Source organism: Carassius gibelio, chromosome B24 (genome assembly GCF_023724105.1).
Source record: "Carassius gibelio isolate Cgi1373 ecotype wild population from Czech Republic chromosome B24, carGib1.2-hapl.c, whole genome shotgun sequence".
Classification (NCBI taxonomy): Eukaryota; Metazoa; Chordata; class Actinopteri; order Cypriniformes; family Cyprinidae; genus Carassius; species Carassius gibelio.
Genome location: NC_068419.1, coordinates 19,495,565 through 19,567,653, shown reverse-complemented (window position 1 = coordinate 19,567,653; position 72,089 = coordinate 19,495,565). Strand labels below are relative to the sequence as shown.

General features: G+C 36.1%; 1 protein-coding gene across 5 annotated transcripts; it reads right to left on the bottom strand.

The window, feature by feature from the left end:
• Positions 1–17,435: 17,435 nt before the first annotated feature.
• Positions 17,436–42,172, bottom strand: LOC128013044 (ATP-dependent 6-phosphofructokinase, platelet type). Of its 5 annotated transcripts, XM_052595756.1 has the most exons (23): positions 41,920–42,172; positions 38,514–38,587; positions 37,703–37,780; positions 37,385–37,574; positions 37,010–37,175; positions 36,841–36,885; positions 36,603–36,711; positions 35,391–35,486; positions 33,990–34,082; positions 33,320–33,445; positions 32,859–32,923; positions 31,837–31,906; positions 30,424–30,570; positions 29,051–29,121; positions 28,850–28,937; positions 27,290–27,442; positions 24,052–24,204; positions 22,220–22,384; positions 21,960–22,021; positions 21,053–21,164; positions 19,323–19,422; positions 18,117–18,222; positions 17,436–18,022 (listed from the first exon to the last, which is right to left on the bottom strand). In XM_052595756.1, exons 1-23 carry the CDS (start codon positions 42,008–42,010, stop codon positions 17,866–17,868), a joined length of 2,517 nt encoding a protein of 838 aa, XP_052451716.1. In that variant the 5' UTR covers positions 42,011–42,172; the 3' UTR covers positions 17,436–17,865. The 5 variants fall into 5 exon arrangements, with proteins under 5 accessions (XP_052451716.1, XP_052451715.1, XP_052451714.1 ...); XM_052595755.1 differs by lacking the exons at positions 24,052–24,204; positions 35,391–35,486 and adding an exon at positions 35,989–36,084; XM_052595754.1 differs by lacking the exons at positions 27,290–27,442; positions 35,391–35,486 and adding an exon at positions 35,989–36,084.
• Between the last annotated feature and the right edge of the window lie 29,917 nt (positions 42,173–72,089).

Genomic DNA, 72,089 nt, shown 5'->3' with positions numbered 1-72,089 from the left:
AATTCGCTGCCACTGAGAAGCAACATGGTGCGGTATTATATTGGCCGCACAAAAGGAATTCTTAGTTGGATGCTATAATTAGGGACACGATACTAATAAATACCTCAGCGTGGCAGCTTTTATCTGGCCTCAGGATAAGAGTCAGATTAGAAGAGTCAGCCTTCCCTCTTCCAGTTCCATTGAATAAAAGTCAGTTTTTGGCGGGAAAAATTGCTCTGCACTGGTCCCTTGAATGTTCTAGTCTTGAACAAGGTATTGCTCATGTCAGTCACCAAATGTCCTCTTCAAAGGATGCAATATGTATGTCAATGTTAAAATTATAAATAAGACTAATTTGTAGAAATGAATTGTACAATTTAACACTGGACTTTTTTATTTATTTAAAAGAACCATGAGATTGGGAATTAAACTTTATTGGTCCGACTTTAAATATCTGATTATCTAAAAAGAACCATCATCATTACACCAAACATTAGCTTAATAATCGGGTTTCACTGGTTTGTTACTGAAATGTGAAAAATAATCAACTCATAAGAGCCATTAGCTTGAAAAGTGGCATCCACCGGTTACACAATAATGCACTGAACAACGGTGTTCCATCTGCATTGATAAAAAGAACACACAGTCATGAAAATCAGCTTAATTTTCATCCCAGGCTCATTGGAAAATAATGTTTGTTGAGTGGTGCTAAAAGATTAATGTTCTATCACATTTGAAAATAACGTATTACCCACTAAGCATATGACAGTGTCAAATTTTCATGTAGCGATTAAATTGCTTATCGCTTCAAACACGGTATTGAAATTTAGTTGCAAAATAAATAAAAAACTTTGCCACAGTATCCTTTCAAATTTTAAAGAAAGGAACACCCCCCAGCCCCCAATGCTCAGATGCTTGCTTAACTGCTAAACTGTTTCCCAAGGCTTTCATTATTGTTTAATTTCTGTTATTGCGTGTAGCACTATAAAGGTCAAGGCAAGTTTATTTATATTGAACATTTCATACACAATGGCAGTTCAAAGTGCTTTACATAAAAGGAAGTAAAATAATAATAATAATAATAATAATAATAATAATCCCAAAAATGAAAACAAGGGATTTAAAAACCTACTGTTAGTATTGTGATCTTAAAGATATAGTTCACCCAAAAATGAAAATGTGATGTTCATCTTCTTACCCCCAGGGCATCCAAGATGTAGGTGATCTTGTTTCTTAAGTAGAACACAAACTGAGTTTTTTTTTTTTTTTTTTAAACTGAAAACTGTTGCAGTCTATCAGTCTTGTAATGTAAGTGGATGGGAATCACGGCTAAAACATACAGTAAAAAAACAAGCACAGTTTGTTGGCAGTAATGCACTTTTAAGTCTGCATCCGCTGTAAAGCAAGAAGAAGAGGAAGCCTCCTCATGCCCTGCTTGAGAACATGCTCAGGAAGACACACTTAGGAGAGTTCGAACAGTTTGCACATTGCGTGAATCAGAAACGGTTTGAGCTAAAAATCTCAGTTTGCATTCTACTGAAGAAAGAAAGCCACCTACATATTGGACGTCCTGGGGGTAAACATATAAACATACAATTTTCATTTTTGGGTGAACTATCCCTTAAACACAAATACACACATTCTCAAACTGTGTTCAAGCTCTTCCCCACTAAGTAGAAAATCCTCCCAAAATACCTAACTATTCCACTACTTCACCCACTAATTACTTTGACCATCATAAACCAAAAAAATAGAGCTCAGAAGTCAAACTGATTAAGCAACAAACTTTTCTTTCTTTGCACACATTTTATTTACCTTCAAAGCACTTACTTTAACCTTCTGTTTAATCTTTTAATATGATTTAAAAATATATTTAAAATAAATTTAAAACGTTAAGCATAATAATAAAAAAAAATATTATACATATAATACAGTGCAATCAGTTCAGACGTAGCACAGTGCTCATTCAAAATGTTTAGCACATATGATCTCTTCTGAAAGCTGGTTCCAACTCTAACAGCATAATAACTAAAAGCAGAACCCTTGTTCTGTGTGAACCCTTGGACCTTGGTATTTCTAACTGACTTGATCCTAATGATCTGAGTGGTCCGTTAGGTTTATATTCAGTGAGCATATCTGCAATGTATTTAGGTCCCAGACCATTAAGTGAATTTAAATGAGTAAACGTACTATAAAATCAGTCACTGGAAGCCAGTGTAAGGACCTGAGGATTGGTGTGATATGCTCAGATTTTCTGCTTCTAGTCAGAATCCTGGCAGCATCGTTCTGGATGAGCTGCAGCTGTCTTGAGTCGTCTTGGGAAGGCTGATGAGGAGACCATTGCAATAGTCCACCCTGCTGGTGATAAAGGCATTAAACAAGTTTCCCCAAGTCTTTACAGTAAACAAAACATCTAATTCTTGCAATGTTTTTGAGATGATAGTATGCTGATTTAGTTACTGCTTTGACATGACTACTGAAACTAAGGTCTGTCTCCAGAATCAAACCAAGATTATTTACTTTTTTTTGTTGTTGTTGTTGTTTGACCCCTAGATTCGAGCTAGGTGTTCACTTTACAAACTTCATCTTTGTTTCCAAATGCAATGACTTCAGTTTTCTTCTTGTTTAAATAATGAAAGTTCTGGCACATCCAACTGCTAACTTCATCAATGCATTGGCAGAGGGAATCAATAGGGCTGTAGTCATTTTGTGATAAGGCTAGGAAATTTGAGTATCACCAGCATAGTTGTGATTATCTCATTATTATTATTTAGTGGGAGCATATACAAGCTAAACAAGAGTGGTGCAATAACTGAACCTTGTGGGACTCCGCATGTCATGGACGTCCACTTAGACTTATTCTCGATTACACTCACATTATAACCTCATGCTTTTAAGTATGGCCTGAAACAAATGAGAACCATTCCAGAAAGCCAAACCCAGTTTTCCAGTCTCTCTAGAAATATGTTATGATCGTTAGTGACAAACGCAGCTCTAAGATCTAGTAGTACCAGCACTGTTATTTTGCTAGAGTCAGAATTAAAGCTAATATAATTTATTATCTTAATGAGCACTGACTCTGTTTTGTGATTTGGTCGGAAGCCAGACTGAAAATTGTCCAGGTATCCATTTGAATTTAAGTAGTTGTTCAGCTGATTAAAAATTACCTTTTCAATAATCTTGCCTATGAAAGGAAGATTTGATAATGGTCTGTTATCAAGATTGCTCTTTTTCAGAAGGGGCTTAACAACTGCCTCATAAAGAAGTTTACCACTAAGAGATCTGCTTCTAAACAGTTGAGCACACTTTTGAAAAAAGATGTGGGAACTAATTGCATATACCAAATGCTTTACCTCTAAACAAAGAAAGTATATTGGGGCCTTTAAACGTGACGTCATTTTTTTTATTTGTGGTTTTGTAAAAATCTACTGGTTCGTCTCTGTTTGCTCTACTCATAAGTGTGTTTTGTTTTATTGGAAGAAAGAATTGCAAGAAGGGCTGAATTACAGTCGTGTGCTACAGCATCACACTGGTCAAACAGTGTTAATGCAGGCCCTAACATTAGGTCATATGAGATCAAATGCATATTTGACAAAACAAATATAATGTTTGCGTTGTCGATAATGTCTAATCTAATGTCGTTGTTCATAAAAAAATTATTTCATTACCAATGTTCAGCCCGAATTTTGAAAAAAACTATTTTGAGATTATAAAAGCATTGGTATATTTTTTAAACTTTTTTTCATTATTTCTTCTATTGTCACTTGTGTTTCAAAAGACAGAGTACTCAAGAACTCTGTATATTGTGAATGCAATGCTGTACCGGGTGAGCTACTGTACAAATTTACTACATCAGAAGAGTCATGTGAAGCTTGGGTTTATCTGATGACAATATATAATATATCAGTAATTGCAAATAATGCACTACGGTACTTTACTGCCACTTTTCACACATTTCAGCTGAAAACTGTATTGAAATATATGTCTGGACGTGGAGTTTTGCCAAAAATGTCAGTACAGCCACAGTTTTACACTGAGCCTATGTTTTCCATTTAACTAGAAAAGTAGTAAAAGAGTGAGATGAAGTGATTGTGAGATAACTCATTCTGCTCAGCAATACCCCAAAAAGACGGCAACCCCTGAGTAAAAGACTTGCTCCAAAAGCCCAAAATACATGCATGCATCTCCACTGTCTCCTTGTGGCTTTGTTGCCATGGAAACCTGAGGATGAAAAGAGTTACTTGTAGATTAAATGAGATATTTGAAGTACAGCCACCCCTCGAAAAGTATAAGCTCTTTGGATAATATTCCTCAAATTCATGAAGATAGAGACATTTTCACTCAGTCAGCCTTTGATGGGCTTTAGACGCATTGATCAAATGCATCAATGCGCATCTGTGTACTAACAAAGTCGCTGAATGCAGCATTTTTTACCTCTGTTTATGATAAAGCTTTTAGTAACATATTTATGAAACTGTGAAATAAAAACATGAAATATGATTTTCCTCAGCGGTAACTCTGAGTAATGGAAGAGATTCAGTTGAGTCATCTGTCACTTAGAAGTCCGTGTGCATGTTTGTGTCTTTGCCAGACTACTTTGAAATGTTTCTGAAGACTGCTACATTTCCACTGGCTTCAACAGATGAGTACACCGATGACGGGATGACATCCGAAAACGGTCGAGCTGTTTGCATGCTTGCTGCCGCTCAGGGTGTGTGTGGATGCATGTTTGTGTGAATGTCTCCTTTACAGATGGCCGCTTTCTGAAGGAGATTAGCCTGGCTAGCCTTCCCTATGACGAACACAGACAGAAAATCCCAATACCCTGGAGGAACAAGCAACTAAGATAGCAGGCATTCAAACCGAGGAGGCAGCAGACACATAAACTGTTCCCCAGTCTGTCTCAATCAGAGTCCACTGAGCAGCCAGTATAGAGCGTAATTTATTGTGCACCTTGTCCGCTGAATGAGGCCTAATGAATCAAGGAATTAGAGTGTTTATGGTGGCAACAATCTCCGTCCCACTGCTTCATTATAGCGCACTGAATTGCATGTCCTGGTAATGGACAGGCTTGGAGAGCGGCAGTGCATGAAAAAAAAAATTAGCCTCCTGAACAGGGATGCCAGGTATGAGTAAAAAAACTAGCCAAATCGCGTTCCATAGGAAGATGATTATAACTACAATGTTGTATTCCGGGGATGGGGGTTAAAATTTATTTCCAGGGTGTTCCACCTTGGTCTTAAACACATTCCAGTCCACCGAAGTAAAAAATAAAAAAACTGTGAAAGCAGTATAAAAGTAGCCAATTTGAAGATTTGTCAACACCGCTCACAGACTACTAATAAATATGACTTCCTACAGACATTCAAGGAAACCATGTTCTGCCTCAGTTTGCTTAGCTGTAAATCTACAGGTGCATTGAGACACAAAAACCAAGAAAATGTAAAACTACTCTATAAAAAAGCTGCTGCCAAGAAATGTACAGTCATCATATTACTACATAGTCTACATTCAGCTTTTTTCAGTAGTTACTCCCTATAGATTCCTTGGAACAGCATTACATAACCAGAACATACTATGTTTTCTGTTACAGCTGTAAAAAAAGTGCACTTTGATCACATCTTGTAAACATGGGAATTACTACATGATTGGCATTTTTAAAAATATATAACAAAATAAATAATGTTACCACAGTAGTTGCCAAATTTGTAAGGGGACATCCACACAGGACACGTGTTTGAGTTTTAAATAAAAGTGATTTAATATTAAAAGCTGAATTCCTTTTAACTTCAGCTTCATTCTGTTAGAGTGCTGCATTGTGCACAAGATGGTGTAAAACACGAGATGTGAATGCAATGGTCAGAGATGTCTATCTAGCCTTTTGTTACATATGAAAAACAAATGGAAAAGCATTGCAGTGAAAAAAATATGTAACGAAATATAAATAATTTTCATTAGAACTTTTATTGTTACTTTTCAGTATGAAATGCATTTTGCACATATGATCAATTTCAAAGTATATTCAAGATAAAATACATTAAAATAGATCATTTTCATTAGGTAGAACTACATATTTTAAACTTAGGGTGTCTTGCCGTTAGCTTAGAACCATGCTAACAAATAACTTTTTTAAAAAAATAACACGTCATCTCTCCTATATGCATCTTATGAGGAACACTATGTGTCATAAAATCAAATAGTGATTTCAGAAGAATTTTTTTTTTGGTAACCCTGCCATACTATTAATGGGTAACTCAAAGGGGGGGAAGGAATGAAAATGCCTGTCATATTTCAGATCTCCCACCGGACTAAAGATTAACCAGAGCACCATTGTGTTGGTCTGTATACACATTCACCATCCTTTCTCAAGATCCCATGGGTAAACATATAGCCAGCCATGTGCTGAGCACAACACGCTTCACGCTATCAGCCCTTGAAGTGATTAGATATAATTCAACTTTAGCGCTCACCAACAAGCCCAAACTACGGCGCTGTCGGGATGGAGGTCAACGTGTGTAAATATCTCAACACTTATTAATGTGTCAACGTTCTAATGTGGCCACAAACAGCCCACAGGGGGCCTGTAGCGAAATAAAAATGGGTGACTGAAACAAGGTTCGCCGCGCCATTATTTTTATACGTCTTTACGACTCAATTTAGGCCGTGAGGAAATAAAAGAAGCCCACGTCAAAGACAAGGGTGCAGATGATTTACCAGGCCTGGATGTGTGTGTGTGTGTGTGTGTGTGTGTGTTTGTGTATGTGTGTATGTGTGTGTGACTGCAATAGCTCTCTTGGCTGGTGTGGGTGTCAGCCAGCGAAGTATGCTAATGATTAGGTTTTATTTTGATGAGTCTCTTTAACCTTGGTTAAGAGGCCTGGATGCACGGGTTCCGCCGGGGATCGGGTACAATGTCATGAAACACTCAGTTGCCTGGAAGAAGCTTGTGTGTCTCACATGTGTGCAAAAAATGCCATTTCTCTTCTCCTAATTACGCAAACAGGCTCAATTAAAACGCACATTTTAAATGCAAATGAATGCGCTTTTATCAAAAAAAGTCAGTTTTTTTCTGCACTCCCCAGACTTCATATTCCAGATGGACGCCATGGTTAAGAATTGATTAGTTTTTTAATTTTATTATTTATTTATTTTTTAACCAAGGTGGTATAATGGTAGCTTGGCTGCTGGGTTTTTAATTGTGTTACAGCTTTTAGAAGAGAGCCGGTAGCGTCTGTAATGATGGTGACTTGCCTCGCGTCGGGTTATTTTGCAGTTGTTTCGGAGCTGCTGGGGCGTACTAACACTGAAGGAGAGCGACAGTCAGTAATTAAAATTCTGTTCAGCATGACAACGCTGTTTCATGCCTCATTTTTCACACACAGGAGGAATACACAATCCGCACCATGAACACAATAAGTAAATAAGAGACAAACACTTTTTGTCATAAGAGACATGCAAATTAGTGGAGGGGAATGAAATCACAGTGTGCCGTGTTTACGCTTTACATGTACAGTTTTACATATGTAACACTGTGAAGATTACACATGCTTTGTGGTGAACCTCATGTAACAAGCTGTCATGTTATTTCAGGTGATACATGGAATATGAATGATTCGTTTGTAATACTTAGCTTACAATGCAAATTAAGTAACATTGTGTTTAGTGCATTTGATCATTAAGATGATTCTGTCATTAGGCTAGTCTTAACTTGTAAATAGCGAAATTTATGAAGACAAATATTTTAATATGCACTCACAAATCATGCAGAATAATGCCAGAAACATGCATTAATAAAGAAAAAAAAAGATCAATTTTGATTTCAAACTGACTTTAAGACATTAATTTGACTTAAGACTTTAGTAAACATATTAAGCATACATATGGTTTGATTGATTTTGGTGAATCAGTTCTGTTTGTTCCAACGCTATCATATGGGCCAATTTGTACGTATTTTAAGAGGTGGCTTATTCGTACGAATTTGTACGACCTCACTCGTACGATTTTATACGATTTGTCTAAACCTCAGTGACGGTTAGGTTTAGGGGCGGGGTTAAGTGTAGGTCATTCGTACAAATTCATACGAATTGTGCAACTCGTAAAATACGTACGATTTGGCAACAATCGTATGAATTTGTATGAGTGTGGTCGTACGAATTCGTACGGATAAGCCACCTTGTGAAAAATGTACGAATTGCCGTGAGATCGGGTTGGTTTGTTCCCGTGAAATTCTGATTGATTTCCTTTTGTCTTCACTTGAAAAGTCCTAGCCTCAATTATTATTATTTTATTTTTTTAAGTATATGTTTTGCTAATATTCACATTAAAACAAACAAATACATAAACAAGTATGTTCAAAATAGGGCAAAATATTTTGTATTATTATGAAGGAATATTCCGTATTTATGTATTTGTTTATTATTTTCCCTGTATTTTGAATTTTGCATCACATTGTTTTAGTGTTAACAGAAAGGTTTGTAAAATGAATAGATAATTGCCAGTACATTTAAATTGTATTTTCTTTTTTTAATGAATGTGTTTTAATAATGATACTTTTTACAATAGTTGTATTGTATTTATTTATTATTAAATACTCATCCTTGAGTTCATTTTAAAGAGCAGGTCTTATTAAACCGTCCTAATATTGTGTTGGAGCCACCTGCAACACTATCTGCATCTAAGGTCAGAAAACGCTGTAATTTTCCCAGAATATACATTTACACATAGAGTAATTTGTCCATGATTTCAAAACAGTTCGTTCTATTCAGTTCTGAGCAAAATGTTTGTAAACCCCTCCCATTCATAAGCCTATTTTGCTCTGATTGGCCAACTGGCCATGCCTGTTGTGATTGGCACAAAGAGAAGCATTTGAGCAAGATAGAGAGCACTACCATCTCTGTTGCCAAGTCTGTGATTGTTTTTGATGTCGCGGGTTGTAGCAACCTCAATAACATCATATTTAGGCTATGGAATGTAAATATACCAGTGGAACCCTGGCTTTCAATTGAAAATGTACACATAACATATCAATCGTACCTACAGGTTGTGGTTCGGAGATGCTTGTTGGTCCAAATAAAGAAGATCAGAAGCCAACAAGGATAAAAGGCAAGATTAGAGAAGCAGTCCTCTGTATAATGACAAGCACAGCAAAAAGTTTGAATTGTATTGCTGTGGTATGGTGGACCACAGCATCTTCTCGACACAGAGAGTGTTCGTATTTCGTGGGCAGGCGGGATTATGCTAATGTGTTACTCGGTGATGTAACAGGCAGAAGATTCAAAAATATAACGATTCATCATGGTGATTCTGAGTCTATCTTTTTCGAAAACCCATATGACCTGCTCTTTTAAAAGCTTTAAAACCTGCTCTTTTTTTATACTGTTTTATTTCATTGGGGTGGTGTTGGTGCAGTAGATAAGACACATGCCTTTGGTGTGAGAGACCTGGGTTCGAATCCACTGTGAGACACCAATGTGTCCCTGAGCAAGACACTTAACCCCCTAGTCGCTCCAGAGGCGTGCCACCTCTGACATATTTTGGTGAATCAGTTCAGTTTGTTCCAACGCTATCATATGGGCCAATTCGTACGTATTTTAAGAGGTGGCTTATTCGTACGAATTTGTACGACCTCACTCGAGCAAGACACTTAACCCCCTAGTCGCTCCAGAGGCGTGCCACCTCTATATAGCAATTGTAAATTGCTTTGGATAAAAGTGTCAGCTAAATGGAAAATGTAAATGTAATTTTAAACACTGAATCTAAGTAGCAAAAAAAAATGGAAGCTTGGTAGATATTGAGTGAGAAAAACAAATGTTTTAATTAAATGACTGAAATACTGATTATCACCTAGCCCTCTTTACGTCATTTACATCTAATCAGATCATTTTGTATAAATGTGATTTGTATAGTAGTAATGGACTCGTGTGGGCATTTATCACAAGCACGCGACTGTGAATTCGGTGACTTGTTAGTATGACTGAAGGCAGACACGGGTGGGTCTCCTGGGATGGTGTCCGTGGGGCTCGTCAATTATTGTCAGTCAGTTATCAGCATTTCTCCCGGTATACGGAGGTCTCCGCGGATCCTCAGCATTTAACCTGGGCCTCCACACTCTTGGCTCTTTCATCAAAAGCATCCTGCCTATTTTGTTTCCCAGCACCGTTGAGAGTTATTGCTCATGACAACAACTGCAGTTCTCTCTTTTCTCTTGCTCTCTCTCTCTCTCTCTCTCTCTCTACTCGCCAGTTGCTTGGATTGTATTACCCCGTGATATTCTAGCCCTCTCTATTAAATATGCATGAACCCCAGAGATGAAATTAATTTTGGGAATGCTCACTTTTGAATGTTCAAATATGCCTTCATCTGCCTTTGCATCAAACCTTGAATGTGTAATTTCATTTAGGATAGAGGCAGTAGATTAAAGCAGCGCCATTTGGCCAGTGATCAATGCAATGCTGAAAAAGAATCGCAACAAAAACTATCAATATCTGGGGGTAATTTGGATTAAAAGTGGGGTTTGGATGAAAGTCCTCAAGACAATCGAAAGACTGGAGTGAATTAAAGCACAAACATTCACCAAAAAATTAACGTTATTTTATTATTTAGTCACCTTAATTTCATTCCATATCTCATCTCATATCGCATGAAGATGGCACTGTTTTAACAAGGTGGAGATACTGTAGATCTCCTGGGGTATCTGGTACCATAATATCAACAGCAGGTTCCTGTACTTTGCAGGATGGTGGTTAATGTCAAGTGAATTTGGAGGCCAAGGCATTAACAGAAATTAAGATCATGTTCCTTGGACTGCTCCTTGACAATTGTGGCATGGTGCATTATTCTGTTGGTAATGGCTATCACCGGCAAAGAACACAGTTGCCATGAATGGGTGCTCATGGCCTGCGACAATGTTCAGATACCTGACAGCTGTCAGGGATTGTGCTTTTGGATAATGGGGCCTAAGGTGTCCCAAGAAAACATCATCCACAGCATTAAACCACCATCTGCGTCCGCAACAATGAATCCAAGTGCCATAGTATCTCTGATTCTTTCTTGAGGCAAGAGTCATAGTTCACAGTTTGTCAATAGAGAAAATAAGAGCCTTTTTTAGAGCTCATCTGCATTCATGTTCATCAGGCTGTTCACTTTCACTGTATTAAAAGAGTAGCTTGAACATTCAACCTATTCAACCTACACCTATTGTGTTCCACTGAGAAACAAAGTCACACTGGCTTGGGAAAACATAAGGGTGAGTAAATGATGACAGAACTTGCATTTCTGGGCAAACCAACCCATATTTCATCCTCACATTCTGTCACAACCCTGTTGTTGTCGTCTTCATACGCTCCAGCTGTGAAGCTTCCAGTAAGTCCCACACTCACCAGAGTTGAGACCCAGCATAAAAGCAAAGTGTGCGATTGGTTCCACACACACATTCCCTCTAACTACATCTGCATAATTACATTCTGCAGCAGGGAAGTCTCTCTGGAGCCATATTGTTTGGAGACCAGTCAAATCCCCTCTCAGGCAGATAACCCAAAGGCTAACCACAGCTGATTCCAGAAAGGCGTTTTTTTTTATTTTTTAGACTTTTCTCCTCAGAGATATAATTGGAAATCCAGTTTACCATCTTTTATCAATGGCAAAACTATGAGCCTAACTGGTACCTTGATTGGGGTGGGTCAATAACAGTTCGGGTTGGATGTGGTGGGTCGCTCGAAGGCGACCCCTGAGCTCTTATCAAGTAAAGTGGTTTTTGATTAGTGTTAATGGGGATTGGTAATGGCCTTTGGCTGTTACATGGATGCTCATGCTTCAAGTCAGGGCGCACAGTGGGAGTTGTTTGTTGATACGAATGCACACGCATAATTGCTTTTCTCAAGGGCACATAAGCCATGCGTTGCTCTCCTATATTGTGTGTGTGCCGAGAAACTCATAAACCTATTTGCAGTGTTTTGCAGCCAGTTCGAGTAATGCTTTAAAGTTTTGCGCTCACGTTTACCTGAGATGTACAAACAAGTCCGGTTAAACTGCATGTGCTTTCTTTTTGCCTGCCACACTGAATGCATATCGAGCTTTGCCTTTGCATGCTAATGCATGCTTAATAGTATTCTTATGAACTGCCAGCGACTTCATACGTTAGCCAGCACTCTGTCAAATTAATGTCAATTCCATTAATTGCGCTGTCCATTTTCTGGCTCTCTCCCTTTCGCCGCTCAAAGTTTCTCTACCCTGCGTGGTCACAGTGGGCCGTCGCTACTGCTCTGCACAGATGAAATTAACGTCTGGGGTCATTTATCAAGAATGGGACCCAAAAGTGTGGATGAAACTCTGCCGATGAAAATCTGTCCTGAGAAATGTCACTGAGATATTAGGTTTAATATATCAAATCATGGGTCTTCTCAACAGTGCTGAGCCAACACCAGTTCACCGCCTCACGCTGTGCGTAAACACCGCGGCACGCCATCGGCTTCATCATCTTCAGGAAACGGTCAGCGTGCGAGGAACGCGAAAGGTGTCGTGATTGATGCCTGGTTTTACATGCTATCATCTGTCCCACTATAAAATTTGAGAATCTAAGCAAACTATCAGCTCTCTATCTGCCACATGAGGGATGAGCTCTTTTTTAACGCTGCGTCTGTGTAGTCATGATCGATGTTTCGCTTTAGAAACCAATGTGGCGAACAGCAGCTGTGATTGTTGGGAAGACAATGCTAGTTTTGATGAATGCTGCTCACCTGCATTCTGCACAACCTCCCAGTTCACGCTGGATTTGAAATCTAAATTGATTTACAAGGTGTGAGAAAGTTGAGGCTGGAATACAATACATGATTTTTTTTTGTTTGGTTTTTTTTTCAGATTTTTGCATGGATTTGTAGTTTGACGATAAATGTTGAAAGTCAGAGCAAGATCTTACAGTTCTGCATGATGAGCAAAACGATTTTTTATTTATTTATTTTTGTTTCCGTCACCCTATGTTTATGCGCAGTGTGAAGTGTCGCATCAGAATCAAGTGATGGAAATGGCAAATTTTGAAAGAAAACAATAATCCCTTAATTTACAAAAACGTTTTTTGTACTCGCTTGAGGTGATTTTTGACTTCAATGTGAATAGTTGGAGATGGAAACGCATTTGCCAAACAAATTCCTCCTTGCGCCTCTAAAAAGTAATTTGACTTTGTGCAATGGAACTGGATATTTTGACTAACCAGTGGACTGATCTTGTTGCACGGCATCTGAAATGTTGTTTTGGTCATTCTAATATGCCTGTGCAAAGTCTGTCATCAAAGTATTTTAGTATAATTGCCTCTCAGAACTGTCTTACATGACTGCATTCTCAAACAGCAATAATCACATTTATTGTTTCCTCTGCTCACTCTAAGGCACAAGTTATTTATTAAAAATGGAAATTATTATATGCAGTGGCTTCTCCTACTTTTCTTAGTGATATTTAGTGACAGTTTATGAGGAAGTGACAATTTTGTTCTCTTTGACTTGTTGGATGGAAACAATGCTTTATTCGCAAATGTTTTACGCAACTTTGCATAGAAACATAGCTTATGATTCCATCCAACATCTATTATATCAAACATCTATTAAGATTTAAAATTTTATGTAGTGTATTCCAGCCTCTAGTCACCGATCATGCCCAAGGGGTCAAAGTTTGTCTGGTTAGTATGGTCCAGTTTGTCTTTGTAGCTATAATAGCCTACCATTATGCAGTCAAAAATATGAATAAAATAATATGTTTTTGCTTTAAAAATTGGTACAGAAAAGTGGTACAGAACACACTCTCTAAAAAGCTCATGCCTCTCTAAAATAGACTAATAATTATGTTTACATTTACTCTACCTCTACATTATAAATTATTGTTAATTGCAAAAATCATTTTTTCAGTGTGGAAATGACACTTTTGAAGGTAAATCCAAATAATGTGTACAAATGTACATACATTTATGTTTTGCATTTGCAAATCTCTTTGATAACACCATCTACCAAATGCATAAGTTTAATCAATTTCCTTTCAGGGTAACTCATAACTATTTTACATGTTATATTTTACAATTTGTGTGATGCCATTCATATGTTTTTCCCGGATCTGCTTGATCACCACTGATGGTTAGGGTTGGAGTTTTCAAAAAGAAATTACGGCTATTATTCCAAATCAGGAAACCATTATAATAGGTTTTATATCTGTTATCCAATTACCTTTTAAAGAAAACTTGCTTCGGTCGTCTTCCAGCTAATCTTGGAAAAATAGCAAAACATTTCATTTTTTGACAAATACAAATAATGCCATGGAACATAACAATCTTAACTACTGGCTCCCAGGGGCAGCAAAAAATAAAATAAAAATAAAAATCTTTAAATTGAGCCCAGCTGATGAATATGAAAAGCATTGTTCCTCTTCTTCTCTGTTTAAGCAAGTGCTGGAGAGCAGATCAGTAATAAGGCTCTTGATACCATCTCCAATAACAGACGAGAAAGCAGTGAAGCGTACGGCCCTTAATCAATGAAACATCCAGCGTCAGATACTGTACAGCGTACAGTACAGTAGAGATGTGTTCAATCTGCCTGCGAGAAAGCTTCAAAAAGTCCCACATTCATCATTCACGTTCTATCGAGCTGCAAAAACTGGAACATTACGCCAGTTTATTTCTTCATGGATTTATTCATTTATAAATATTCATCCTCCACATATGTCACACACACGCACACGCGTGATTTATCTGAAAGAGAAATATTGCTTTTCTAATATTACACACCGAGATTTATTGTCTCGCATTACCATTGTTATCGCAGTAGCTTTCAAGTAATCTATTTTTACCACTATGGGCGCTCACTATTTACTGCACAGGAATATCATTCGGGATCATACTCCAGAAATCCATATAAGTGTGGAATCATAGGCAGAAATCTGCAGCACAAAGCATTCTGGGACACCACGGTGCCTGAATTAAGCGTCTCTTTAATGAAAAAGCTCTATTTTCCAGGGCATTAGAATGATCCAGGCTTGGAGTTTAATTGGAGCGCTGTGTTTCAGAGGAGTGATGTATGAAACGAAGTTCACATCCCGCGTCTGGGCTTGATACGGAGGCTCAAACAGGCCATCCATCCGGGGCTCAATCAGTCCGATGAGATCAGATTCTGATTTGAGACGGAAGGAAACAACAAGGGAGAAATGAAATGGTAATTACTATTGATTACCTATGTGCATATGACCCCACAGGCCTTGCTTTGCATACTTAAATCAACTTAAATAATTGGATTTGCTAATTTTTGTATATGTAAGCCATTGTCTGTGTGCGGTTGTGAAATATGTCCAAGAATAAAAAAGTTACTGACAAAAGATGCAGCCTGACCCATGACCCTGACTGGTTTTATTTGTGAAGTTTTCTGCACTGGTCGTTGCTCTGCACTTGATTTTGCTTCTGCAAACAGGAGGTTGTGATTCTGAATTGCTCGGGGAATCATTTATTATGTGATGCTTATTTACAAACAATACTGCATATATTCATGCTGTGAGTACACAGGCGGTATAATACAAATCAGGAGGCAAGAAGCAGTTGTGGTGTGTGTGTGTGTGTGTGTGTGTGTGTGTGTGTGTGTGTGTGTGTGTGTGTGACAGAAGCATGGCTGACCATGCTGCAGAGCACGTGCTCAAAGCTTCAGTGTGACGATGCACTGCTGCCCCCTTCTGGATCAGCAGCCAATCACATCACTGTGCACGCATTCACTAATTATCTACAGACTGTATAATACATTTAGCGAAATCTGAGTTTTGCATATAAATGATTTTGTAAAAAAAAAAAAAAAGACAGAAAGAAACCTTGCTAGTTTGATCGCTTCTATTGTCCTCATTTCAATAAAAGCATCTGCTGAAAGACCAAATGTGAATGTAAAGTGTTCTGCTTTGTGTGATAATTCATCCACTTATTCCATTCAGTCCTAGATAGAGTTTTCTTGTTCATTTTACTATGGTGAAAACAGAATGAAGGAAACATTACTTTACATGTCTGTGGTAAATGGTTTTAAAATGTGGGTTTCAAATTTTTGGTACAAAACATAGATTATGGCTGGCGCTTGGTACATAAAACATATTGTAAAACTGGTCAATCATGCAGTAGATATTTTAGATATTTTATGTTACCATTTTTTTTGTAATGACAGTATAACAGTAAGTGGTGACGACTTAGTTGCGGTCCATGAGTTTTTTTTTTTTTTTTTTTTTGGCTGATATGTACTTCAGTATTGACAAAACCTATAAAGACAACTTGCAAGCTATGCATGCTGCTAACTGACTCAGATAAATAATTTAAAATGTACAAATCAAATAAATTCAGTATCATCAGAAACACAGGTGTGACATGAATACATTACTGCAATTACAACTGCATAAATAATATTGTGAGACAATAGTTTTCAAAATAAACACTGAATGCAGAAAGAAATTATATATATATATATATATATATATATATATATATATATATATATATATATATATATATATATATATATATAAGCATATGTGGAAAGAGCAGTATGTCCAGATTTACAGTATTCCCAAAACGTAGGTAAAGTACCCAGATTTCTTTCTACTTGTGAGTTGTGAAGTGCATATCTGAAGGACACTTTTCTCACACTGTGATGAAGTTGTGTCGAGCAGGATGATCTGTGACAGTAATGGAGAAGCTAAAGCCAATGGTTTTGTCCATTAAACTGCACTTAAGGCTGCTGAGAGGCCGTTAGGAAGATGGTGTGCTGATAAATGACCGTCTAGTGTCTATATATGCCATGATGCGGAATGAGAAAAACACACAAAGCCAAATGCCAATCCAGACCCATAAAAATAAATAAATAAACATTAGTGATAAAAACTTACCTTGCAACTTGTGTCGCGAGGAGCTGTGTGTATGTGTAATATTTTAAATGTTTTTTTTTATTAAAAAATAATTTATTTCATAATTAATGATTATTTTTCAAAATTATTAAATAATAATTTGTAACTTCATTGTAAGTCTTTAGGTGAATGATGAATATATAATATTTTTTTTATATTTTACAGCTGATGGGACATATTTCAAAGAAAACTGCATACATCATTCACAAAAAAAAAATCTATATTTGCAGTACTGAAATAAAACTGATGTTATTAGTATATGACTATTATTATTATTATTATTATAGTTACAGTATATATTATTAATGATATTATTTTTATTATATTAAAGTCACTTTTGCCACAAGCACTTGATTTCTCATCTTGCTGTCAGCTTCCATCCATCCATCCACCAATCAATCAACCATCCATCAGGTTTGTACCATCATATTGGCATTTTCAAATACCATGCTATTTATATACTGCAATATTCATTACATGGTTCTTCAAAGAATACGTGTACCATGGCACAAGTCGAATATCCAGGGTAATGTGTTTAATCAGACAGCAGACAGAGATTTCCACACATGTGATCCTGGTCTTTATTGGTGAGGGAAATGTTAACACTTGATGATGCAATACATTCAAACATCAAACGGTGCTCTAGCGATGTGGACTTCACACCGGAACGTGGGATTTTTTACTTCTTTCCGAGAACTTCAGAGAGAGAAAGAGAGAGAAATGTGCTTTGAAGCGGAACACTATTGCAAGGTGACGGGGTGACGGCAGGGCGACAGGAGCGAGGGACAAAAAACGCCACTGCTTCTCACACTCTCCTACGATTCACATCGATTTCTGTAAAATAACAAAGGGTGACATTTTTCAAACAAAGTGCTGGCAGAACAATGTGCTGCAGCCCAGAGGATAAAAGTGTTGAGGACAGCGCTCGCAGGACAGACGGCCCGTCTAAAGCGGGACCTTTGAACAGCACCCGCTGGTTGGATGCGTTTAAATGGCAGCCATGGCCTCAGACTCTTTGGGTCGGCTGAGGACCACGTGTTCCAGCTGTCCAGAGTCTGACACGTCGTAGCTGGTCTTGTACTTGGCCAGGATCTTCATGAGTGGACGTAACTTCAGCCACCACTGTTCCTTAGGGGTTCTGTGACTGAAACACACAGGAGAGAAGGTCCGATACGTTACGAAATACACAATATCTGATGCTGTGAGAAGATAAGAACTGTGGTGTGGTGTGTGCTTACATGAAGTCGGTCTCGTCTTTGAGCTGAACCACAGGCTGGAAGACCAACGCACGCCGCCGCATGCCCAGCAAACAGGCCGAGTCTTCTGTGTTAGCAAACACTCTCCCTGCACAACACAACACACACACACACAGGTTCACACGCAGTCGCTAAATTGGAAATAGACAGATTTAAAAAAAATTATATATATATATATATATATATATATATATATATATATATATATATATATATATATATATATATATATATCTATCTATCTATCTATCTATCTATCTATCTATATATATATATATATATATATATACACATTTATATAACTTAGTATATTAATAGTTAGTATTATGGTCTATTATAGTAATTAAAGATAGTATATAGGAATATTTACAATAGTGAAAAAAAATCTAAATCCACAAAAAACAAAAAAAAAAAAAAAACATATATATATATAAATGCATATAAACAATAATGGAAATCCACAGATTAAAAATATATAGGAATATTTAGAATAGTTAAGTGGCTAAAATAAAGTAAAATAAAATCCACAGATTATATATAAAAATCTAAATTAAACGTACATAGCCTAGTATATTAATAGTTAGTATTTATACTACATTACAGTAATTATAGATGCTATATAAGAATATTTACAACAGAAAACTGTCCTACATAAAATATAGTGGAAATCCACAGTAATATTTATATAGCTTAGTATGTTAATAGATAGCATGTGTAGTATATTATTGGTATTATATATTGGAACAATTACAAGAGTGAACTGGCCTATTAAAAATAAAAATAAAAAATAAAAGAGAAATATAGAGAATAGACAATTAAAGTGTGCATGTGCATGTGTGTGTGTGTGTGTATATATATATATAGACAGAGAGAAAGAGAGAGACAATGTCACCACATCAGACTGATTGAAATATAAATGTTTACCTTCATCTTTATTCATCCACAGGCACAGCATAAGTAATAAAAACACACACATAATACTGAGCTGAAACAATGCAGCGACTCGACAATAACATTTCAAAATCAAGGAAATCAAGGTCAAGGATTATGTTGAGTACTGTGTAATGTGTGCAGTCATGATTACGCTTGAACAATATGACAATTCCTGGTGAACAACAGCACAGGTCAGTCAGAGGCTTGAGAGAGCTTTAGTGAAGTCTGTGTCAGGACCACTGTTGTCTTTCATACCTTGTCTGTAGCTTTCACTCAGCTTCTTGGTGATCCACTGCATGGCCTTGGCTGCGATTTTGGTCCCAAAGTTACGGTCAAATGGAGAAGGAGAACCACCCTAGTGAAAGATACATATTGGTAATAAAGAATCCTTTAATGTTTGTTTGTCATTTATTTTTCTATAATGTTAATATTATAATTAGATATGATAGTTTCATACTGTATTACTTATTTCATTTATTACGAGAGACGCACCGATCGACTGGCCTGGTATGGCATGGTACGGCTCGTGTTGAGGTTCCAAGCAAACCGTACTGTTACCAAAACATGACATGTAAGCCAAGCCAAGCCGAGCCGTGTTGTACTGAGCCGTGCTGAGTCGGAGCACATACTGGAAAAGCTCCAAAAATCGTCAGCGATAATACCATAATTGTTGTTTTAACGATGTGCAATCTGATATTATTGAGTATATTGCAAAAACCAAACACGCCTACAGAATGCACACATACGTTGCAGTAAGTGATAAAGTCTGGTAGGTTAGACTAGTGTGTGTGTCATATAGTGTGCGTTCTTTCGCTGCATGATTCAGTCTCTTAATATGCATTAAGAATGATCACAATTGAGGGCAGAGAGATATGAGGGCAGAGGATACATATATTCATATAGTTAAACAATGTCAAACTAAGAGTGCTGGGTTTTTTTCACCAAAAATCTGCATGATTACAAATGTGATATTGATTTTATACAACAGTTCAATAAACAAGAATAAGTTAATATTAAGAGACTTATGTTTTAGATAACATATTGGCTGTTTTTGCTCTATTTTGCTCTATTTGAGCAACATGATGGTGTTTTGTTCCTAATGAATCAACCGTTTAAAGGATTTGGTTCAATTGAATCGCCTCTTAATTACCTATTAATGGTAACTTGCTGCCACCTACTGGTGGTTTTTATTTCACATAAAAAATAAAAAATAAATATATATATATATATATATATATGTATATATATATATATATATATATATATATATATATATATATATATATATATATATATATATATATATATAATTTCAAATAACAGTATTCAAGATTTTATGTCTAAAGCACAAAACATTATTCATGCATTTGTAACTGCAGGATAAAGCATCACATGCCCCACCGAGCTGCATGAAACTGTGTAAATGCATCAAAATGGCATTTTGCCAGATTAATTTTGTTGATACTGATTTCATTTGCCTGGTAACAGCCTAAATTTCTTATTATTTTAATTGACTACTTAAATGTAAGAATTTGACTCAAAACATGACACATCTTTAGAAAAAACTTGATTTAGAAAGATAAAAATGCTCATAAAATCTCATTTTTATTTAAATCTTATTGGAAAATATTAATTTCTATCACTGCTGAGAACTGACCTCCACACATAATATGGAGAATTAACCTTACATGCTTAAAATAATATATCCCAAATAATAATTTTATTGTATATAAAGACACATTTAGGTAGGCCAGGTATTCTTTACACACGAAAACCAGCCCAAACAATGCAATACAAGCACCATCTAAAGTGCTCCTGTTTCCAGATTACAGCTGTCTTTATTTTAAGCAATCATAATACTGGTTCACATGAATTAGCAGGCAAAAGAAAATGGTTTGTCTGCTACAGAGTATTGATTCATTAAAGTGGAGTTAATGGTGCCTGTCGGCCAGAGTGTTCTGTGATGTATGATTTATGTGCAGTACCTGCTGCATGTGACCCAGAACATTCTTCCTGCAGTCAAACACTCCCCTGCCCTCCTCGGAGTAGAGCTGATAGATGAAGTCTGTGGTGTAGTTTTCATTACTGTTCTCATTCCTGCATAAACACAAGCACAGACAAAGCAGCTGAGTGAGTGACAGACCGCCTGAGGCTCTGCTCCCACATCTCTATCACACACTGACCCAAAATACTCTCATCTGAGACAAGAGGAGAACAGACATGAGGGAACAAGCCACAAACTCAGAGTCTGTCTTCTCAGATAGACAGACAGACAGACACAGACAAAGATAGACAGGCAGACAGACAGACAGACACAGACAGACAGACACAGAGACAGGCAGACAGACGGACGGACGGACGGACGGACAGACAGACAGAGACAGATTCAGACAGACACAGACACAGACAGACAGACAGACAGACAAACAGACAGATACACAGACAGACAGACACAGAAAGACACAGACAGACAGACAGACAGACACAGACAGACAGACAGACAGACAGACAAACAGACAGACAGACAGACAGACAGACAGACACAGACAGACAGACAAACAAACAGACACAGACAGACAGACAGAGGCAGACAGACAGACACAGAAAGACAGACAGACAGACACAGAAAGACAGACAGACAAACAAACAGACACAGACAGACAAATAAAGATAGAGACAGACACAGACAAACAAACAAACAGACAGATACACAGACAGACAGACACAGAAAGACACAGACAGACAGAGACAGACAGACAGATAGACAGAAAAACAGACAGACAGACAGACAGATCGACAATCAGACAGACAGACAGACAGACAGAGACATGGACGGACGGACGGACGGACGGACGGACGGACAGACAGACAGATAGATAGATAGATAGATACCTCAGGATTAGTCCTCTCTGAATGCCGGTCTTCATTTTCTCTGTCAAGTGCTCTACGTTAGACTGAAGAAAAGAGAAATGCAGTTTCTTCATTTAACCAACAGATGGCACTAATGGTTCTTGTTTACTAACTTGACACTAAATCAGATTATATAACCTTATGTGTAATTATTAATGGATCATGTTACATAATTTTATTGCTAAGACACTAGCGTTTTAGCTGTGTGTGTGTGTGTGTGTGTGTGTGTGTGTGTTGTTAACCTGTAGGTCTCTAATGTCAAAGGGCTCCTCAAAGATATACGCAGCATCTGCTCCTGCTGCCAGTCCACCAACACTGGCCAGATAACCACAGTAGCCTCCCATGGTCTCGATGATGAACACGCGGCGCTTCGTTCCACTGGCAGACTGCTTAATACGGTCACATGTCTGACAAACACATACACGCTTAGTCATTTTTTGACTTCTCGAGTAATGCTGTAAATCTTGCTACAATCTGCTGAATCACTATCATGCCGGATACAGTACATGCAACAAGAGCCACTTTTGGAAGTCCAACTAAAAAATGTATTTTCTTACTAACTAGTATGAGCACAAATCAGTTTGGAGACATGGAATATTTACTTTTCATGACAGTAAATCTAAGCCAAGATAAATTATTTTGTGTTCACAGAGAGCTTTAGAAAGATAAACTGCACTGAATATAGGATTTTGGGAGACACCACATTATTTATGATACACAGTAATGCTCCTCATACCAAACTGTATATAAGACTGCATATGCTATTCCCAAATACACTGCTTTCTAAACTGTCTAAATGTTTTTATTACTAAGTATCTTTGAGTCATTCTCAGGAAACTGTGATGTGTGCTGTGTGTGTGTTATCATAATAAAATAATAAAAATAATCTTACTGTTTGTTTTTAATTAGAATATCAACCATGACTTGCATGCCCTATATATTCACCATTAAAATGAAAATGTTATAAATATATAGATATAGAATAAGTGATATATAGACAAATATTATTTAGGTATAATATTTTATCTTGTTAAGATTATTATTTAAGATATATAATTGTATTTTATATATTTATTGTTTTATTTGTTCATTAGAAAATGTAAATTTTATCTAACTATAACCTGCATTACAATTATTATTATTATTTTTTTTAAACAACAACAACCTTTTGCTGTTACATTTCCCTTAAAAATACTGGTTTGCCATCACATTTGAGTGAATAACATTATAATTTTAAGGTGCTTCTAACAGATATAGGTTTATGTATATTTCAATGTGTTATTAATACACACATTAGGGCTGTCAGACTCTCAAGTCAACTCTGTTATGGGGGAAAATATTAATATTAAGCATTAAGAACTAGAATACTGTAATGTGGTATTTGCAAACATCATTGTTAGACATTTAGCAATTTCAAATTGTGAATCTAATAGGCTTGGCACATTTTTTTTAAATATATAATATATAAGGCTATAAGGCTATAAAACAAGGTAAAAAAAAAAAAAGTATATAATTGTATAATCTTTAGTGGTATTTTGGCCTTGTCAGTCTTAATAGTTCAACTCTTTATGGAGAAATATACTAATATTGAGCACATAAAATAATAGGATTTCATTAAAGCTTTTGCAATTTCAACCCTATAATATTCAATTCCAAAATGTGAAACTAATAGACTTGCCACATGAACAAAAACAACCTGTTTTTCTTTTCAAATTATAATTATGCACACATTATTATCATACAAATAATGTAAATAAAGAATATGTAATCTTATAATTATTTTATAATTATTTCAATGTTCTTTTGGTCTTGTCAAGCTCCCTATTTCAACTCTGTTATGGGGGAAAATATTCATATGAAGCACACTGACTGTACATAATGTGATATCTGCAAGCTGACACTTTTATTACACATTTTGCCATTTTCAACCCCGTAAATTCAATGCCAAAATATGAATGTAACAGGCTTTGCACCAATTCTAATTCTAGAATTACAAGTGATGTGTCTGGATAGAAATAATGCTGTTTCCTGAGAATGACTCTTTAGCAGACAGGAAGGAGGTTTATCATCTTACCTCCACAATGGCATTGAGGGCCGTATCTGCACCGATACTAAGGTCAGTTCCCGGCACATTGTTACTAATGGTGGCAGGCAGCATACAGAGCGGGACGCAAAACTCCTCATAGCTGGACCGAGCCTCACACAGCTGCAGCAGACACTCTAAGGCCTTGAGCAGGTCAGCACAACACAGCAGGGGACAGCACAATGCACACGTTAGACCAGCAGGGGGAGTACTGGTGCAGGAGCGGACCCTGCTGATGGGACACCCACCGTGTGATGGCCACCATGGCTTCAGACTGCGAGTCGAGGGGGAGAGGAAGGGGGTACGGATGGGGTCGGATTGACTTCTGCAGTCACACGCATACAGGGTTGTCACGTAGCAAAACACTGAAGCGAAACGGCAGGGATTCTGCACACTTGTAACAGACACAGAGGCAGCAAGACGACTCAGTCCACACATCAACACTGTGTACTGTAGTAGTGTACTGTAAGGTTTAGGAGGTTTAAGTTGATTTAAATGTGTCAGTTAGACCACATTCTTACATTATTTACCCTCATGTCATCACCACTGTGGTTTTGTTTCATAAGAAATAAACATTTTAGAGAATTATACATTAATGACGCACTATATTTGAAATATCTGTAACTACATTCACATCCACTATTTGTGCTATCTTATTATTAACAAAAGGTGTTTTTTTTTTTTTTCTCTCTCTTTTCTCCTGTTTCCATCCAACTGGTCTTGTACCAGTAAAATAGTGCGTGTGATGTCATCCCTTAGAATTCTTTTTTTATATATATATATATATGCATACATTTTGCATTAGTTTTATAGCAAAAGTCTTCCCTTTAGCTGTTTACATAATTAAGTGTATCACTAATTATTTAATCCTTTACATCCCAAATCATTTCAAAATGGAGAGAGCAATAAGAGAAATTGACATATGAAATTTTTAAATAAGGAAATATAAAATAATACAAAATAAAATGAACCTCAAATTAAGACGTGTAATCAATAATAATAATACAAAATAATAATAATAAAAAAAGACAAAATAAAAAAATGAGAATACATGATTTTTGAGAGATAACATTCTTACAAATAGTAATAATATAATTTTATATACAATTTAATAATATCAACAGAATGGATTTCACACACCTTTGAACACTGCCGGAAAAAAAAAAAACAGTGCTTTAATGTGAGCATTCATATTTTTTAAATATCTAATATATCTTTATTACTTTATATTTTAGTTCAACAAAACGTTGAGTTTGGAAGACATGAGGGTTTTATGTGAACTGTTATAGATGAAAAACGGGCAGTAGCCTGTGCTTTAGTAAGGCTTGTGTTGGTTTAAAGTAAAGCATGGATGTAGAGAAACTATGCAGACAGAGCTCAGCGATCTGTTATGATGGGTTAATGCAGTGTGATCACAGCACAGCACAGGCTCAGTCACATGACAGCCACAAAAAAAGCACAGCTCAAAACATGCCGCCATCATGTCATCTCCACTTACCTGTCAGCTAACGGCTCACCTTTGCGTTTACCAGCTCAAACATGAATGTTTAATGTAGAAATATCAGGCTAAATCTCACAAAACTACCAAGAAGATGTCCAGGTCATATTTTATCACACAAATTAATAAGGAATAATATTTTAAAAGAAAATGAAGTTGAATTTGGCCCGGACATATCTTTCTTTGCATGTTTGCTAATTAAATTAATTTTGGCCTGTCTACTTAAATGCCTTCATGTTGTTGGTTGTTGAAGGTATCCTTTGTTTAGAAATGTTCAGTTTATTAGCTTTTTTTCACTTTTGACTATATTTACACTGATGAATGAGCATTGTGTTTTTTTTTTTTCTTAAAGCAGACTTGAATTTATTTAGCTCATTAGGCATTATATAATGGTGACTCGGATGCCTATCTCAACCCAGCTGGCACAGGACATCAATATAATGTCAGGTTGACATTTTGGACAGACGTTACATTTTGGCTGAGAATGAAAATCGGGTTGACGTCAATATTTGACGCCAATTTGATGTTGACTTAAAGGGTAAGTACACCTAAAACTGAAAATTCTGTCTTTAATTACTCACTCTCAAGTCGTTCCAAAGCCCATAAGACCTTTGTTCATCATCAGAACACAAATGAAGATATTTTTTATGCATTCTGAGAGCTTGAGAGCTTTGACCCTCCCATAGACAGCAAGGGTACTACAACGATCAAGGTCCAGAAAGGTAGTGAGGACATCAGTAAAAAAGTCCATTTGAAATCAGTAGTTCAACCATCATTTTACAAAGCTACAAGAATACTTTTTGTCCGCAAAGAAAACAAAAATAAAGACTTAGTTCAACAATTATTTCTCCTCCTCATCCAGTCTGCTGTGGCTTGCCTCAGCATTGTTGAATAAAGTTGTTAATTTTGTTTTCTTCGTGCACAAAATGTATTCTTGTTATTTCGGAATGAAATGATGATTACACTGATGTCCTTGCTACGTGCCTGGACCTTGATCGTGGTAATACCCTTTGCTGTCTATGGGAAGGTCAAAGAGCTCTCGGACTTCATGAAAATATCTTAATTTGTTTCCCGAAATGAACAAAGGTCTTAAGGGTTTGGAAAGACATGAGGGAGCAATTAATGACAGAATTTTCTTTTTTGGATGAACTAACCCTTTAACGTTGGATTCTGGTTAAACAACCTAAAAACAACAAATATCAAGAACAGCTGACGTCGCCATTGGACATCAAATTAGCATTGACATTAGACTTTGAATTTTGGTAACTTCCTGTCACAACCGAAATTGAACCAAATATCAATGTCTTATGACATTGTGTGTCTGCTGGGAATAAGATTTGGTCGCTTTTTTTTTTTTAATTTGCAGCCAAAGAAAAATCCATAGTCTTTTGCCAATCGTGAAGCAAGTTATGAAGTATAATCCACGCAGCGGTCACTTCTAAACCAAGTATCTTGCTGTTGGCCCATTTCAACTTGAATATGAAATCTGTTGCACAATCTTTCACTCTTGTGCGAAATTCTCAATTGTGACTGGATCTCATCCTTGAAAACTCACTGAACAATGGTGAATGCGAAGGCAGCTTTAAGTTTTGGAACCCACTGCTGCTGGTAGCCTAGTCTGACATGATTGGCTGGTAAACGTAAGGTAGAGCCTCTGTGATTGGCTTGTAAAGAGAAGACAGATACTCTGATGTGATTGGCTGGTGGGTGGCACCCCCCAGCCTCACTTACATCAGTGATAGCGTTCAGAGCCGTGTCTGCACCAATGCTGAGATCTGAGCCAGGCACATTGTTGGAGACTGTGGCCGGCACCATGACCATAGGCACACACAACTCTTCATAAGTCCCACGGGCTGCTAACAACTCCATGATCCCCAGGAGGGCCTGCAGGGCAGGGCAGATTTAGTGAACCGCCACCGGTGCAGGGAATGGGGATAGATTTAGGGGACAGGCAGGGAATGAGAGAGACAGACAGGGAAGGAACCGAGTGGAAAGCCACGGCCATCACGACGGAGAGCATGAGACAGAGGATCCACTCCGTACACACACTTCAAATTGAAACACTTGCGTAAAATATATACACACACGTCTGTATAGAAAGAGAGAAGATGAGCCTGAACACAAAGCATGAGATGACTTCAGAAAAGCAGGTGAGCTATTCTAGAATTGTTTGGTCTTTAATCGCACCGTTTATCTTCTCAGATGTTTGAATGTGAAATGGCTGAAAGATTAACTGCTAAGAAGGTGATTAGCACCATTTTCCAATGATTTTGGATGTTTATTATGAAAAGAACAGGAGAACAGGAAGCTTTAGATGATGCTGCATAGGAAAACATGACGGAGAGGGCAGGCAAGTTAACAAAACAGTATCAATTACTTTTTAAATTAAGAATTAAAATTGTTATATATATATTATTGTTAATAATGGTATACTACCAATGGGTAACACTTTGCAATAACCTTTCTTAGTTAACCTTAATAAATTAGCATTAACTAACAACGAGCAATTCATGTCTTTCAGTATTTATCAATCTTTGTCAATGTTAGTTAATTAAAATACACCTCTTAGTTTATGTGAGCTCAGGTTCATTAAATAATATTAACAGATACAAGTTTAACAAATAAAGGTTTTAAAAATGTATTAGTACATGTTTTAATTAACATTAATTATGACTGATTAATAATGTAGTAGAGTTTTTCATTTTTTGTTCATGTGGACTAATGCATTCAGTGGAAAAGCTTGGTACTGCGCCCAAACAAAAATTTTTGGGGAAATGAACCTCAAATTTGGAACAGAACTTGTGCAGAATTTAGATTTTATAGCAGTTTTAAGAGTAAAACACGTTTTGTAAAATATATATTTAGCATAAAATCTAAAGATTTTAATTATTATATTTTATATTTTCATAAACTTAAACTTTGTTATATAATCTTTATAATTTTTTCACTTCTACAATAATCTTCAGTGTCTGCTTAAAAAAGAGACCAACTTTAAGTCTGTGGACCAAAGCATTCACAATTTATAACAGTCTAAGCTGGAAATGTCATTTTAACGTCTATGCTCAAAAAGTGGAACCAACAGTTAACAGGTTAAGGACGTTTATTGCAAAGCGTTACCTATTTATGGTGGGTTTAATTTGACCTTAATGCAAAAAAAATAAATAAAATAAAATAATTTTTAAATATTATATATAATATCAACTGTGAAGCACATCCCATTTTTTAAGTTATTTATAAAACTGACCATCTTAAACATTAAAAAGCCTAAAGCCCAGGCTTTAGGAGACTTACCTCAAATCCTCCGATCATTAACAGTGCATTTATGTTATATTGTCGCATCTGTTCTGCAATTTTTTCAATGTGCTTTGCAGGAAGTGTTCTGCAAATTTAAAAACACTACACTGAGTATATAGCACATTGAATGCAAAATTATCTGCATTACTAAAATCTGTATAAAACATGCAACTTAACCTTTGTATATAAGATAAATACCGTTTAGTTCCCAGCAGGGATCCACCCTGACCTGTCCATCCACCTACATCTGCCCATTTGACCTCTTTTATCTGAGAAAGGAAAGCATAGTGGTCAAAAATGTTGAAACAACAATTTCTTAAAATTGTAAAAAGTGTACTTAATTGTCTTGAATATACACTTATATAAAACTTATATAAAAATACACAAATATAAAAAGTACCTTTTTTAAAAAAAAAAAATACTTAAAATTAAACTGGTGTGCTTAAGAGTACAATTCCATGACTGTTTCTTAACATAGTTTTAAAAAGTGCACTTTGCAATAATGTGAAAATAAAAGTTTTACTTCAAAGTACATTTTAAATCATTGTTTTATTAATATTTTGATGTGCTTTGAAGAAGTACTCTTATTTTGAGGTGTTGCCTACCATACCATACTTGTCACAAGGGTATATACTTAAAAACACTTTAATGGCAACATTATTTAGCTGTCTTTGTCAAAAGTGCCCAATATGATGACTTCAGTAATTGTTTTTTAATCTAGTTATAATCTTTTTTTTTTTCTTTTTTTTTTTAATAGAAATCCACATGGTTTATATGCGATTATCATTCATGTGCTTTCTAAATTCATTGGCTTATTGGATTAGACTGGCTAAAGAGATCATAATGGAGAACTCTGCTATGATGAGACTCTTTCAGCCAAAAAATAACTCAATAAGTCTATCAATTCATCAGGGCCAGAGAGAAAGTAAGAATTCATCAATCAAACAAACAAACATGTATTTTGAACCTATTGTTAAAAGCACATATGGATTTGATGAGGCATTGCTTTCTCTAACCAGTGTGTAATCCTCCTTGAGTTTGTTCAACAAGATAATCAGTGGATCATGTCTTAATCTAAGGGCCAAGCCCATGTAATGTAATTAATTGCTCAGTGTTTATCTTGATTCCTCCGAAACCTCTTAGCATACAGCTAATGGATTTTACACACCGCCCCCTATCAGCCCAGAGTGGTACTGCAGTGGTAAACGAGTTTACGTTAATCCTGTCATGTTCTGTGTCAGAGCAGCAGAGCAGAGATAGAGCAGAGATAGAGCAGCCTGCGCCGCTTTCAACACCTACTTGATTTAAACATGTTCATTTACTGAGTACTTCCTGCTCTTGATGCAATTACTACAGCAATGCAATTAGCACAACTGGATGTGAGTGTGCCGTTTAAAAGTGCAGTATGTAACTGCTGTAAACTAGATGCATAAGAACTTGATGTAAATTTGTGGTAAATGCACTTTATTTGCTGTCCAAGCATGGCACAATTTTGCTCACACGTAAAGCATATATATGTCTCCCATATAAGCCACTGAATTTAATATAGGAATGTGCAAATAAATATGTACCTGTCCCTTAGAGAATCCTTCGAATCCGTCGCTGACAGCGAACATCTTGTGTCCCTCGGAGATGCCCACTCTGACAGCGGAGCGCACGGCTGCGTTCATGCCGGCCGCAGGGGCGCCCACGTTCAACACAGCCACGTTAAAATTGCTCTGAATGGATAGTGAAGACATAACATGTCAAAAACGTTCAAATCACTTCTCATAATCCAACACACTGTTTGCTTGCATAAGCCTTCAGCTATATTACTCACTTATGTTCGGTTGTCTATAATAAACACAGCAAGCGTCCTCGTGGATTACTGTAAATCCTGCTGGATATATGCAGCCTGACATGTACAGCACATTAAAAATGGCCATATTTATTTATATAACTAGCAGGTGTGTCTATATATTTGAAGCCTGGTATCGTTGTGTTTTTGTGTTGACAACTCAATGCCTATTAAGAATCGAACAATGTTTCCATCCAGCTGTGGCTGGTTCATCAATCTGCTTTCCATTCCCATCGGTGCAGGGTAATGTGGTCTTTCGTTTGCTCAACACACAGCCCGGAGCATCAGAGAATGATTATTGACTAAACACTTCTGGACAAGAGGCTGTTTGACTTTGGTGTCTGTGCCATTCAAGACTTGTTTTCTGGTTTACACAAGGCTTTTAGAAAAGCAGCTTAGAAATCGCTGGGAAATGGCTATGTGCAAAACATAATCATGAAACATAATCATGTAAATTCATTGGTAATTAAAAATTGTAAACCCTAAAGAACAATTAGATATTGAAACTTTAGTTCAATCAATTAATAATTATCTAATTGAATCTTTCTATATTCTGCATAGATGACTGCTACAATCTAAGCTGGGAAGCTGGATGTTTTCACCACAAAAACACTATGGTATTGACATCGCAAACATACATTTGTCAGCATATGGCATGCGTTTACACATCAGTGTCTGTTATTTAGCAAGTGATGTGAAGTGTTGTGGAGGGTAACCAATCATAAAAGAGCTCATTTGCATACATATGCATTAAATGTTCAATAGCAAAAACAGCCTGTTGGTGGAACATTGTTAACTAGAAACTTACAGTGTTGCTTCCTGATGTTAGTTTTGAAGCTTTAAAGCAAGCTAACACAACTAAAGGCCCTTTAAGGATTATTTGACATTGAGATGATGATAATAATAATAACAATAATAATAATACTAAAAATAACTATCGACAAGCAGAAATATTCACACAGGATGTGTATCAGGACTAATTAATCCTGGTTTCATCTGGAAGCATCTGCTAGGGGTGGAAATCTGTCTCGCAGTATCCAGCAAGGGCTTGTGAATAGCTAAGTCTGGTCCAGCAGCATGCTGATGTCAAGTGAGAGATCACCAGGGTAAAACAAACACAGCATCCCTCTCAAGACCCAACACTCACGTGTGGAAGCTCAGACTCTGGTTTGCGGTGAGCCAGCAGTTTGTAAGTCTTCAGATTGTTCTCAAAGCTCCTGTATGTGCACACACAAACATATAAGTGTAATCCTTATATTTTTTGTAGTTGTGATAAAAATAAAAAGAACTTAAATTAGTGTTTAGTTTAGTAAGTTTGGGGTCAGTAAGATTATCTTTAATAAAAAATACATAAAACTGTTCAAAAATGATAGTAAAGACTAAAAAAGTCATTAGCTGTCATTAGCAATGCTTCCATCCAAAGATCTGAATTAAACGTGCAAAGTGCATAAAATATTTGCGAATAAAGCAAAAAAAAAAAAAGCACAAAATTGTCACTTCCTGATAAACTGGGAATAAATATCACTAAGGAAACTAGGAAAAGCCACTGAATATAATAATTCTCATATATGATCAATTATTTGCAGGTCAGAGTGAGCAGATGAAACACAATAAATGCGGTCGTTGCTATCGCAATTGTATTGCATTGCTATTGCTATCCCATTTCATAGCGCAAAGTCACATGACTTTTTTGATGCGCATGAAGGAATTTACTCTGTAAATGTGTTTCCATCATAATTTTTGTAAAAAAATAAAATAATAATTATTATTATTACATAGCTATTGTTAGAAATATATATATATATATATATTTATTTTTATTTATTTATTTTTTTTACTTATTGCGCAGCAAATCATCATATTTTCATGATTTCTGAAGGATCATGTGACACTGAAGACTAGAGTAATGCTGCTGAAAATACAGCTCCGCATCACAGGATTTTAAAATATATTAAAATAGAAATAGCTATTTTGAATTTTACTGCAATATTACTGTCTAAAATGTATTTTTGATCAAATTCCCCCTTGGTGACCAAAGGAGACTTCTTTCAAAAACATAAAAAAAAAAGCTGGTAGTGTACAAGCTACTCTCAGTCGGAAGAAGCTTCAGTCAAACGACAAAATAAAATTAACACACCACAAGTTACAAACAAAACATGTGAAACACACCTGCCACGTAGCCGCACGGCCTCTTCAAATCTTTTCTCATCCATGGCCTTCTGCACCTCCTGAGTCTACGAGACAAACAGAAGCATTTCCTTTATACTGTAAATCCTGTCATATATGGTTTTTGGGGGGTTTGAACTGACAATATCTGGATTATATCCATTTCAGCATTGAGAAAAAAATAAGTTATATAATGCACATTTTTCTTAATGTGTAAAATAGTAGTTATAATCTAATTTTCATTACTGTAATGAAGTAAAGTGAATCATTTTGAACAGACACAGTTTTTATTGAACTAAATGTAATTAGATATTAAATGTAAATACATTCATAGGGATGCAAATGTGGGAATGATTCATGAGTGCAGCAGTAATGCTGTGTTTTCATTCCTCTGCTGAACTGCATGAGTGAGGATCTTTATCATCACAGCACTAAACCCGACGTGGCATCTGTCCAAGTCTTACCATCTGCACACACTCCATGAGGGGCAGCCGCACAGACTGGTTCCCTCGCAGAGACACCACGCAGGCTGCCGTGTTTGCAGTGGTCTCAAGCAGTGCCAGAACCGCCTCTACACCCATACGACTGGCCTGAGAACAAACACAAGACAGCACTTATTCAGCTCTAATGGAATCTGAGTCACTTTATGTATAGAAATAGATTTTATTCCATGTAAACAGAAAATGTCATTTTAAATCCTTCTTGGAATTACATACTTGACTTGTTTCACCCTGCACTAAGAACTTCTACAGTGCATGTTGTGTTCATTAAATACATTTAATCTGAAGTATTGCTTGTGTGTTATGTTTAAGCTAATTTTATGAGAAATGTATGCCTGTTGGATCCAAAGGTCCAGCTACTGTTAGTGTTGTCTGTGATCGACAGCATGCCAGAGAAGATCTACATGAACATAATGTTGAAAATAAATACAAAATTCCCCCAGAAGACCACTTAGGAAAAACGCTTAAGTCCTTCTGTTCCTCCATTATTATTTTTTTAATTTCCCCTGAGTGTACTTGAGGCTTTATTTTGTGCTTCATCATTGTGGAAAGCGCAGAACACGTGCCGTGTGTGGACATCAAATCTGTTTATGTACTTAATGTAAGCTGCCCAACCCTCCTGTTTATATCTCACCAGAATCCGGTCAAATGCTGAAGGGGTCCCTCCTCTCTGGACGTGGCCCAGGATGGTCACGCGTGTGTCGAAGCCCAGACGCTGAACCACCAGCTGGAGGGGTAATAAAGAAGATTTAGAGCTGAATTATAGGAATCAAGGGAATTTTGTGGTTTATATATTTGTATTGCCCATCATGCAAGATATAATAAAAAGTTAAATCCTGCCACTTTATTTTATTGTAAGTAAAAATGATCACCATAATCATACTGTTTATTAGCCATTCAGTAAACAACATGTTAATAATTAAGCCCATGGTCACTGTTAATGTTTCGAAGAGGACATTGTTAGAATTCTAAAAAATATACAATTTTGTGTCCCATTGAGAAAAAAGTCATATGAGTTTGTAACAACAGCAGAGTCAGAGTAAATGATGCCAGAATTTTCATTTTTGGGTGAAGTACATCATACATCATAGTACATCATAAGAATGCATGCATTAGCATAAAGATTCAAAAGAAAGCTGCAATGCACATGCAAAGAATAAAAAAGCATTAATTGGTGCATTAAAAGCATTAATTGGTGAAATCAGAACAGCTGATAAATTCAGTCAGTAAATTAGAGCCCATTTTTAGTAGTTAGCATTCAGAGACTGTGCTAAACGTGTTAATTGGTTCAACTGCTGCAAGACCTTTTTCAGGCTGAGAAAATGTACACAACAATCTGAACAAAGAAAACAGAAATGTTTCCATTTCCACAACTAAATCTATATTTTTACACTGGCTGAAGAAAAGAGTGGTGCTTGCCTGTGTAACACATACCACCATGATACTGGTGTTAACTTGCAAATGTTCCCCACAATTTCCCCTTTTTCTATAATATTCTGAACCTGGATAAGTCTGGAGCCTCACATATTACAGTACATGTAGCCTATTCCTCTACCATGTTCTAATAAGTTGATTTTTCTAAGTGTCCATCTAAGATATCATTCATGTAGTACCACAAAAAAGTGACAAGATATGGAATGAAGTCTTACATTTAGGGTTAGGGTTTTTTACAAATAAAGTATGAGCAATACTAATAGTGTTGCTTACCTAGTTTTTCTTGAAACAGACAGTATTCTGAGAGAACATATAAGACTGAACTGTAAAGCACTGGGAGATGTGCATGCTCCTGGATAATGTAGCATTCAGAAGGCTTACTCACTGATGCCGTGCAGTATTAAGATATAAGCAGAGGATAGCCGTAGCTGGTTATGTTCAGAGGTGACCACAAGTGCCTTCCCAGAAAGAGTGTGTGTGTGTTTGTGTGAGTGTTTAAGCAAACCACACAGGGCAAAGCCAGAGAAGGGCGGACACACAGAGCTCACAGAGGTCAGGGGTCAGTGCATGAGCTGGATCTCTATACGCCTCATGTACTTACATTCTTTACATGTTCTGAGGTAATGGCCTTGTTGTTACGATCAATCGCACCTTCAGCTACTATTATGATATTCAGCCTTTTCATTCCTGCCCGTTTCTAAGAGGGTAAGAGACACGTCACAAACAGAAGACAAAACAGCGGGAGAGATTCAAAAAGCTGGAATTCAGACTGCAGAAGTGACTCTGTACTGAAACACCAATCCCACTGAAGCAACTTTTCCTTGAGAGCAAGTGGCTGTATTCTTCTTTATAATCACCAAGTTGCTTCACTTTTTTGGTTAAATCGCCAAGTCGTTGCCCTGTCTACTAAGTCACTGTTTGTAGATACAATTACTGTTAGATGAATTTCCGAGTCAATGTACTTGCGGTCAAGGCCAGCAAGACTCTGTACTACTGGTTGCTATTGAACTTGAATATGACTTATCAGGTTATCAATGCAAATTGCTCTCAGTGTGAAAACCCGTTGTACACCTCATGGCATTTGGTAGAATCTGCAGCAAGTCTCTTAGTGTCATTGGAGTTTTTTTAGAGATGGGCCGCTCCAGTTATGGACCATTCCAGATTTTTGCTCTCTCCCTTTGAAAACATTCAGTACTCACATCCTTGACTATACTAGAAGTAATAGCTTTTCCATGTCTGTCAATGGCTCCTTCAGCGACTATGATTATGTTCAACCTTGAACCTCTGGATCGTGTCTGGGGCAGTGAACACATTTGTTTCACAAAAAAACATGAGCATGTTACAGAAGCGTATACCAATAGACAAATGGATAAATGGGATGAATATGGAATGTAAATCCGTAACCTGTAAATGTGTATGTAAAGCCCATGATGAAGAGTAGTGATGCTACTAACTGTATTTCAGTAGTACGGCTGTTTCGCAAACAAATACTGATAAATCCATAATAAATATCACACACTTCTAGAACGTCTCTATCAAGTTGTGATGGAAAGCTGCAGTATACATTTCAATGAATATATTTTACTTCATAAAAATGGAAGATTCTCTGAAGTTAATCCAGTTGACATTATAGCATGAGTCGCTTCCCTAACACTGTGCACATAACCTCAAGCTTACTTTAATGGTTTTGACAATTTTTCCAGGTGAAAAACTAGTAATGAATGTAATATAAGTGTGAACTCATGACTAACAGGAGAGGTTTATCATGTGAGCTACATCTAGTTTAGTGAGAAGTGATGTATTTTTGTTTTACCGCGGAGAGTTTTTGACACATTTTCTCTTCCCAGCCATCCTCAGGGGGCATTTCAGGAATCAACACCCAGTCTGCTCCACATGCCAGGGCACTCACCAATGCCAGATAGCTTTACACAAGCGCATACAGATACGTAGAGTACAGGGTCTTATTTGAGAGAATGCAGCACGCAAACACCATGCCAATCATATGTTTTGAACAAATCCAGGCCAAAATAGTTGGTGATAATATATCTTACCCACAATGCCTGCCCATCACCTCCAGCACAAATGTCCTCTGGTGACTGTAAACCACAAAGAATTATTAGCCAATGACTGGGAATCACTGAAAAACTGGCTTTTTTAAAAATAAACATCTGGTGAATTAAGATAAAGTCATTTTAGATTCATGTAACCTTGTTGAAGTACCTCTGAGCTGTAGTCATGATGGCATCCACCACCTCGATGATCCGGTGGAGGGCTGAGTCTGTTCCTATTGTCATGTCGGTGCCACAGAAGTCATTGTCGATAGAGCCCACCATGCCCACAATGTGAAGAGCAGAGTATTTCTGAGCTGCCTCCTCATCGATCAGACCTACGGTCGAAAACAGCAACAAAAAAGCATATTTGATCATTTTTGTCAAATTTAAGCCTATCTGAAATCATTGAAAATTCCTGACCAATACCTTCAAAATTCTGCTAAATTCATGTATAAATAATTCGAACAGCTAAAATGCTTTGCATGTAAATCTGTACATAAAATAACCCTCAATAAATGAGATTTCTCTCATCTGCAGCTCATACTTTGCTGGACCAGCTCTGCCAGCAGGCCACTCCACTCCTCTCTGAAGAGATTGGCCCCAGTCAAACTGCCGTCTCCTCCAATCACACACAGGTTAGTGATGCCCCTCTGCACCAGGTTATGAGCCGCCTTCAGACGACCTTCGTGCGTGCGGAAATCTTTGCATCGTGCGCTGCCTATAACAGTGCCTCCCTGAAACACAAGCATACCAAATCTTAACCACCGCAAATATGAGATGGAAAAGCTATTGATCTTGCGACACTAGCAGCATTGGTGTGTTCGAATGCTCTGAGGGGCTGAATGCTTCTCATCACACCCACCATTTGCAGCATGCTGGACACACTCTCCCATGTGGCCTCCTTGATGTTGTCGCCTCCATCCACCATACCCTGATATCCCTGTACAATACACAAACATGCATTTAAAATCGTGCCTCTTATCCCTGAATGACCTCTTAGTTACCAGAAATGAAATCTAATAACCAGTTCACGGAAATTGGCAGGCAATGTTCTGGCTTTGCAAAGACACTGCTTCAAGGTGAAGTGTGTCATTTCTGCACCACTAGCAAATGCAAATGCGACAAAACAAATGATTTAACAAGTCAAATGACACGCTTCACCTTTAAGAACGAGGAGGGAATCATGAGAAAACCATGTGTGGGTTTCTTCACCGCTGCAGTTGTATAAAATAAGGGTGGGTGAAGATATTGGGCCTATTATATCCAGACATCTCTTCAAGCAGGGCTGAGATGCTATGTGATACTTATGGAAAAATCGTGTTTATTTGAGGCCAGATACATGGGGCTTTAATTCAAACCACTCTGGAAACACTTCTGCTATGCCAGCAACTCTGAAATGGATTCATTATTATTTACAATACATGACTTATTCCACTAAAAGCCTGTGTGTATTCATAAAACTTCTTAAGTAGAAACATTTCTATATTGGAAATAAATAACTGGCCATTGAGAGAGGGTGAACAGCAACTTTGAGAGTCATTGAACCCATATGTTATACAGCAATGACATAGTTTGTTTTATTAATGTTTGCACATTAGTATTCAGCATGCAAAGCCATGCCATTCTGACGAACAGAATCATCTGAATTCTGTAGAAATGTACTAGACACCGACCTCATGAACGAAGTAGACTTTGGCTCCAACATATATTCCCATTCGGACCACAGCCCGAACAGCAGCATTCATTCCTGCATGCAGGGGTTAAAAAAAACAGACACATCACATTGGAAGGATATCTGTAGAAAAATACTGGGAAAACAGGTTAGAACTGGCTGCTTGTTTGTATTAGCACTTGATCGTGTCATTTGAGGATCACTGGAATGCAACTGTGCAGCAGTCTCTGAGGGCCATTCAAATTGTTGCTAGCCTAATACCTCACATATTTATATCATTTATAATTGGTTAATTCTCTATATTTGCTCACTGAAAGCAACACTGCTTTTACTAGGCAACACAGGAAAGGAATGGGAAAGAATCCGAATCAGCAGGACGGCTCAGTTCAAGGAAAACAAATATTGTAGGTGATTCGATTTCAGTAGACACCTGCTTTGAAGGGACGGGTTACACAAAAATGAAAAGTAATTCCTAATTTACTCAACTTTAAACTTTGTAAACTGACTTTTCTTCTGCAGAATACAAAAAAAGAGCTCTTTTCCATGTGAATTCAACTACAAAAGCACCATTAAATTAGTTTGTATGACATGTGCATAGCTATATTCCTAGTCCTTTAAAGTTAGATACAGCATTGGGGAGTATCTAGATACATGTAACGAAATTACGTGATTTAATTACAAAATAAGGTAACACTTTATTTGAAGGAGTTCCTGTTACACTTATTACATGTACTAACTATTACAACACAGACTTAACCCTTACCATATAGTAAGTAAATGTAGTTAATCAATATTACTCAGTACTTAAATGTATAATTACACTGTAACAAGGACACCTTCAAATAAAGTGTAACTTAGAATAAATGTGACTGTAATTTGTTACAGTTACTGAGCAATATGTTTTTATTAAATTACAGTTTATGAACATGTTAAAAGATTACAAAGTGGGCTGAATCTGAATATTTTCACACACATACAGACATGATTGATTTATTTCCCAAATAGCATCAACTGCCCTAAAATACGAGACACCATGCTTATCCAATAACTGAATATGCTTTTTTTAAGATAAACATTTTTTTTTTTTTTCGTAGCTATGCAAAGATCTGATTTCAAAACAGTGCCATAGCTATTAAATGGTTTCTCTGTACTTTACCTCAGATCGAGCTCAAAGTAAAAAGTGATGCTAATGTCTGATTTTGTGGCGGCTGTGCTTTAAAATTGTATTATCATAATCCTAATCCTAAAGACTTTTAAAGTCTGGCAGTAATCAGTGTTAACTGTAAACCTGCTTTAAATGTTTGAAAATGATTAACAGTTGAAAACATTCACTAGAAATGTATAAAAGTAACCAAATGCAATCAGTTACATTACTGATAAAGTAATTGAAATCATTACACTACTTTTCAACACTGGTCATGCATAGCTTCATGTGACAAACAACATTGCCTGATGGTCTTTAGATGGTTTTAAATCCACAGCTAAAGCAACCATCTCTCTGGGCCTGCAGATACAGTATTGATTACGTTTCCCCTAGTCCTTTTTAGCTCCTTAGTTTTTTTTAGAAAAAGCCCTAGGTGTTTATCCCCCACCTGTTCGTCTGATGTCAGATTTATCGAGGTTAGAGATCGGCCCTAGAGGCTCTTAAAAATTCAGTGTCATCGTGAGCTTGAGCTTTTAAATCAGCCACTGTTAAATGATTTATCTAAACAGACAGAGAATGCAGCAGCCCTGATATTCATGTCCTGCAGCTGCTTTAAAGATCTAACGTGTTAATTGAGTGAATTCATCTATAACATGTTCTGTGTTCAGGATAGCCTACGTAGATACAAGACACTGGAATGACTAATATTACACATAAGTTACATCAGATCAGAGTCACTACAGAAATTACTCATTCCATCTGGCGACTCATTAACTATTAAAATTAATGTGAATTTTTCACAGAGTAACCTACACTGCAGTCCAAAACAAGAACATTTAGGAGCTAGTTCATCTCATGAGTTTTTTCAGTCGTTCATTCATCGCGTGACAGACCTATAAGCTTTACATTTGCAGTCTATTCCAGAAAGAAACTTAATAATGATAATAGCCGACTCTTTATTACCTTTGATACAACATTCAGTGTATGGAAATAACAATCATCACAGAAATTCACACATTTATAAACTGTAAGAAGTAAAAAGCTACAATTTGAGACCAGAAACGAAGTAACTGTAAGAGTAAATAATAACTGGTAGACATGTCAGGGAAGTAACACGTAAGATTTTAATTATATTTGATAAAATAAACTAAATTAGTCGAAAAAAGATCGGTTCATTATGTTGAACGAGCCGCAGGGTCCTTGTCGGAAAAGTGATCCGAACTTCCCATCACTAGTGTAAACGTGACATTGGTTTAAAGCCGTGCGCGTTGGTCACATGACTCATTTTCCTGTGACGTAATTCTTCGTCTCGAACGCGCACTCGCGTCTCCTCACGTACGCATCTTTCAGGCTTCCTACACCCTAAAACCCCCAATTCAACTCTGCTTTTCAAACACATCACTTCATGAAGAAAGATTCGTGAGCTTTAAAACACGGGAAAGAAACCGTGAAAAGCGCCGCAACTTCCAGGTCGAAGAAAATCATCGTTTCGTTGATTGACAGACAGAAACGCGCTGATAAGAGGTAACACACAGATGCCGGTTAATTTTAAGAAAACACAAGCAAGCATCATCATCTTTTAGTTTGGATGGATTGGAGTCCATGAATGAAAACAGTGTGCTGTTCGTGAAGGTCACACGATTCCGCAATGCAGAGGCATGTAAAGTTACTGATAGCGGAATAAATGTCACGCATTCATCTAAACACCAACTCAACAGATAAAGTAAAGCTGTCTTCTATCTGAAAACATTATGATAGAAACGAAAGCTTCTGTCATCTGACATGAGCTCAGATGTATTTACTGAGAGCTGCTTCATCCTCATCCTCCACCTCAACCTGCATTTCTACTACTATTAACCAGTCTAAACAGCAAGCAGTCGTGAAACTAAAACGATAACACTGGTCCTAAACGTCAACCATGTATCGCTCAAACATATCACATTGCAACATCTGTGATGTTGTAAACATCTATATTTCCTTCCCTACGAACCTTCAAGGACCATTTCATCCATCCTGACGAGAAGCGAACCCAAGATTCGAACAAACTTGATACAATGTAACTGAACAGCCCATTTAATGCTGGTGACAGTGTATAATGTAACAAAATGCACATCACATGTCAAAGTGAAACTATGTAGAGATCTTTCTGAACACAGTGATACAATATGACACTGAAAATAAGGATTTCAAGTGATGCATTAGAAGGAAATGTAAACTGAATGACCAAGAGCTGCCTGTCAGGATGATAAGAGTGTAACGTCACCTTGCGCATCTCCTCCGCTCGTCAGCACTGCTATGGCTTTCCCAGCGCCTGTCAGGTTCTCAAAGAACTTCTTGTTGTCTGTCTGAGCCATCTTCCCTTTTGATACTTACAATTGGTTGAAATGCAATAATGGATAAATTAAACTCTGTATGAAATGGTGCCGGTTTGGGGACTGTTTGGCTGTCCTCCCCTCTCCTCTTCTCTTCCTGCGGTCTCCTCCTGCACGTCCTTCGCTCTCCCTCCTGAACCTGTAGCAATAATATTTGTGACTGACAGCTCTCTCAGCCAATGGCTGGTCAGATCCCGCGTTCCTGCCGGAATTTTAACCAATAGTAAACGCTGTCTGCGGCGTTTCCGTGTATGAAGATGACGTAGGCGGGACAGTAATCTGACAAATATGGTCCGGCTAGTCTTTCCGGAAACTGTGAGATGCCGTCAAAGAGCAACGTTGAAATTAAATGAACATTAAGTTTATTTCTGTCCTCTGTAAATTAGTATACTTATAATTGCGTTCACCGCACAAGCAAATTAGTGATTAAAGTGAACTTTGACGTTGTTAAACTTGTGCTAGTCATATTAGTAGCTTTGCAACCGTTATTTTTAGAGTATGCTGCCGTCTGTTGGCTTGTGTAAAAAAATGCAAGGAGATGCCATTGTAGGAGCACCATTCACAGTCAGACCTGTATGGTGTTGTTTTCAGGCAATATGATTTATTGAAAATAATAAATGTCAGAAAACCGCTTTTGTGTATCAGAACTGAAATCATATTCGAAACCCCTAAATATGAAAATGCACTTAAAATGTGTGCTTTAGATTTGTAAAGAGATTTACACTGATGATACACGGGGCAACTTTTTGAGCAATTCTGCTGAGTACATATTTTTATTTATTTATTTTTATTATTATTATTATTATTTTTACAAAGTCGCATGGGCACACATCTATTGATGAGTAAAAAAAAATAATAAAATACACAATTATCGGGATATTTTAGATTGGTTGTGTGCCTTGTGTCGGTTGCCCATTGACGGCAACATTGTCCAAAAAGTTGCCCACTATACTGTCAAATTTGTTGATGTAGATGTTGTACCAATGTAAAAACAGTTTTAAACACCATATATAACAGAGTGGTAATTTTATAAGGTTTCTTTATTATGTTTGTTCAAGAACATTAACATTAGGTAGTAACATTGTAACATTAGGTAGTATTAGTACAAATGCATATGTCAGACATTCAGATCATATACTAACAATAGCATAGCAAACACACATTTTAAAACCAATACAAATAAATAATCATGATAATAACCTCACGTTCTGTTTGTCACATTCGGTGTTTGCATTTCATTACAGTTTTATTAGAAAAATAGAAAAAACTAAATCTGTACTACTAAATATCGATCAAGTTTATCTCACACAGAAATAAACTCAATAAATCATGAATTTGAAACATTTTGTATATAATGTGCATTTCTTAAAATATATACATATATCCATCAAGCTTATAAAATGTCACCTTTTTTGCAATTAAATATAAGCATTAACACATGCATGCTAAAGTTTCTAACGCCGTCCTCTGACAGAGCGTTTCTCCAGCTTCTGAAGAACCTCCCGCACTTTTGAATTTATAATTTCCCATGCACACTGCGAGTGGGACTATAAAAAAAAACACAGAAATATATAAACATTAATATGGATAGATAACTTGACAGACAGATAAATACTTAATAATAGATTAAAAGAACAGGATCTTACCTTTTTCTTAAGAAAAGCTTCTAATTTGTTGAAGCATGCGGTCACAGGCTCATTTTCAGCATTGTCAGAGTGATGAATCTACCAAAAAAAAAAAAACGAAACAAAGACAACATGATTATCGTGTTGATGAGAAGCTATGTGGCTGTATTGTGCTTTATAACAACACATTTGTGATCCTTACACAGTTGCTGAGGGTGTGACGGGTGTGATGAAGGGCTTCAATGAACGTCTGTGGGTTTGGATTCCCCCTGTACATCGTTTCTGTTTTCTTGACAATGTCGACCAGAAGAACTGCATTATGATCCACCTGTGAAGAGCAAAACATTAATCATTAAAAAAAAAAATTCAAACCCAAAATAAAACATTATTTATCTGCAACATATGGTGTAAGGGCAGATGTACAAACCATATTGGCCAGATGACGTGGATCACACAAACTGGCTTCTTCATAATCAAATGCACAGTCGTGAGATATCGCAGTGCCCTTTGAAAACACAAAGCATATCTGTATTTTAAAATTGCACGTTTAGTAGAAATCAGAATTATGTTGTTTAATAAAGGACATTTACCATTGAATTTAATGACTGAATGAGATGCTTCCATTTTATGTGTCTTGCGCACTCCTTATGGGCTTCCAGCAGGGATATGCACATGCAAACGATGGTGATCCTAATCCAGAACATATTTTCTGAAATCATGTAATAAATCTTCATTAGTAAGAAAATTGAGAATTGCATTTATGTCAAATACAGTGTATGCAAATCATACGTAACACTTAATGCAGAACGAACAGTTTCTCACCTGCTGTAGTTGTACTGTTTTCCAGTGAGTGCAGCTGAAGCTGAGATGCTGTGAGATGCTGATGTGACATTGTGCTCTGCCTTTTATACCTTTAGAAGTGACACCTGGCATTCCACACTTGTCAGGCTGGGTCAAAATGAAACAGGCCAGGAACACTGACCACACCTGTCAGGTAGGTGATGCCCAAATTCTGGTATTACCTGAGGAAGTTCCTGTCAGTGGGGGCGTTTTACTGATACTGAGGGCGGCTCATTAGAGCACAGTTGCAACTGTTTTTTCACAGTTTAAATATGATTTCTAGTATAAGTATATTTATATTTTTTTAACAATTTAAATATGTTTTAGTGCATTTTATGCTTGTTTATTGCTTATACTAGTTTTTATGTTTTTTTGTTATCATTTTAGTTAAAGATAGTTTTGCATGCACGCTTATGAAATGTTTAATATTCTTATTATAAAATGTAGTTATTATGGTAATTAAATAATTATTAGAAATGAACACTGACTTTTCAGACAACTGAAAAACAGAATATAACATGTAACGAGTTCGAGAAGCAGAGAAGTATTACGAGAAAACACCCAGCTGTAACGGTAAAGCATTATTTTATCAGAAGGATAAGATGCATTGTTCTGTAGCGTATGACGTAATTTCATTTCCCTCAGGCACTGAAGGTTCCCCAGCATGTCAGGCTTGTGACGCTTTGTTATGGTGAAAGGTAGCTTGTGCACTGGAAATGAAAATGAAACTGCTCTCACTGTTCATGATGACACAAGAAATTCACTTTAGTGTAACCCAACAGCAGTTGGTGGAGATGCGTATACAGCACATTTCTCTCTTAGCCTATTGTACTTAATGGCCTTTTACAAGATGCAACATGTTGGTAAAACATATGCACAGCAAAGTAAAAACATTCATTTATTAAGGAGATTATTAATAAACATTGTTTTGCACAATTAAAGCTAGCAAAAAAAAAAAAAAGGTAATTTGACTGTTATTTTCAGGCCTAATCATAGAAATTAATAAAATTCTGAAATCTCAGAAAAAAGCGATTGAAGTTTCTAGGCCATAAATGTATCTTTGCATGTGTTTGTTAACAGAAATATCTAATCAGCCACCCGCAACCTGATTTCATGTTGAAAACGTACCAAGATGCAAAAAACGTACCTCCATGTACGTTTCGTGACATATTCGATGTAAAATGTCTAAAAGAGTGTTTGTTTTTCCCCAGAACAGATGAATGTATGTTTTATATGATGTTGGTTTTAAACGTGTCAGACCGCAGTTCAGACTTGAAATGTTGTTGAGTTGCGCTGTAACTCTAATGCTCTGTGACGTTTTAAAATAACGTCCCATCTGCTCTACTCTTAAACCTACCCGACAGTATGAACAAAAGTTAATGTGACGTAAAAACACAATCGCAAGCAGTCATTTTTTAATGTCTCATCTTTTTGCTCTTTCATCATGAGTCATATTTTTCATGGGATTCATACCCAAGGATTCCGCATCCTAAATCCAGTTCTGTGTCGGCTGAGCTACCAAACAAACTTGTTATGTCCAGAAAGCGAAACATATGGAGCTGTAATCATAACTGTGTACAAAAACATTTACAAGTACTCAATGTGTAAACTAGTATTAATTTCTGTTGGAAACAGCAGTGTACGTACTGTATTTCACGTCTTGTGAAAATGCTCGCACAGATAGGTTTTCATCATGACATCAGGTAGGTCAATCACATGGCAGCAACTCAATGCTTTTAGGCATGCAGACATGGTCAAGACAATCTGCTGAAAGTCAAAATTATTTGCAATTATTGGACAAAATTCCAGATTCGTCATCAAGCTCTATAGTGTGGTGAATGTTTATATGATTGTCAACTAATGGGATGCTACATTTGATTCTTTCTGACAACAAAGCACTTGAAAGCATCAAGCATCAATCTGGCATCGAGAACTTTAGTGTAGCTTAAATGCAGCCTAAGTGGCATTGAATATGGTCAAATGGGCAGAAACCGGAATGCACAACCATCTCTATGGTTTACAGAGAACGGTATGAAAAAGAGAAAGTATCCAGTGAGTGGCAGTTCTGGTGGTGAAAATGAAAATTGTGAATTCTGAAAATTAAAAATATATATATCTTAAAAAAAAAAAAAAAAAGCTTTTAGAAAATGCAGTTTTGTGGGAATCATCCTCAATTTTTATTTAAAATGTTTCAGGTATTAATATTTCATTTCATTTCGTTACACTGGGATAAATCATACCAGGATGTATGGTACAATTGCTTGATGTGTTGCCCTACCTATAAACTTTTTGTGTGTGTGTATTTGTGTTAACTTTATTGAATGAATGATTAATGATGTTTAATTCATTAATTCGTTATGAAAAATTAACCAATATAAATATTTGTATGCAGTTAACACACTAGACCCATTTTATATTTCATACAGTTGACTGCTGATACAGTATATATGATAAAGGGCATCAACCCCATAAACAAAGTTATGCCCCAGAATTCAAGATATTGGGACAAAAATGCCCCTTATGAGTTTTTGTCTCTTTGTTTATCTCTCTTATTTGTCTTACTTTTTTGTCTCTTATTTTTGTATCTTACGGAGCCCCACACATGACATGCAAGAAAAAATAAATAAATTGTGTGCACGATTTACTAATTCGTTCCCTCAATGTACTAAAACGTGCACACGATTACTATTGCGTTCCCTCGATTTACTATTTCGTTCACTCGATTTATAAATTGTGCACACAATTTAGCAAATCGAGGGAAAGCAATAGTAATCATGTGAACGTTTTAGTACATTGAATTATTAGTTGTTTAGTTTCTATTTTTACCAGTGATCTTCCTTTGGATTTAAAGCATGCAAGAAGAGTTATTTACGCAGGTGATACAACATTATAACTACCAGCAACATCAACTGAAAAATGATCTGTTGATATAGATGAGGAATTACAATAAGTGTTAAAGGGAGTATGAAATAATAAGATGGTACTAAATTGGACAAAAACCAAAAGCATTGTGTTTAGATCAAATACTGAACTTAAACTCAAACCACAATTCAAGTTTTGTCTGTAAAGAGTGTGTCTAATAAACAGGTAGAGGAAATCAGACTTCTTGGTGATATGCTACATAGTAGGGTGAAGTGGTTAAAACAGATATAAAATATGGTAATAGTTATTAATAAGAGGTTATTAAGAGATGTGCAACATTTTTACTATGGCATGTCTCAAATTGTGGTACTACCCAGTGTGATCGAGTACCTCAAGTTAAGACTACAGTAAAAGTTACAGTTAGTCCAGAATAGAGCTGCGTGACTTACTCTGAACTGTAACAGAAGGGTTAATATTATGAGAATGCACACAATTGTAAGTTGGCTACATATGAAGGATGGGACAATTGTTTCTCTGCTTTGTTTTATGAGAAATATTTCAATGTTGAGACTTCCAAGGCTATCAAAATGATATATTTTATTGCTTACTGTTTTAAAAAAAACTAATGCAAAGCAACAGACTGTAATGTATAGAGGAATGAAAATATGGAATGATTTGTCATCAGACATTACATGTTTTTTAACAAGTAAAGTGAGGTTTAAAAAAAATTGTTAAATAAATATTTATTGGCACAGAATACAGTAAATTGATGATTTTTATGTTCTTAATGAATTTTGGGTTTGTATGTTTTATTGTATTGGTTTTATTGTTACGGATTAATGTAATTCGTTTTTTGCTTGTTGGACCCCTTGGTTTACCTTGGTAGTGGCTAATGGGGATCCAGAAAAACAAAAAAATAACTCAAATTCATATCATATGATAAGTGATATCACACCGGGAGCAAGAGCATTATCACACGAGTGCACTGAAAAAAAATAATAATAATAATAATTGAATTTACTACATTTATTTTTATGGTAAGCAGTTGCAATCAGTTTATTTTAGCTATATTTAAATACCCTAATTTAGTTGATTAACTTTGACTAACATTTGTTTATTTAAATGTAGCTAAAATAAATTGATTGCAACCACTTACCATATAAATTTTTAGTAAATTCAATGAATATTTTTCTTTCCAGTGTGCTGTTTTTGTCTCGTATAAACGAGTGCAAGTCATAGACTGTAGCTATAAGGTGCAAATGTGATTTTACAAAACAGTTCCATAAACAAGAAGTTTATATTGTGTTATGAACATGGGTCTATTTTATACAATAAGAGCTTTAAATTATTATTTGGGGGTATTATCACAGCTAAATTTAGTTTAATGAATGAATTAGATTCATCGACTGCCAGCCCAATATGTATACTGTACTGTATATATCATTCTGCTACTCATGGATGACTGGGAATCAGTCAAAAAGCGTGGAAACCCTGATTGGCCTTGCAAGTATCTATTTCCCTGGAAATGTGTTTGTGACAATGCTCTGATCTGAAAAGAAAACTGAAATACACTTGGGGACAACTGTTTAGAAAAACAGGCTCTTCCACACAGAAGACAACACTATATAGAATAAAGCCTGTCTGAACATGCACTGCAGAGCACTGTTCTTGGAAACCAGGATCAAAAATGGAATCTATTCATTCATCTACAGCGGTGATGCAATTTTGACAGCAACATATAAGTTTTGATTCATATAAAATGTTGAAAGTACATGTCATGGGGCTTGTTGAGGATAGGTGTGATTTTACTGAAAGCATAATTGCATCAGCAACCACCTGCATAGTAACACCATAGCAATACTAAAAACATTCCGATCAGCTTTGAAACTCCTTTTCTTGCACCAACCAAACAGTAAAAGCTTCAGCTTTCTCCTAATCTGATGTGAAAACATTATCTGACTAACATCCTGACTGTACTGATCCTCAGATGTTGTTGCATGTATCACATCAGTAAAATCTCAGGGAAGTCATTCGTCGATAATCTACTACTGTAATCAAAACTTGTGTGAAATGGAGCAAAAGTTGTTGGTGTTTAACTGACACTGCAGTGAAAAGTAGCTATGAGTAGTTTAGCAGAAATTTAGGCCTTGAAGATAAGAAATAAATGATACTTTCCATTAAACATTTGATTTGAAGCAATTGATTTGATTTGAAACAATAAGACAAATGTAACATATTGCATTCACATCTTTAATGTTGTGGGCTTTTATCATTATTGTAAGATAATTGACCAAAACAAACTATCAGAAAGAACGAAAAATGTAAGATTTTTTCAACACAGAATTTTTTTTTTTAACAGAATTATCTTATTTCAAAGCTTGTTGTTTTTTTTTATTATAAATAATTTTGTCATTTTAAGATTATTAGTATTTTTAATGGTTAAAGTTCCCTTGTATTTAAATTTAATTTGATGGGAAAAAAAATGATAATAGTGCTGTCAAAGGATTAATTGCGATTGATCACATCAAAAAACAAAAGTTTTTGTTTGCATAATATATGTGTGTGTTCTGTGTATATTTATTATGTATATATAAATACACATACATATTTATAGGCATATAATTTATATTATAAATAAATATATTTAACTCTTTCCCCGTGAGCATTTATTTTATTTTATTTTTAAAAGTTGCCAGCCACCACCAGCTATTTTGATGATTTTCACTCAAATTTGCAGGACTCCAATATATTCTGCTGTATGAATATTTGAATGTGAAATACACCAAGAGCCAGAGCCTCTACTTGAATTTTTTTTTATAATTTTTAACTTTCTAGCTTAAAGCATTCTTTCTTTTCTTTTCTTTTTTAATCAACTCTTGAATATAGGTTTATACTCATTCAGAAGATGTATAATAGTGCCTTTGAATATATGATAGTGAAAACATGAAAATCAGTTAATATATGAACATAACATATTTTTATGGAATATACAAATACATGTGTGTGTATTTATATATACGTAATAAAAATACAAAGAAGACACACATATATAATGTAAACAAAAACTTTAATTTTGGATGTGATTAATCACCATTAATTGTTTGACAGCAGTAAAAAAAAAAAAAAAAAAAAAAGTCAGTGTGTCGGGAAAGAGCTGAAACCCGTCGAGGCAGTTAAACAGTATTAGGAATAGATGTCAAAAAGAGAAATGATCACATTAGTCTGTGAGGAACTCCTTTTAATGAACTATTATTCAATACCAATAGCGAAAGTAAGATTTCAAAGCTTAAAACTGATGCTTCATTTACAGTAACTAGGCCTTAACTGAATCTCTGCTGAGCTCTGTGCAGATTGTACGACAAACTGAGCAGAATAGAGAATATGGTCAAATGTGCATTTAATCTGAGTAATTCACTAATAGACACTTTGCTAAACTCCACATTAATGTCAGGCCCCTCCTAAAATGACCCTATATTTTGATACCCTTTTTTGATAATGTGGTGAATTTATGAACACACATTGTCTATATTTGCAGTACAGTGTCATTTACTATAGCTGTATGTAGAGCAAGGTTGCAAGGTTTTTTTTTTTACATAGTGGATCATACAGTAGGTAGGGGACAGCAGGGGCAAAAGTACAATTTTTCAGAGAAACATAATTTTAAAAGATGATGTTGTAGACAGAGATATATTTCTGCTGTGGCCAGTAAGTCAGAAGTGTGGTCTATCAATACCAGGTGGTATTTTGTAGAAATGCAGAAAGACTTGTTACTCTTATTTTTATTAAGTATACCTGACTATGACCTTGTTAATATGTAACTGAAAACATATTATGTCCTTTATTTTTGCAACAAAAAATAAATAAATTACATTTTCATATTTATATTTATATTTAAAATGTAAGTTTCATCACGTCTCAAAACCCAACTGTACTTTCTTTAAAGTGTCCTGCTGAATGTACTGACATGGATTTATAGTAAACTAAAATATTCTTGAATGTCAAGTATTTAAATCTATTTGAAATGAGACATTTATATTGATTATGTTCCAATTTGCTACATTTAAATATATCTTAAATGGAATGTTTAATAAAACTACAGTTGAAAGTATAATCAAATACTTTACATGTTTTATTATGTTAGTCGACACATCAAAATATTTGTACTTCTTTAAAGCTTGATGAAAGATTATTAAACCATGATGATTTAAAATGTACTTTAAAATATTTACTTTTAAAGTATATTTTTTTCTACTCACAAACCTGTTCGACTGATTAGATCAAAAGAGTCTTTCATTCTTGAATTTGGCATCATTAGTTTTATTAAACAGCTAATAGCAAACGCAGCACATGATTGCTGAAATATCATCAAAGAAACATATTCTCAGGTTATTATATAGTAATTACAATCAAAGACATGTTATAGTACACTAATATTGCCACATGTAATGTCTTTTTAAAAAGCTTTCTCAGTGTTTAGATGATTCTGAGAAACATTTCCGTTCATTCCGGCTCAAGTAATAATCATTTTATGAGCAATTTTTTACTGAAAATCACTCAAGGAAATCTCCAGTTCAGTCCTATGGGATGCGACAGTAATCCATCTAAAAGCTTGTTAGTTGAAACATTATCGGATTAGCCCCAATATTTAATGATCAAACTGTAAAATGTGTAGAAATTCTGGGGTTCTGCAGAAATCTGTATGCACAGTTTCTGTACAGGCCTCCTGATAATCAGACAGATAGTCCATCTTCAGGGGGTTTCACATTCCTAAACGTAGACTGTGCATTTACGAGGGACAGTCCCGTGAGAAAGGTGTCTTGCTCTGGACACATTGATGAGCACATCTTAGCTGGAATCACCTCTCCAGTGTGTGAACGATAGCCAGGAAGATGCTAACTATCAACCTTAAAGCAAGTATATTAACTATTTCCAAGCAATGCTTTTTAATATAATTGCTCATAAAGGGGTTTTGTGCAGTGGTGCCAGAGAACCTTTTTTTTGTTTTCACAAAAAAAAAAAAAACTTTCAAATACTTTAGACTCTCAGAACTGGTTTGTCATTTCTCTCCTGTAGAGCATTAATGAGGAAACAAAATCATGCATCTCTGGAATGATTACATTTTTCTGGAGTGTGACCATATGACAAAGCTTAGCAAGCACAAATCATTGCAGCTCGTTACATAAGTCATACGTTAGCAGTGCCGAAATACTTCATTTTAAAACCAACATTTACAATTTATTGCTTTTAATTAAATCAGTGTGAAATCCTGTTAAGAAGCCATTACAAACGGGGAGGTGTGTGTCTGTCTGTGTGTGTGTGTGTGTGCGCCGTTGTATATGACAGGTGTTTTTAAAAGTAATAGGCTATAGAGAATTTTTTTATTTGATTATTTACATTTTAAGTATAGCATGGATAAGGATTTCTTGCTGACTTTAAAATATAAATAAACACATCAAAGAGCTGCTGTTCAGTTCAAAACCTCTAAAGATTATTTTGAAATAATTTTAACAAACCAAAAAAAAAAAAAAAAAAGTTGACAAGTTAACATGAATAAAAATTGTGGGCAGACAAAATGTATAAGTGTGTAGAACCCAAAAAATAAAAAGAGGTGAGGAGCATGGCCATCTGACAAAACTCACAAAAGCTGTTTGCATATGTGCATATATATCATTTGTTAAACTTCATAGGCCTTCGATGCATGGTGCCGAATCACGTGAAGGCCAGTAGAAGCATTCATAAAATGTAGCAATTTTTATCCAAATTCACATTGAACGACAAGAGAAAAATTGAGTATTTTTTGATTCAGTTAAACTAACCAAATCTAGTCGCCATCTAATCATATGATTTTTGACCAAACTGTTCAGAAAAAATTAAAAGCAACATTGTTTTTAAATGTCATGACCAGTAGGTGGTGCTGTGCAACAACTGTACAGATATCCTCAGGTTATGTTTGTAATGACAGGTACCATGTTTCATTACAATATGCGAAAGCACCACAAAGTTATAGCCTCATGTCCATTTCAGCGTGGTCTTTGTGCTATACAAGAATGGTTTTTTAAAAGAAAATTTTAAGCGCAGTATGAAGATGATCAGAGGCAGTTGGTGAAAATCAAATGAAACGTAGGAAAATTCAAAACGCCGGGGAAAGTTTCATGATGGAAGATGACATCATAGGGTCCAGACAGTTCCCCATAGAGGACGAAAAGACAGAAGCAGGAGAAACAAGATGAAGAAGAAGAAGAACAACAACAACAAAAAGCAGATGCAAAAGAAGAAATAGAAGAAACAGTATATTTATAAGCAAAAGAAGGGTTGGGAAAAGTTTTCGAATTGAAAAAAGAAGAAGAAACAGAAAGAATTGCGAAAGCAGAGATTGACATGTATCCGTGTCTCGTCACTCGATCATCTGTAACGCCAGGTGTGATGTTATTCAGCTGATCATGTGATGCAAGCCATTCAACACGTGTTTCTGCAGACACTACGACAGTCTTTCTGCTTAATACCAGAGATATACTACAGCAGCAGCTAACAGATGAGATCTCCCTTGAGCCAATGTATGTTACACTTCACAAATAAGGCAGATTTTATGATGCAGTGTAATTTAACATTTGTTTGGATAATGAGCAGCACCCACATTGACCAGCCAACCTTAGGAACTTGCTGGTCCATTAAATAAACTATTAGTCCATGCTAATAAGAATCATATTACTGCTGCGTGGGTGTCTGATAGGATGACAATGAGCTGCTGCTTATTTTCAAATAGAAAGCTCACAGCTCACAGATCTGTGCTTAATGTGGCAGATGAAGACGGCCGGCATAAGACCTTTCTCATTAATGACCTGCAGATTTTCTGTTTGTATTCGCATTCTGTTGTTTATTTTATGTATTTAGCAGTAAATGGATAATGACATTCATTTTACAAACTAGATAAACAACACATGAACACAGAATAAATGTGCTAGGGCTGCACCAAGGCTGCGTGTATTTGATCAGTAAAAGCTGTAAAAAGCCTGAAGTTTGAACATTTAGATAAATTAGATAACTGTTGATAACATGTTTCATGATAGCATGATTAGCAGGTTTTTAGCAAGATTATGCATTCGCTATATTGCTGGCATGATTAACAAGTTACTAGCATGTTGCTAGCATGATTATAAAGTTAATAGCATGTCACTAGCATGTTTTTAGCATGATTAGCAAGTGACTTGACTATTTCTAGCATGAATAGCTTGTTACTAGCATGTTTCTAACATGATTAGCAAGTGACTAGCATGATAAGCAAGTTTAGCATGTTGGCTAGCATGATTAGCAATGTCGCTAGCATTTTTCTAACATGATTAGCATGTTATTAGCATGATTAACATACTACTAGCATGTTGTTAAGCTGGCCTGAGTTTGGTGGTTCTAGCTTGAAAGCTTTCTCAAGCCAACCTAATAACTGTTTTCTAACTGAATATATATTTAAAATATGATTTATTCCTGTGATGAAAGGCTGAATTTGTACAGTATCATTACTCCAGTCTAGATGAATCTGAAAGGTTTTAAATGTGCGTTTTGAGTCCTCCGTGAATGAATGTATTGCAGTTAGCACTGGTTTGAGTGCAGGTGTGTTGTGCATGTCATGTTACAGTGTGACCAGCAGAGGACAGCAGTGACACACAGAAATCACTTCTGCTCTCACTGTTTCCCCAACGTCTTTAGACTCAAAGAGCAGCATGGGAGTTCACTAATAGCTGATTCAAAGTGCCTTCCCAGACGAGAAAAATGGAAAAGATTGACTGCAATGCCTCTGCCAAAAAAAAAAAAAAAAAAAAAATGCCAGTTCTAAAATAGACAATTATTTATCAGATATCATAATGTACAAGCACACAGCTCAATTTGCTGAGATGTTGTAAAATAATAATACAATGACACTATATAATACCGAGGTCTTGTGCTAGTGAGAAGACTATTAAGAGCAAGCATGTTGAATGACTCATAGCACAACCGTAAGTGTAGACTAAAAAAGGCGCTTAAGTACAGGCTGTGCTGCTCTCATAACAAAGGATTTTACATCAGTTACTGAATCATTTCTTCCTACTTAGAAAAGTAGGTGGCCATATCCAATGTAGATGAATAAAAGATAGTGAATGGTATAAAAAAGCAATGATACCTACATACAGTATGATAAACAGACTAAGACTAAATCTTTCTTTTGACCTTAAGGCATGCACACACACACATATGTATATAACTTTAATTTATTTCAAACGTGAAATTGCACACATCTAAATAAAGAAAATACAATAAAATCAGAGGGTTTCTGTTGGATGGGGGAAACAAACTCTTTTCTCTACAGGTGAAATTCTGTCTTCAAAGTGAATTTAAATGGACTCATTAAGCACTTTTAAAGTACTAAAGACTTTCTATAAAATAACTGTATACAATTGCCACAGTGCATTCAAACGCACAGTACAACTAAAAATTATTGAACAACCCTTTATTTTTACATTCTTGTAATTATTCAGTTAGTTAGGAAATAATAAATGTTATATTCAAAAATAATAATAATATACAATAATAATAAAACAATATGGAAATGCACAAGTTAAATTAATAATAATTTTGTTTTTAAAATTTATTTAATTCTATTTATAAATAAAATATAATGTATTATATTATTTTTTTTATATTTATTGAATAATGATCACTCCACATGAAATGGAATCTTACATAAAATGTCCAAATTGTATAGTTTGTCAGGCCACTTGTGCATCTGACAGAACTGGAAAGGACCTTACTAACCATATCAATGTTATTATTATTTTATTCCAATAAATGATAAATACTGTAAGGCGAACTGTATTTTGAGTGTTTTTTGGAACAGAAGAGAAAATGTCAGTTACCAGCTTGACTGATGCGCTGCTGAGAAACTGTCGGGCCCATCAGCACTGACAAGCATCAGAATATAACTGTTAGTGGCAAGGAAATAATCATATTGTCATTTGGCTCAAAGCTGAAGTGTCAGAAGCCTATGGTGAGAAATCCAGCACAAGAAGGAGAGCAGCCGGCGGCTCCAGCGGCTCAGGAACCAGCCAGAACCTCCGAGCCCGAGCAGAGAGAGCCTGACCTGGGGTGAGGAAGAACTAGGACAACATTCAGATGGAGTTTGTCTTCTTCTTTGGGATGCTGCTTATCATTTGTTACCAACAATGTCTACACTACAAAGTAAAGAAAATGACGCCAAATGTGCTTGGATGGTTTACAGTGGATGTTATGGATCGAAGAGAATGGAGTTTTTTTCATTTCAGTTTTTAAACACCCACTATTACAGTTTCTAAATGCACTGCATGAACCTAAAACTGAAAGGAATACTTCATCTCAGAATAAAAATTCACAATTTGATGTAAACTATGGAAAGCAGAGTTGTTTTCCCAGGATGTAAAAAAAAAAAAAAAAAAAAAAAAAAAAAAATCCAATAAAATTTTTTGAGTGACTTAGTTTAGGTCATGATGAAAGTCAGCATGGAATTAAAATGTGCCATATTGCTCTTATTTTGAATGATTTAGTATTTGAGAGCCATACCTAAATCAACAACCAATACACAGAACCAACCCGCACCTAAGTTATTTTTATTTGTTATTTATTTATTAGACAATAGTTTACACTCCATCACAATGTGGAAGGAAAAATTTGACACTATTTAAATTTTACTATGGCTTTAAGGGAATAAATGGACCTATATATTGTATGCAGTGAGGGAGTCACAATATTGTCACACTATTTCGCTACACACTTTAAATTATGTGCTTTCCAGAGAAGCACACTGCTCTGATTGTAATGTTTTAATTGCATCTATACTAGAAAAAAATAAGTAATGTAGTCTCCATACCATTAGCTACAACTTTAAAAACACACTCAGAAATTTCCTATAGCTCAAATAGTAGAGAATGGTGCTAGCAACGCCCAGGTCATGGGTTTGATTCCCAAGGAAAGCAAAAACTGATAAAGTATGTATCCTGAAATCAATGCAAATAATTTTAGACAAAAGTCTTTGATATGTTTTTTTTTTTTTTTTTTTTTTTTTTTAGTTTTAGTTTTTTCATTTAATCCACTTCACACCACACAAACAGATGTAGACCATCACTGATAGACGACAGGAGCTATAGCCGGAAACAATTTTTTTACCTATTAGATTGTGTTTTATTAATATCTACACCTACACCAGACCTAAACCTACACCTTACAATAATGCAAAAACAGTAATTACTGTTGTGCAATGTGACAAAACATACATTATATTGATGTGTGCGTGCCTACTAGCCATAGATGTGACCCTTTTAGCCTTAGCCTTAAAACACCGATAAGACAAAAGCTGAGCTGCTGTTGTCACCATCTGTTGGTGCAGTGTGAAAAGGCCTTTGTGCTGACACCTAGTGGTGTGGATGTATTGTAGCTTCTTGTAAAAGCAAAATTTTATAGTCATTAATGCCATTAAAGGAAGGCCCTATTCACCAACAGCCATTCTTTTATTCAACAACTAATAGTTTTCAACAACGAGACTGTTAATGAGCTCTTAACCATTTATGTTAAAAAACGCACAATAAGAATTTAAGGCCAGATTTACTCAAAAAGACAAATTGGCGTTAGAGCGCAACTCTATAAAAGGGCCGGTGGAAGGGTAAAATTCTGCAGGAGATTTACTGACAATGTTCATATTAAAAAACACAGACGCAACCAGATCATTTCCACTTTAACCAGCACAATCTACTAAGAGCAGCACAAATTACCGCCTGCTTTAAGACGTGCTTTTTTAGGCGTAAAAAAAAAATGTTACAAAATACCAGTTATTTGATTGACACAAACATTAATACATTGTGTTGTTTGATTCCTTTTAGTACTTTCCTCCCATACATTTTATGTCTAAAAGTAAATCCATAAAGTAAATCAATATTCAATAAGACATTTTCAAAATACTTTACACTTCCCATCTAAAATTGGATATTTTTTCACCGATCCATGTGCAGTGCTTTATGTTGCGTTCCAGGCAGGTTTTTGAGCTCGTAAGTCACGACTAAACCACGACTCACGACTTTGTAGCGTTCAAGGCAAGTCACTCCAAACTGCTTGAGCACAAGGAATTGTTGCTAGATTATTAATTTTATTGCAACGTTATATCGTCCTAAAGTCTGTTTCTCAACGTGTACCACTTGCATAAACACAGCATCCGTAGGCAATATTATCTGTAGTGGCTGCCATTGTTGTTTTGTGGGCTGTGTGACGTCAGAGCTCGGAACTGGGAGTACATCGATCGAGTACGAGTTCACGGGTGAGAAGTGACAGGTTTGCCTGGAAAAACACAGGTTACGGGTTGCCTAGAACACGACATTAGACAACGTTGTCAACTGTATGTGAAACTTTTCAAAATTGTAACACTTTAGTTTAGTGACCAATTATCACTATTAACTTGGTCATTAGCATGTCTATTATTAACATATTGGCTGCTTATTAGTACCTATAAAGCACATATTCTGCATGACCATATTCTAAATCCCTAATCCTGCCCAACACCTGAATTTAACAACTACCTTACTAACTATTAATAAGCCACAAAATAGGGGTTTATTGAGGCAAAAGTCATAGTAAATGGACAAAAAAAAAAAAACTTGTTTGTTTTCAGTACATTGTTGCGGTGTATACCCTCTACTTAATCATTACTTGCACTGGATTATATATGATATTATTATACATGAAGTGGTATAAGTATTTATTTATTTATTTTAAATATCACAGTCAATAGCTACTGCAGACCCCCTACATGAGTACATGATTTTTCAAATGTATGAAGAAATTACTGATGGCGCCTTTAACATGCTATCATGTGTAAACCAGCGCAAGTATGCCTCATTTTTCAAAAGATTAGCGTTAATCAACTATTCCACTTGACCCAACAAATTCAAATTCCAGCCCAAAGGGTCGTGTATCAGTTCCAGCCTGTGCAGTTATTGTTCAGACGGTAGCTGGTGGAGAACTAGAGCGGTGTTATAGTCTCAAAGAACGTCACGCCTCAGTAGCGCACCACCCATGCATACACCAATGCTAATGACAAGGAGCTCGACCATCACGGAACGCAATTCCACCCAGATATTTTCTTCCTCAAATGGATTATTTCGGCCTCGCCAGGCACAGATTCTGTAGTTTTCCAGTGATTCATCTTACTATTAATAATGTCAGAGAATTTTTAGGCCCTCCAAATAAGATAATGATGAATTGGCGAAGGGAAGCTAGCCAGGCCGCTAACGTTGTTCATATCGGCGCAAAAAGTTCTGTCAGGCCTGATAAATCTGATTCTCGAAATAGTTTGTAAAGTAGCGAATTGATGTGTTGGGGTCAGCAAAGGTGGCAAATTAATGTCACGAAATGGGCTTTGCTACTTGGGCCTTGATGAAAGCCAGGGGAAAGTCTTTTATATAAATTGTCTGTGTGGGGAGATCGAGTAAATGGGAAGAGGGAAGACACAGGGAGAGATAATGGTCAACGAGGCGTGGGTCAGCCTCTGAGAAGAGAGAGAGAAAGAGAGGAAGAGAGAAAGAGAGAGAGAGTTCTCGATGGCGGGCTGCTGTGCCCTGATCATTCATAATGGCAGCGCAGAGGCTGGCCTGTAAAGAAGAAAAATGAAAACTATTAAAGGGCCCCGTGTGCAATGTTGGCTTTGGCGTGTCAGCAATTATTACCCAGGGACACACTTCAGATCCTGAGACAAAAAAATGGAGAGCTAGTACGAAAGAGGGAAATGAAACAGAGTTAGGGAAGAGAAATTTACTCTGGGCTAGCATTTTAACTTTACATTTTCAGTAGCTGACATGTACATTATACATTCTTGCTTTACGACTACAGGGATGCCGAATTAATTTATAAAACTGAAAACTAGAAGTTGCTGTGTGCTTGTCAGCACTGTTGAATCACTGAACGCATGTTTAAAAGCTTGGTACACAGATAAGGATGATGCTTAAAAAGTATAATGCACATTTTTTTGTTGTTGTTGTTTAGAAATACATATCATAGTTTTTGACATTCTAGTACTATGGTGCCACACTACCATAGTTTTAACTTCAAATGTCAATAAACTGTCTTCCTTCCATAATATTGTTTTTTTTTTTTTTTTTTTTTTTTTACTTCACAAGATGATAACTGTTGGACTGGAGTGGTGTGGATGACTATTAGATTATTATTATTATTACTCATTATGACGGCACCCATTCACTGCAGAGGATCCGCTGGTGAGCAACCGATGTGCTGCTTAATTGAACTTTTTAATATTCAACATATGTTTTCATTGAACATGCATCATTGTAATTCTATGTTTTTGGACATTTACCATAGTAATACCTTGATATTCTTTGAAGTACTAAGTATGCACTTTTGTTTAAACGTGTACCATGCTAATATCATGATGTTATCTGAAAGTAGTTTGTATAATAATAATACCATTGTTGTTTTTAAACTTTAACCAGTATTATAACATGGGATTATTTGATGTACTTTAGTCATACCAAGCTCTTTGAATAATCAGGTAGTACTGAGTATCAAAGCATCAAAAACCATTACAATATCATGGTACTGTGCAGCACTTTCTCTAAAGCTTTCCAGCTCCAGTGGATAGGGTCATCATCAACCGTGACTGTCCTATAAAGGATCCCAAAACACAGTGGAGATAAATATCCCTGGCTTACAGTTGGTGGTACAAAGCGTTTGGAGAGATGTTAGCAAAGCACTGTTCTAAAATAGGTTTTAGCCTCCGGATATGTATTTATTCACATACGCTGAGTAAATGGACCACTGCATACTGTTCCTCTCTGCAGAACTACACCTGGGGCATTTAAAATAGCTCTACTTTAGGACTAAATATATAAAATATGCGTTTTGGGACAGTGTGGAAGGATCATGGTGTGACGCAGAGGTCAATCCAACATAAACGAAACACTCATTCATTGTAAACCATATAGGACAACCAATGAGAACGCATCAGTTATCTGGTGAGCGGGTTTCTAGAGGTCAGCACGGAAAATATTACCCTTGACTGCTGTCTCTGTGTCAGCATCTATCATGGAGATGTATGTAGAAAGCAGTAGCATGAATAGAGTCCCTTCTATTTTTCTCCAACAGTCAAGACTGCTAGCTTCGATGCAAATGCTATTTCCTGCTTGAGTTTTTCCTCGGCTGTCTTTATCGGGCCGAAAGAGTCCACTGAGATGTAATCATGCAGCTTCAGCATCAGATATGCTCCCGCACCTTATCAGAGGGCCGGAAGAGAAAGAAGAATGGGGAAAAATCACTCCAGCCGCACATGGCATGGAATAAAAATGAGTAATTTATGATCGTAATCAACGGCCACACTTCTACAGTGCCAGGTGGAGAAAGAAAGAGAGAAAGAGCGAACGATATAGAAATATGAACAAGCAAAATCTGAATAAGTTGAGGAATATAAAGAATAATAAGACCATAAGGCACAGGAATGCAAAGGAAAATCTGACTGACAAAGCTTGAACTGATAAATGTGATTGCAAAAAAATCTGTTTAACAGAGTAACTGCATAAATTCAAAATCCCTGTCAATGAGCTATTCCGTTATTTTTTTAATGCAATTTAAATAATTATTTTATACTACACTAGATTTATTTACTTTTTCTTGAGAAAATGTGAAATGTGAGCAGTGTTTAAAAATGGGACAAAACCAATGCTATCTCATGATCAATTTTTATGTATTTTACGAAGGTGGCTTATTTCGTACGAATTTGTACAACCTCATTCGTACAATTTTATATGATTTGTCTAAACCCCAGTTACGATTAGGTTTAGGGGCGGGGTTAGGTGTAGGTAATTCGTAAAAAATCATACAAATTGTGCAACTTGTAAAATACATACGATTTGGCAAAAATGTTATGAATTTGTACGAGTGTGGTCGTACGAATTCGTACGAATAAGCCACTTCATAAAATATGTACGAATTGCCGTGAGATTGGGTTGGACAAAACAGATATCGCTTCCTCTTACTTTTTTTTTTTTTTTCATCATGACCCATCATGTAAATGACATTATACAAAATAAATAGTTAAATATAAATGTACACTAAATATGGCGACAACAAATCACCCTAATTTACATTAACCAAGTCAAAAACATAACTTTCGAACGGCGGAAACATTTTTGTGAATGAGCCCATTCACACGATCTGTTAAAAAAAAGTCAAAAGCTACAGTACATTTGATTCTGTTCTTTCAACACTATATAATGATATGAACCTATTCCCTAGATTTATTCAGACCTTAAAATGCTACATATAAGAAATATATGGCTACAACAAAGCATCCTGACAAAGGAAAACATTTTACAGAGACTTGGATATTTGAATCATTTTTGTAAAATCTTTTCATTTACGTAAACCTTCCAAAAAACCTATTCAATGGAGTAAAGAGGAATTTTGTATGAATCTGATTTTTGTTAAGCTACATATGCGAGGTAGAATCAATTAAGACAAACTTCAGAAGGAATCGAGATGGAGAATGAATCAGAGGACCGTTTCAGATGAACCAATTCATTAGAAAGACACCAACTTTCCAACACTACATATCAGGAATGAAAGGACAACGACAGAATTCCTTAATTAAAGTTGGCGTATGAAATTATAATAAAGGGACTTGAACAATTCACTTGAATAAATAACAGTCACAAAGCTACTTATGCAAGAAAGAATAGTTTAGAATTAATCGATTAACGATATATCCAGCGCTATATACAGGAAAAAGAAGACGATTAGGATGAACTCATCACAGGCTCAGAGAAAAAGTGCTCCATTTACGTGGCTGTTGTACATGTGATACATACAGCATTTTGTTTTATAATTGTATAAAGACTCGCAACTGGAGAGCCTGTGAAAAGTACATGTTCACATTGTGCATTATTTCATGCTTGTGTGATACAGATGGGTGCAATTTGAGCATTTATTACCACCATCATCACCTTTCAAAATCATTACAGTCTCTTCTCTGGTAAATACGTCTTGATTAATGTAGCTAGACCTTTAAAGATTGCAGATCGGAAATGCCTCAAATGATGTTGAAGTGACTTCAAATGTTAAATGAGGCAGAAATACAAATTAGCCTGCAAATGCACAGCACTGCTTATTAATGGACACATTGACTTCTGATGTTCACATAGTCCTCAGAGAGAACAGCAAAACAGACAGTGATGACATTCACACAGCTGATAAAACTGACATATGCACATCATTAAATAATGATAACAGAGAGATGATAGGAAGAGAAAATATTAGAAGGTAATGAACAAAGAAAGGTTTAATAATGCGTTTTTTAAAGAATTCCTTAAAGATTCCTATTTGTGGACATAATATGAACCAGTAAATGTGTCATGTTTAGTTAATTTTAGCTTCATTGCTATAAGATCTTTATTTAAACATTCATTCAAGGGATTTAAGGTCAACATAAAATCATACATTTTTACAAATGCACATTCCTGGTTTATATCATGCAATTCTGACTTTTTCTTAGAACTGTGAGATATAAATTCGCAACTGCAGGTGACAAAGTCAGAATTGTGGGATATACAGTATATATAAAATCGCAATTCAAATTATTTTTTTCTTCCTCAAGATTTTTTTTTTTTTTATCTGAAATATAAACTCACAGTTGAGAGTTATAAAGTCCAATTTTGATATAAAGAAGGAAAACATTTTCAGAGTTGAAAATGTATATCTCACATTTGTGACTTTTTAACCCACCGTTTCTTGTTATGAAGTGGTGGTGGAAACAGGCTTCCATGCTCTTTAGCCATTGTTTTAGCAAATTTACATTAGTTCTTGCTCGGTTCTGGCACATAGCACCCAGTTTTCACTGTTCAGAGACATTCAAATCATTTCCCACTCTGCATTTTTTCTCCCTGCATAATTTGTTTGGAAATATGTCACATGTCTATGCTGTCACATATTATGTCAGAATTTGCTGATTAGTATCTTTGTAAGACATCCGACTTTTGTCAAAAATATATAACAAATCCTAAGAAACCTTTTGTGCTTTTGTTGAAAACATCTTTAAGATCAGTCACACTTAGCTAAGTGTACTCGTGGTGCCAGACATTTGCATTGTGAGATGAACCTAAACTGATTGCTGCCTGACATTAATTCACTTCAAAATCAAGCCCCCTAAAAAGTCACTGAATAATTTGCACACTGTTTCTGTTCATTATTTTCACCTGTTCTTACTTCATTATAACTCGTTAACAGTTTGATTCAATTTCTCCTTTTCAGAGTTCTGGTATTAGGGTTTGCACTAAAGTAGTTGTTGCCAAGTCATCAACACACACACACACACCTACACACACACACACAATCAAGCCATCAGTTGTTCAATCTCTGAAGACTTTCATTTGCAACGAAGGCGCATAAACCATGCTTTACCTTCTTTGACACAATGATTAGGTGAAAATGATATAAACTTTTGCCATAACGCCCACTGTAACCATTTATTTTTCATCCTCGGTCTGTTTTCTACCAATATAAACATTCTGCTTTATCTTCACAAACACACACTTGCCCATCTATTGATGTCAACTTCTCAACTGCGGACAGTCAGCCCTCCTAATAAATTAATCAGGCAGGTTAAATAAACTAACTTTCACTGCCAATCATATCTTCTTTCAGGTAGAGGATATGTGAAGCCTTTGGAATGCACTCTTCTTTAGATGTTCACTTCTGCGTTTACCGTCTTCACAGCTGCAGCCAAATGATACCTCTGTCAGCAGCGAAGGAAACGTGAAAAACAGCGGTGACAGTAAAGACAGCCCTTATGCTGTCTGATGACATATTGGGGGAAATGTCATGTTATACGGAATGTTATTGATTTGAGCTGAATTTCACAAGTTAAAGTATAAGAAGAATGTGAGATGGCATGTAGCAGGGTTTGCATGCCAACTTGCCTCAAATCGAATCAGGATCTTGTTTTTCTAAATTAATCACGTTATTTTTGGTGCTGACAGCTTTGAGTCACATACTGACAGTTATTCAGTAGCTGGGAAGATCAGTTTTGACACAAATGGAAATGATCCAGCAGTGAAAGGATTGGTGTGTTATCACATCTGCATCTAAGAGTGAAGGCACTGATATATTTCAAGTGTTGAAGAACAAACTGGTATGACAGGCCAAAACAGAGGTCCTTTGAAATACAGCCGAAGCTGGTACACACCTTCAATCTACCATTGGACCATGTTGATGTAAATGGGTGCCATCAGCATGAGAGTAAAAGCATCACACTATTCTGCAAGTAATCCACACCACTGCAGTCCACTGCATGTTTTTAATAAATATATTCCACATTGAATTTTTTTTTTTTACTTCAAATTTTGACCAATTTAGGAGAAACATATGCACAGATCAAGGACTGTTTACAAGCAAAAACAGTCCAAATATGTGGGTGGACTGTGAAGTGAGAGGGATTAAACATGGACTTTTTCACATGGAGAAAGTTTTATATTGACTATGAACTTTTGTTAATTTAATTAGTTAATTCATTAATTAATTAAAAAAAGTAAGACTTGCCTGAGGCAAGGCAAGCTTATTTATATATTGTACACAATGGTAATTCAAAGTGCTGTACATAAAAGGAAGTAAAATAATCATAAACAAATAATCACATCAATAAAACAAGGAATTTAAAAACATTTAAAATTTTAATTTAAATCAGTTAAAAATAGGAAATGATTATATGTAAACTACATTGCAATCAGTTAGGACGTAGCTCGGTGCTCATTCAGTTAATGCACAGCTAAAAACAGATGAGTTTTGAGTCTAGATTTAAATGTGGCTTATGTTTAGCACATCTGATCTCTTCTGGAAGCTGATTCCAACTCCAGGTAGCATAATAGCAAAAAACGGACTCCCCTTGTATTGTGAGAACCCTTGGTATTTCTAACTGACTTGATCGTAATGATGTGAGTGGTCTGTTAGGTTTATATTCGGTGAGCATATTTGCAATGTATTTTGGTCCTAGGCCATTTAGTTATTTATAAACAAGTAAAAGTAGGCCTACTTTAAAATCAATCCTAGATGTCACTGGAAGCCAGTGTAAGGACCTGAGGATTGGTGTGATATGCTCAGATTTTCTGGTTCTAGTCAGAATCCTGGCAGCATCGTTCTGGATGAGCTGCAGCTGTCTAATGGTTTTCTTGGGAAGGCTGGTAAGGAAACCATTACAATAGTCCACTCCTCTGGTGATAAAGGCATGAACAAGTTTTGATTGGAAACAAAACATCTAATTCTTGCATTGTTTTTAAGATGATAGTATACTTATTTATTTACTGCTTTGAGATGGCTATTGAAATTAAGGTCTGTCTCCAGAATCACACCAAGATTCTTGACTTGATTTTTAAGTTGTTTGATCTGTGGAGTCAAGGTAGGCATTTACCTTGATAAATAAACATTTTGTTTCCAAATGCAATGACTTCAGTTTTCTCCTTGTAAAATTTAAGAAAATATTGCCACATCCAAATGTTAAATTCATCACTGCATTGGCAGAGGGAGTCAATGGTGCTGAAGACTTTTGGAGATAAGGCTAGGTAAATCTGGATATCATCAGCATAGCTGTGATAAGAAATTTGGTTCTTTCTCATTATTTTACTTAATGGGAGCATATACAGGCTAAACAAGAGCGGTGCAAGTATTGAGCCTTGTGGGTCTCCGCATGTCACGGACGTCCATTTAGACTTACAGTAAGTTCTTCTATACAAGCAGAGTTAAATCAACAGTATTCAAGAACATACAGTAGGCAAGGCAGAATCATAACCTGAGTCCATGCAAAGGGTCGAGGCAGGTAGCAAACAAATAATAGAAGAAATTAAATAAACAGGCAAGGTCAAAGAGGCAGGCAGTAAATGAACAGATGGGTATAAACAATCCAGGTAGGAAACAGGTAATCAAACAAAGTATAAACACTCAGGAATGTCAGCAGTAGCAAAACAAGACTTCACACAGAGGTTAGTGTAGGCACTGATTAAATAGTCAGAACAATGATCAGCACCCGTGCAGGTAATCAGTCTCAGATACGGGGAGATGGAAAATGAAGTCTGCAAGAACAGTTCGTACCCTGGTGATGGTTCCCTATGGTGGTAATATGGAGGGAGCCAAAGAGGCTAGATTTGTGACGAGTAGTACCAGCACTGATATTTTTCTAAGTTAGAATTAAAGAAAATATAATTTATTATCTTATTGAGCACTGTCTCTGTGCTGTGATGTATCGAAAACAAGATTGAAAATTGTCCAGCATGTAACTTTGTTTCAAGAATCGCAATCCCTTGTAGAAGTCTGTGGCAGTTTATGCAGCAAATATGTTCCACAAGAGGCATTTTCTTTCTTGTCTGTTTGAATGTAGGCAGCTGTGTCTTTCCATTTCCGGTATGTAAGCTGTTGGCAGTGTTAGGAAAAGAGTCTTCTTTTTGTAGTATTATTCCAGTGCAGAGTAAAACATTTATCTAAAGTAAAAATGTTTTTTGCTGTAAGTCAGTGGTTCTGCAGATTTATATGATCGTATGAAAATTAATGATGGAATAAATATAATGGCTGAAAAAGTGGTTAATCACTTATTCCACCAAGGTACAATGATCTCTGCATGTGCTCATCTTGTAAAATCCATCATTCTGACTTGACTCGAAGGCAAGATAAAGCCTCAGCAAGACTGTCTATTTAGCAAACAAAAATCTGTATTTAAAAAGAAATTAAACATTGTTTTTTTTTTTTAATAAAACATATGCAACATAGAATCAAATACCACAATTCTCCTTCCATTGCATTCTAGAAGTCTTGCAGGACTGCATTTGGAGGTGATCTACTGGGAATCCCTGATGCACAGAGGACTCATAAGTGACATTTAAACAAGGCGCTGCCTGTAATGGTATGATGCATCCCAATGTGCTCACTGATTAATAAACGTTCCCTGGGTCCCATTTCGCAGATATACAACCCCGTCAACACTTCTCCCATTGCTGTCGTAAGTAGTTTTCTGGACAAATGCTTTTCAGCTTCAGCGAGTCTCTCTTGTTTTTTCTCTCGTAGTTTTTATGTACCTTTGTTATGTGCCTTCTGCCTTCATGTCTTTGCCTGATTACCTGTCTCAAAGGCCGTAGATGAACATAAATCAAACCCCTTAAAGGGCTTTTTCATAAATTTCTCCATTAAGTGACACCAGCATGAGGAATGTATATGATCAGCGGTCCCTGATAAAGGACTACTGTAAATAGTCTCTTCATTTTATTATCAAAAGCAGTCTGTGCTTTATACTGTTCAGAAGCTTGAGGTAGGTAAGAATGGTTTCGAAAGAAGTCTCTCATGCTTACCAAGGCTCTGTTTATTTTAACAAAAATGTGGAAAGATATATTAAAAAATATTAGTACAACAAATAACAGTTCTTTATTTAAATATATTTTACAATGTAATGTATTCCTATGAAATTTAGTCCTAATGTAAACTATAAAACTTTTTTTCAAGATTGTTTGATGAATAGATCATTTTAAAACAGCATTTTAAAAATGATCTTTATATTATTATTTTTTTTTTTAAATGTGTACACACATATAATATAGATAATGCTAAATATTAATCAATAATTCATCATTTGGCTGTGCGTGTGATACAATGTGACATAAAAAGTTGCATTTTCTTTTGTTATTCACTTAAAATATTAATGATGATCTTTACATTTGAGTGAACTATGGTTGTCATTTATTATATCACAGCCACAATATCAAACTTCAGAAACAAATTTAAGGTATACATTGTTGCAGTTAATAGATATTTTACTTTAAATCAGGAGTTAATATGCAAAATCCCTTTGAAAATATTCTACTTCTCTGTATAGAATATCACTCGCAAAAACATTAATCAGTGCTCCTTCACTGTAGACTCATATCTACTTGTGAGCTTTGTTTATATTCATAATTCACTGTCTTATCCAGTGCTTTTAGCTGCCGGTTGACCTTTGAACAAAATCTGTGTTTCAGCCGGTCACCCTATTTGTCCCCTCACTACACTCCAGTGGGAAAGATAATTAGGGTTGAAATGAAGTGTGTGTGTGTGTGTGTGTGTGTGTGTGTGTGTGTGTGTGTGTGTGTGTGTGTGTGTGTGTGCGCACACTTAAGGGATCTGCTCTGTGAAAATGGGCTGGTCAGTCCTCACATGCTCAATTTCTTATTTACGACGTTCTTGTGTATCTAATGTAAAATCAATGCATCAATGTGAGGGGAAGTTAGACCCCTGCTAAAGATAATGAGAAACTACTTGATGTTCCCGCTATGCTTTATTACTGGAGGAGAACTGCAGATCTCAGATAAGCAGTAGCAAACAGCGCATTTAACTTGAACAGGTTATCTGAGCTAACTTTTGCTCACTCTGTACAATAATGACTGATTCAGCAATTTTGAGGCAGACCAAGAATTTTAAGAGTTTTTAATTTAAAAAAAGAAATTAAAGCTGATATCTGAGGGAAATGTAATTAAGTGCATTCATCAGTATTTTCTTTCACAAATGCTACATTTATAAAGTTTGAATCTGCAATAAATGTATAAACATAAAAAAAAATATTGTTTTATTACATTTTATTTTAGACTTTAGATATATTTGACAACCAACAATTATGGGGACTGCTCCCCCTGTCAAGTACATCAAAGTTAAAGTTCTTATTGATTTGTAGGGTATCTTCAAGCAAAATATGTTTAAATATGCTTTTGGGTAAAACCTCAGATTAAATCTTTAAATCAAAATGTTAATGTTAAATATATTACTTATAAATAATCGATGCAACAAGTACAACATTTTTTTTTCTGTTTTTCTGTTATGTTTGTAAACATAATGTACTCCAAACATATTGTAACCCTTTATTTTTGTCTGCACCTACTCCAGTCTCTTCAACGTAGATCCATAAATAAAACACGGGTTACAACGATGATAATTCACGTTTCTTCTTTTAATCAGAAGCATCGGCATAACAGCATGAACAGCCGAACACACAACACTCTCGCTACACTCGCTTGGGTTATTTTTTTTTTCCCCAAGCGCGCTCCTGCCTTAAAGGAGCCGGCGCACCAAATATCTTTCTAACAAAACATGTATAAAACTTTGCATAAGACATTTGAAAATACACCAAAATCTTACTAAACAAATTTACCAAAATGTCTTATTCTTCCTTTTCCTTTTTTTATATATATAACCTTTGAATTGACAAAATTAAAAATAAAATAATGAAATAAACATAAGGTTACAGTCTTCCCAGCTTCACAAGGAAACGTCCTCGTTTCTCCTATATAGATTATCCATTACAGTGAAAATACAGTGAAAAATACAATGCACAGACAACCAATAAGTGCATAACTCCTTAACAAACAAAATCTTTAAACTTTTCAGGTTTTTTAACCACACGGCCACTACGGGATAATTGAGGTGTGTCTGCTGAAGGCAATATAGCCCTCTCCGGGGCCATAGAGGCCGGAACACTGGGACTTGGCACACTTTCAGGTTCAGTCAACAAAGCAGTTGGATTTGAACGTTCAGTGTTTGCATTGGTAGTAGTCGGTTGTATAGTTTGGTTGGGCACATACGGCAGTGTTGAGGGTCGAAAGGGTAAAGCACCTGACAATGCAGTGAGGGGAACTAAAGAAGGGGCCTCAGCACTACCAAACACAGGAGGATCACAACCTGAACTAGGAGTTGCAGGCAACTCCCAAGGACCCCTGTAAGGTTTTAGGCGATTGTGATGAACCACCCACCTTCTCGACTGTGGATTTCTTGGATCAGTAATTTCATAAGTTACCCCTGGGCAGTTATCTTTGTCCATTCGCCTCAGAATTTTGTATGGCCCTTTCCATTTAGGAGCCAGTTTATTCTGCTTTTGAGCTGGGTCATCCAAAAATACAATGTCACCTGGCTTATGCGGATGGAAAAATGTCTTTTTGTCATACTGCCGTTTCTGGTTAAGTTTAGCTGCAGTGGACCGCACAGCAGCATCTTTGAAAGCATAAGACAAACGCATGGTCACATCATGAGCATAGCCTGCAGGGGTGCCTGGTGTATAGGAAGTGACAGCTGGACTATAGTTCAGAATGATATCTGCAGGTAGCCGTGGTTCTCTGCCATGTGCAAGAAAGAAAGGAGAGAACCCCGTGCTAGAATGAATACTGGAGTTATATGCCAGTTCCACTTGAGGCAGATATTTATCCCATTCACCCCCACTTTCACAAATGTACTTGGCGAGTTGGTCTTTCAAGGTTCGATTCAGTCTTTCGACCATACCATCACACTGGGCGTGGTAGGGTGAGGTGCGGGTTTTCTCAATGCCCAATTGTCTGCACAAATGTTTAATCAAATCTGACTCAAACTGTCTACCTTGGTCTGTATGGATTATCTCAGGGACCCCGTGCTGCTTAATGTAATCCTCAAAAATGCACTGTGCTACAGTTGTTGCACGCTGATCCTGCAGAGGGTACAAATTGACAAAACGGGTAAAATAATCCATCACAACTAAAACATACCTATTCCCAAGAGAAGTAACAGGTAGCTCAGTGATGTCAGCGGCAATTCTTTGAAATGGTCGTTCTGCATGAATTGACTGTAACGGGGCCCTTTCATGAGGAGTGGTGGAAGCACAGGACTGACAGGATACACATTCAGCACAGAATTTCTGAATATCACGGGACATGTAA

Bases quoted from the DNA above. Each gene is read 5' to 3' on its own strand.
- LOC128013044 (XM_052595756.1), bottom strand. From the start codon at position 42,010: ATGGCTCAGACAGACAACAAGAAGTTCTTTGAGAACCTGACAGGCGCT. The intron at 34,083-35,390 runs GTAAGTACATGA...TTACCCCTCCAG, and splicing joins CCTCAGAACATGTAAAGAAT to CTGGTGGTTCAGCGTCTGGG. The intron at 29,122-30,423 runs GTACATATTTAT...TTCCTTTCTCAG, and splicing joins AAGGATTCTCTAAGGGACAG to ATAAAAGAGGTCAAATGGGC.